The 72,089-nt window shown below is 37.0% G+C and overlaps 1 protein-coding gene and 1 pseudogene across 1 annotated transcript; one reads left to right on the top strand and one right to left on the bottom strand.

Annotated features, from left to right (window-relative positions):
• Nucleotides 1-27,077: 27,077 nt before the first annotated feature.
• Nucleotides 27,078-53,835, bottom strand: LOC143411813 (actin-binding protein WASF3-like). Its single transcript, XM_076872694.1, has 9 exons — nucleotides 53,733-53,835; nucleotides 49,965-50,099; nucleotides 47,234-47,410; nucleotides 41,822-41,998; nucleotides 32,393-32,706; nucleotides 30,449-30,615; nucleotides 29,355-29,615; nucleotides 27,685-28,052; nucleotides 27,078-27,235 (listed from the first exon to the last, which is right to left on the bottom strand). The coding sequence occupies exons 1-9, from the start codon at nucleotides 53,833-53,835 to the stop codon at nucleotides 27,078-27,080; spliced, it is 1,860 nt and encodes a 619-aa protein (XP_076728809.1).
• On the top strand, nucleotides 33,041-34,516 carry LOC143411680 (delayed-rectifier potassium channel regulatory subunit KCNS3-like; annotated as a pseudogene).
• Nucleotides 53,836-72,089: the final 18,254 nt, after the last annotated feature.

The following is a 72,089-nucleotide window of genomic DNA, read 5'->3' as shown; positions in this document are numbered from 1 at the left end:
TATGCAACAAAATGAAATTAAACCCATATCTCTCCCCATGCACAAAACTTAACTCAAAATGGATCAAGGACATAGGAATTAAACCAGAGACTCTGCATCTAAAGAAGAAAAAGTAGGCCTTAATCTTCATCATCTGAGATTAGGCCCCAACTTCCTTAATAAGACTCCTATAGTGCAAGAATTAAAACCAAGAATCAATAAATTGGATGGAATCAAACTAAAAAGTTTCTTCTCAGGAAAAGAAACTTCCTGGGAGCAAATCTTTACCCCTCACACATCAGATAGAGCACAAATCTCTAGGGTATATATTGAACACAAAAAGCTAAGCACCAAAAATAATAATAATAAATAAATAACCCAATCAACAAATAGGCCAAGGACTTAACAGACACTTCACAGAAAAGGATATACAATCAATCAACAAATATATGAAAAAGGCTCACCATCTCTAGCAATCAGAGAAATGCAAATCAAAATCACTCCAAGATATCATCTCATTCCAGTCAGAATGGCAGCTATTATGAAGACAAACAACAGTAAATGTTGGCAAGGATGTGGAGGAAAAAGTACACTCATACACTGCTGCAAATTGGTGCAGCCAATTGGAAAGTAGTATGGATATTCCTTGGAAATATGGGAATGGAACCACCATTTGACCCAACTATCCCTCTCCTTTGACTATACCAAAGGAATTTAAAACAGCATACTACAGGGACACAACCACATCAATGTTTATAGCAGCACAATTCACAATAGCTAAAATGTGGATCCAACCTAGATGCCCTTCAGTAGATGAATGGATAAAAAAAAAATGTTGCATATATACACAATGGAATATTACTCAGCAATAAAAGAAAATAAAATCATTTGCAGGTAAATGGATGGTGTTGGAGAAGATAATGCTAAGTGAAGTTAGCCAACACACACACACAAAAATGTTGAATGTTTTCTCTGATATAAGGAGGCTGACTCATGGTGGGGGTAGGGAGAGGGAACATGGGAGGAATAGATGAATTCTAGATAAGGAAAATAGGTGGGAGGGAAAGGGAGGAGGCAGGGGATTAGCAAGGATGGTGAAATGTGATGGACATCATTATCCAAAGTTCATGTATGAAGACACAAATTGGGTATCAACCTAGTTTATATACAGAAATACCAAAAATTATGGTATATATGTGTAATAAGAATTGTAATGCAAAAAAGTACATGTATAAAAACATGAGTTGGCGTGAACATACTTTATATACAAATATATGAAAAATTGTGTTCTATCTGTGTAATAAAATTGTAATGCATTCCGCTGTTGTGTATTTAAAAAAATAAAATCAATAAGAAAAAAGAAAACAATGATCCTACTAAGAAAAAAATGTGATACACACACACACACACACATACAAAATGGAGTTTCATTCAGCCACAAAGAAAAACAAAAAGTATGTCATTTGCAAGAAAATGGATAGGTTGAGACTATTATGTTAAAGGAAATAAGCCAAACTCAGTACTTCAAGTTTTCTTGCAAATGTGGAAGCTATTGAAGCAAAAGAAAAAGAAAAGCAGGGGCGGGGAGAGTTGTGCAGGAATATCGTGAGAATCAAAGGAAGATCAATAGAGTTGAAAAAAAGGGAGCAGGGAAGGAAGGTGAGGAGGGAAAAGAGAAATACTGGGGAATGATAATGTTCAAATTATACTGTTATATTATATGCATGCACAATTACATAACAAATCCCATCACTATAATGCACCAATAACAAATGTGGGAAAACAATACACACACACACACACACACACACACACAATGGAAACAAATATCAAAGTTGCATTTGATGACCAAGGTGAGAGTAAATGGAGTTAGTTTGTGAAATAAATATCACAGTCTATTAAAATGCAACAGAAATAACATGGCAAGGGATTAATCTGATACAGGATTATGATCTGGAACATAAAAGTTTGGAATTACATTGCAATATGTAATGGTACTTCAAAGGCATTTTTTTAGGAAGCTGAGATAGTTTCATTGGTAAAAATCACACTTAAAGAAAAATATATCAGAAGTCCATGCAAACATTTCCAGAAAATTAAAGAGATGTGAAAAACTCTCAAATCTGAAATCATAATTATCATGTTTATCAAAATGTCTATAAAACAATGTAAGAAATATGCAAATCAACACCCAAATGAAAATGGATACAAAAATTCTTCATACAATTTTGGAAAGCCCATCTTAATAATGTATACAAATAATGCACCAGAACAGCTGGGAATTTAGCCTGGAATGCAAAGTTGATTTAACATTTGAAAATCAGTCAAAGTAATTCACAATATTAAGATGTTTATGAAAAGAAACCAACAAATAATCTCCATGAAGGCAATATAATGACAAAAATCTCATGTCAAGTCATATTTAAAACTCTTGGCATACAAAACTTGGAAGCTTTTGAACCATATTGTGCCTCAAGAGAACATGACACTAACAACATATTTTGTGGTGAAGGAATAGACAATTTCCCCTTAAGCTCAGAAACAAAGCAAAGCTATCTACCCTACTTCTATCCAACATCTCTGCTGTAGGGATTAGCCAAAAACACAATAATAAAGGCAAATAAGTTTTAAAACAGACAAAACATAATTGACTCAGTAGAAAATTTTTAGCATCCTACAAAAAGTTATAAAATCTACGTGCAATTCATAATATCGAAAGATGTGTGATCCATATACATAAAATAATTTCATTCTTATTGAGTAGCAATGAAATTCACAAACTAAAATAAGAAACACCTTTTAAAATAATATACAGGGAATGCATTTATAAAACATGAATGATTTATGTAAGAAAAACCATAAAATGTTCCTCAGATAAAACAAATGCCTAAATATGTTGAATAAATGCCATATTTATGATCAAATTTCTTTTTTATCCATAAAATGCTCTACTATTAACATACTTTGTACACTTCTGAACATCTAAAAACACTAGATATTTTCAATAAGGACTCCAATTTGCCACTGCGAACTTAGTATTGTCAAATGACTTACCACCTACCGCAGTCTGGCGCAAGACCGTCTTCTCAGTCTCCTTGTTCCCTTTGTCCTCTTCTTCTAGAAGGTGGAGGGAAGTTGAGAGCAGAGGTGCGTTTCTTTTGTTTTGTTTTGTTTATGTTAGAGGCAGGGCCTTCAACAAATGGGCAGGAAGGCTTCCAAAGGGTGGTGGACCCTTGCAGTCAGCAAATATGGCGTGTCCCTCTACCTTTTCTCTTTTGGGTAGAACCAAGACCAACTGCCGTGGACCAGGGCTTCCTCACTTTCCGGGACCCTTAAGGCCTTTACTCGCGGTTGTGGGCCCAGCAAGGTCGCGCAGGGCCCGGATGTGCGGGCTCCACGGGCTCCACGGGCTCCACCCGCTCCGGGGCAGCCCCTGCCACTTTCCTCACCACGAGAAGTCCTTCCTGAGGGGACAGGATAGGGTCTGGAGACCAACCCACACGCAGAGTCTGGGTCCCCACAGGCCGCTGCCATGGGGTCCTCAAGCCGGAGGGCCTCGCCTGGCCGGCCAGTGGGCAAAAGCTGCCAAACAATGGGTGTTGCAAGACCTATCCCCACCCCCAACTCTCCCTCCCAGCAGAGGAGGAGCACCCCAGAGGGCCCACGGAGCAGGCAGCACTGCAGTCTTTGCCACTTGGCTGCTGGAACTAGCAGATACTTCTTTTATTGCTGTTTGTCATGCCGTCCTCATTCTTCAATAGACTTCAGATATCCCTTTTTTTTCTGCATAATATCCTGAGGATTTTATGTAGAAATCTACAAATTCTAAAGTCTGTGTGCAAATGCAAGGAATTTAGGGGAAAAGTGTGAAAAAATATGAAGAAAGAAAAAGGACTTATGCTTCCCAATATGCTGTTAGTGTATACTGATCAACACATAAATCAATGTAGTGGAAAACATTGAGAGTCCAGAGTAGACCCACATTTATATGGCCAATTGATTATCAAAAAAAAAAAATGTTAAAGTACTTTTGTGGAGAAAAGAATATGGGAATATACATAGGGCAGGGGGACTTGGTCCACATTGTACACAATGTAAAAATGTTAGACAACTTCAACGGGAGACTTCATGTAATGTCATAAATTATACAACTTTTAGAACATGACACAAAGGAAAACCACATAAACTTTTAGAACAAGACAGAAAGTGTGTGGGTTGGCAATGATTTCTGAAACACAACATAAAGAGCATTAATCAGAGAAGAAATAATAAATTGTAATTTATCAAAACGAAAAAGAAAAGTAAACTGATGTTCAAATTAGAAAAGCATGTAATATATAAATTTTTAAAACATATAGCTCTGGGCTGGGTTGGTGGCTCAGAGGTAGGGTACTCACCTAGCACGTGTGAATTGCTAGATTTGATCTTCAGCACCACATACAAATAAACAAATAAAATTAAGGTATTATGCCCAACTATAACTAAAAATAATTTTTTAAAAAACCCATAGCTCATAAAGAACTTTAACCTATAACACATAAAGAATGCATTCAATGAAATAACAAGGCAAGCAAACTTAAAGAGGGTGAAGTGTTTGAATAGACTTCACTAAATAACATACAAATGCAAAAAAATACATGAAATGTTCAAATCATTGGTCATTTGAGGAATAAAGAATAAAATCAGAATGTCTTACAACTATCATCTTAATAGTGGTTGTCATATTTTATGTCAATATTTTATGATACTTTGACATTGGAATATTGTGTTCTTAGGAAGCAAAATTGCCCTTCACATGGTTTATGAATTCCTAGAAAAAGAAATAATTTACCTGTGATCATGCCTTTGATATGAAAACCAATCAGTCCTAAATAAATATTCCTGTCTACCACTTTTTATCAGATTTCTGCAGTCTGGAATATTGCCTTCCTTTTATAAACTATTCAGAACCAGGAATTGGACAATCAGAGAACAATCTATTATGGTTTAGATATGAGGATTCCTCCCCGCCACACACACACACACAAACTCCTGTTGATGTAGGAATATTTGGAGCTAAAATGATTTGATTGTGAGAGCCCTAACTTAATCAGTCCATTCTGGTCTGCATGGACCGACTAGATGTTAAATATAGTCAGGTGGAGCATAACTAGAGGAAAAAAAAAAGAGGGGACTATGATATAGAAAGAAGGGATGGGAACAAAGCAAAACAGAAACCCAGCAGGCCAAACATTACATATGGTAGCTCAGGTCAAGCATCTGTGGTATGTGGTAATAATATATGCACCTCAAAATGCTTCAGCAGCTCTGTTCCTACAGCCTTGCCAGTTGCAGCCCACATGGACTAAGACTGCTAGGACATGGTCTGCTGCATTTCTGAAAACATCAGATAAGGAAAGAGCAATTTGAAACTATCTGGGACTCCAACCAGCAGCCCTACCAAGCAAGTGCCTCCTCCCACTCCCACCAAAGCACCTGGTCTGTTGGAGATCAGTCCAGGACACAAAGGATGCTCATGACTGTCAGGAAGAACTCTCAGCGACTGTTTTGAATATTTGGTTTTTGCAGAACTGAAAGAGTTCATTGCCCCAGCATGACCTGCCCTTTGGAGAAACACTACCAAGTCTTTAAGTCAAGTACTCTGCAAGCTGGCATTGCATAGGAGGCTACCTTCTGGAAAAATCTGAAGCCACCACCATGAGGGGGACTGTGCTGCTAAATAGTCTGAAGGTAAAGCTAAAGCCCTTGTCTCTAGAAATACGTGCCTCATGAAAATGTATCCCAGGTTGAATTTGCCTCATTCTAGGCAATTTCCCTCCTTCTATAAACTGAGTTTAGATAGGTTCCACCTTCCCAGCCCCCCAAGTCAGGGAAAGGCAGATGTTGCTAATAAGGCCTTAAATGGCAGAAAAAACTCCTCTTCTTGCCTCTAAACTTCCTGAGAATTTTGTCAGTCAGTGACTATGTCCATCTTATCGTTTGAATTTTGCACCAAGATCGTTCTCTCTGTAAAACCCATCACTTTGGCATTGCCAAGATCCAGTTCCAGAGTATACCATGAAATGAACAATATGGTACATAACAAGTTATGATCTCAGTCTACACAAAATGCAGAACCCACACTGTGAATCTCACTTTATTCATTGCACCTAAATTTTCAAATGCATTGGCATGGTTTGAATATTAGTTTTTTAATGATGGTAAGATGTTTAGCAAAAATTCTCCCCTATAATTCCTGACATTTGTGTTCCTTCCTTCCTTTTTGTCTCTTTTTTCTTTAGCAGTCTTTCCAGGTAATTGTGTGTTTTATTAGTCTTATCAGATAGTTGGTCTTTGGATTCTTGATCCTCTTTGGTATGTTTACTTTTCTAAGTCATTAGTTTTAGGTTTTATTCTGGGTTTCATCTTAACTTCTGCTTTCTTTGGCTTTCTTTTCCTGTTCATTTTTAAACCTCTTTAGAGAGACTCAGCTCATTGATTTATAGTCTTTATTCTTTTCTGATTTAAGCTTTCAAGGTTATCAAATTTTTTCCAAGCATGACTAGCTGAGATCTAAAGGTTTGGTACAAAATATTTCATCATAATTAATTTTTAAGTATTTACTAATTTCCATTATGATTTCTCTGTTGCCCTGAAAAATACTACTTAATTTTCAAACAAACTAAAGTTTCTGCTTATCTGTTTATTGGTGATTTTAGCACAATTATATTGAGGTGAAAAATTTCCCCTGTTTGATTTTAATACTTTGAAATTTTGGATACTTCAGCATATCATCAATGTGTCACTGAGTCCTCATTAAGATGGTATGTTCCACAGTTGTTGAGTGTGCAATGCTCCACATGATTTTTAGGACAATTTGGCTAATTGTTGTTCACACTTTCTATATTCTTACTAATTTTAAAATCTCTTTGTTTTACCAATATCTGAGGAAAGAATGTTAAAATCTCCCAAAACAACTATGATCTTGTTCTATTCTCCATTTCAGCCTATAAAATTTTGCTTTATCTATTTTTAAGCTATGTTGTTTTCTGTGCCTAATTTAAGCATTATTATATCTTCCTGGAAAGTTAAACATTTTATGTTATGAAGTGTTGCTCTTGATGATAGTATTGATTATGCATTTCATCTTAAAGAATAATATTTCTAATATTAATAGAGCAACATTAGTTTACTTTTGGTGTTTTTATGCTACATCTTTTGAATTTCTTTATATAAAATTTTCTGTCCCTTCCCTATTTTAGATGTGTCTCTTCTGAAAACCATATAGCCATGTTGTGCTTTTGTCTGGTCTAAAAAAAACTTTGTGTTAGTTAGAACAACTGGCCCATATAACTAATGAAATTCTTCATTTTAGATTTTTCATATTATCAAATTTCAATACAATTGTCTAGTGATTATAAAATTCTAGATACTAAGTCTGATACTCATGGGGTTGCCTCCTTATTCCTTCTGTGATTTGTTTCCTGCATCATTTTCCTCTACAGCCCTGGGTTATGGAATGTGTTTGACTGGATGTAGTAGGTGGAGCATAGTCTCAGTCATCATCTACAGCTGGCACCTTGACACTCACAGATTCATCTGATACTCATGATGGGAGTAGCCAATGACAGATTTCAGAGGATACATCAAAGCTCTTTGTATAAAATGTTCCTCAGGAGTGGAGAGACTGGGAAAGACACATAGATACTCTCCTGGTCAAGGATCAACAAGATGTTAGTGTTAGACCCACCCTAGGCAAGACCCTCTAGCCACACGTGGACTTTAGGTGGTTATGCAGCCTGAGGAGGTGTTGGGCTCCCTGCCAGAGTGGGCCCTTATCTTAGCTCTGAAGGGTACCACTGACTGGTAGGAAGTGAGAGTGGATTCTGTTGTTTAAAACTAAATACTGACCAGTACATCAGTATGGGGGATATAACATTCAAATATGGAGTTAAAGTGAAGGATGGAGTGAGATGTCCTGGTCACTTCTCCACCTCCACTCCCACTTCACCCCACAGCCATGAAAAACCAAAGTCATAGGTACCATCAGATCCATTTTTATTCCCTTTGGGGGTGAGAGGTTAAGTAACAGTTTGCTCTTGGAGATACAAAATCTGACCTCTAGGCAAGTGCAGGCTTTAGTTTTCCAGTTTCTGTAAAAGTGTTCAGGGATCAGACATGGAGGCAGCTGAGTGTATCTGCTATATTGTCCACAGATGTGTTTTGGCTGCAGATAAAGAAAATCCCCCAGATGAGAGAGGCTTAAATTGTAAGAACATGTGTCATCATGCATAGTAAGTAATGCGGAGAGAGGATTTGTGAATTCAGTGGTTCCATAGACATCAACTTCCAGTTGAGTACTGCAGAGGGTCTGATACTTTATCCTACTTGCAATTTCATTAGTTAGTCTAACACATTTTCATGGATTCTGGTTGCCTGAGCTCATGCCTTCAAATGATATCTAAAGTTGAAGGAAGACAGACTACGTAGGATACAGAGCTGAAGAACTGATATATAGTTTGGGGTAATGACAAAGTACATTAATTATTAATATCTCTCTTCAAGCAACTCAATGCTTTTTATCAGGTGACCAAGCATCAGACCTCTACTGTCAAATCAGCGTAGACTTGAAATGTCTGCCACTACTCACTCATTTTATAGACTTATCCCTGAAAGCTCCAAGACCACTTCTTCCAGATTCCATTTGCTAAACCATCACTTTACCTCTAAACCTTTGTGTCAGAGTTAACTCATACCTCTAGTGTTAAACCTTTGCTCCAATGCCATACTACCACTGGTATAAGTAATGGGCTTCATTACTTTAAGCTCCAAGAAGGAGCACCATTCTCTGAGCATATAACTTCCATGCCTGGAAAAATCAGAATTTTATGTTCAGGAAAGAAGGCAACCAGCAAGGTTTCCCGTGGGTTGTTTTTCAAAGAAGCTGGAGTTGAAGCCCTTTGTGATCTTACCCTCTCATGCTGGGTCTGCTTATTCACTTACCTATTGTCAGAGAGCCACGCCTGGGATCCCACTCAATCCCTACATCTCCAAGATTTTGCAGTTTGTGCTTTTGTTTAGTCCGCAAGCCTTAGGGGGCACTGACTGAGTGCCACATAATACCCTGGTGGGGTTTGGGGGGCCACCTCCTGCTTCTGAAGTGTCATCTACAGTCTAGTTACACTTGCCTTAATTCTAAGTATTGTAGATGTGGCACTTGTGATTCTCATAGCAGCACTATTAAGCGCGTGCTACATATGCTCATTTTGCAGAATGAAGACATAAGGGTTGAGTAACTTCCCAACTTTATCCAAATAGTCCGTGGCAGAGCTGGGTCCAAACCCAGGTGATCCTGGCTCCAGAACCCATCACCCTTACCTACCCTGACATGGGCAGGAGATGATCCTGCAAACAAGGATGGAAGACAAAGATGGAAAGAAAAGAGGGGTGGGATGAGGAGAAACTCTACCCAGGACTAGAGCAGAGGTGGAAGTGGTTGTGGTAAGTTTAGAAACAACAGTCAACATTTACTCTGCAATTAATAACTGCCCAGTATTTTGCCAGGCACTTTATATGAATAAACACTTTCCTCTTCACACTCACCTTGAGGACAAGGTATGACTTTTATTTCCATTTTCATTATGAGGAAATCAAGGCAGCATCAGGCCCACTGAATGCCTGTCTATTGCATTCCACATTTGGAAATGGCAGGAAATCTGTCACCATGGAGTCTTAACATAATACAAATTGATGAGCATTACAATTCAAGGATTTTGTAATTCTTTGTTTCTACTTAAGACATGGCACTAAATATCTTTGGTCACACCTCTGAGGCCAATTTGCCAGGGCCACCCAGTAAAAAAACTGCATTTGACTCTAGATGGGCACTTTGTGGAGAAGGTCAAGGCAATGGATCCCAACCTGTTAGGCTGCATCTAAACCTAAAAGTAAGCAACTTTCAGAGGGAAGGGGACAATGAGTTAAACACCTATTCCTTTGGAGTGAAGAGCCAGGTAGAATGGTGTTAAGGTAAGGTTGCAATAAATCACAGAGTTGATCTTAAAGCAGGAGATAGAAACTTTATTCACCAGCTGGCGGACCAGACCCACCAGCTGACAGGCCAAGGGGCAGGCTGCAAGTCTACACTTTTTGTCCCTCTCCCAGTGTTTGAGAGTACACCCTTTATAGTCCAAAACCATCTTCACTCCCTCTAATCATGTTAAAGCATACATTGCTATTGCTATGATTCAAACCATAAACAAACATCATGATATCTAAAATCATACGAAGAAAAGGAAGTGGGCAAAAATGTCCCTTGTTGAGTACAAATTAGAGAAGGGTCACTAACATCTAGCCAATCATTCTCTGACAGGGTACATTGTCCAAGAAAAATGGGAACCAAAGACAGAACATGTTTTCATTTATAAGAATTGCCATTTTGTGTTGCCAAACATGCTATGCTAAGCAACTGTTGATGGGTACAGAAGTGGGGCTTTCCATGGAAGACGTATTTCTTATATGATGTGGAGTCTCAGAGCAAAATGGAGACTGTTTGATCATTGCCCATACAGCCTGGCCCACAACAACAGAAGTACCTGGAACCAGAGTTTATTCCCTACCCCACCCACCCCACCTCCACCCAACTTTCCTTTCCCAGGTTCCACCAAATTTATTCCATTTTTTTTTGGGGGGGGCGGGCTGGGGTTGTGGCTCAGTGGTAGAGGGCTTGGCTTGCACGTGTGAGGCACTAGGTTGTACCCTCAGTGCCACATAAAAAAACAAGCATTCCATTGGAAGGAAGCACCTGCTTTTTAAAGAGATGGGCTTGGGTGACCAGCAGTTTGAGGCAGAGTCGCTCTAATTATGTGCCCTTCAATGAGGTGATAGGTGAATAGAGGCCCTGGGGCTTTCAGTGTTGGTGCCCACCTGAGGATATAGGCCACCAGGTAACTTGAAGGCAGGAGCGGGAGAGGCAGGTGAAGTGGCACAGAGTGTTGAAGAGGCCTGGTCCCAGAAGACCTGTGTCCTGGTCCCTAATACCTGCAGTCCCTCATGTTAGTCCTTGCAGTCATATTTAGACACAGGGATGTCTCCAAGGCACCCTGAAGTACCACTGACACCTTGTGGAAAGTCTTTGAACTTCTCTGTAAACTTCTCAGAAGGGCTGGCACTGTGATCTAACCTCACAGTAACTAGCATCATGGTAACAAAACCATGCCTGTATTTGCTCTCTAGCCCCCCATTTAGCCCAGGAGGAGGCCTCATTTGTCATTAAATTTAGGTTCATTAATGTTCACGACCACATAAGGGGATAGATAATTTTTTCACCACTTAACAGATAAGACACCCAAAAAGAAATAGTGGGGACCTACACACAGGGCCACGCAGAGAGCAGACACATGACCAGTCAGGGTCCCTTTTTTCTCTCATACTACCTCCACAGCCTCTGTCTCAGGATGCAGGCTGTGCCTCTGTTCTAAGTGACAAATGGCTGGAACACACACATGTATGTGTATGCACCAACACACACACACACACACACATACACACACATACACACACAGTCACATGTATGCACACACATGCAGGAACCACATACCTGCCCATAGGCTCACACATATGAATACATACACACTCATGTTCACAAACATGCATGCACTCAAGGCTTACACATTTATTTATTGAACTTGAGTCTTTGAACTCTTCTCTCTGGGTGGCCTTGTGCCAGGCCCCAGAAGCCTATTTTCTCCCCTAGGGAATATGACTTTTTCTCTCTAGCAAATTTGTGACCCAGAGCATGAAAGCCAATGCAAACTTTTGCCAGTAGCTGTCAAAATGGAAATGACTGATAACACTGTCATACAGCTTCCTTACCTTCAGGAGAAGCTGTGCAGCAGTGGTAAAAGACTGCCCTTCCCTCTGTGCTGGATCATCAAGGCTCCCCAGAGCTTCATCAGCCCTGGGAGAGAGTGCAGAGTCCTAATCATCTTCCCCACAATGCAAGATCATTCATAGCCCTCTCTAAGCCCTGCTCATGGGAGTATCCATCCTGCTTAACATAGTGTCGGGAACATAGCAAACTGAAGAGACATTTGTGGAAGGCAGGCAGGCAGAACACCTGGGAGAAAAGCCCCAAAATCCAAGTGAGAGAAGAACAACAATGAAACTTTGGTGCCATACATCACAGAAGCTGAAGTCTAACCAGTAATGTCCCTGGACCAATGGCCACCATGGAAAACAGAGTTTTAAATACTGCACTAACACACATTGCAAGTATAACTGCCCAATATCCCACAATTCCTTCATCAGATGCATGTTTGGGAGGTTTTTATTCTCCTATCTGTGACTTGTGCTCCACACCATGATGTTTAATCTTACTTCAGGCCCAGAATCAACAAAACCCAGTAATCATGGACTAAAACTGTGAGCTGGAATATATATTTCCTCCATTAAGTTGATATTCTCAGGTATTTTGACACAGCAACAGAAAGCTAACACAGTTCCCAACACCAAGATATGATAAATGTTTGAGGTTACTGATATGCCAGTTAACCTGATTGGATGATCATAACATTTGAAAATATGACTGGGTCATTGTATACATGTTTTAAAATATCACACTATTTTTCACTAATATGTACAACTACTATGATTCAATAAAAACCTAAAATTAGGGCTTGGGTTGTGGCTCAATGGTAAAGCACTCACCTCGCACGAGTGAGACCCTGGGTTCAATCCTCAGCACCACGTAAAAATAAATAAATAAAATAAAGGTATTGTGATCAACTACAACTAAAAATAAATAAATAGCTCTAAAATTATATATATCTATGTGTATACATATATGCATATAGATCTGCACATATATTGATATATTCATATGTATCCTACGTACATACATATTCCTATTCAAATAATTTGTGTAGTTTCTGTCTCTTCATTAAACCCTGACTGTTCAAGCTCCCTATTAGTTTAGCAGAACAAGGAGATGCTGAGTACAACAGGAATGCAGCTTCTGGGGTCCCAGGTCTGGTATATAAAGCAGAATGTGGAAAGGGGCATTTGGAGCTGAGAGATAATCACTATCTTGAGGGCTGATAATAGAGGATTGATAAGGATAATTCAAATGAACATGAGTTCGCTATCAGCAGAACTCTACTATAGAAAATTTCAGAATAAAATACTTTATGAGAAAAGAAAATGATCCTAAATGGGAGGTATGAGAATCACAGAAACATTTAGCAAAAATAATGATAAATATTGGGCTAAATATAAAAGAATATTGACTGCATGAAACAGTTCTAACTTATGAAGTCAACAACAACAACAAGAAACCATGAAGTCAGAAGGAGAGGTGAGGAATTTTATTAGTGAGCTATTTGTCACCATGACCAAAATACCTATTAAGAACAACTTAAAGGAGGGAAATATTATTTGGGCTCATTGTTTTGGAGGTTCTGTCATGATTGACTGAGTGTAAAACAGAAATATCATGGCAGAAGGGTGCTGTGGAGAATAGCTGCTCAGCTCATGGCAGCCAGGAAACAGAGAGAGAGAGGGAGAGAAGAAAGGGCAGGGGTAAGATACAGTTCCCAAGGGCAGGTCCCCAGTGATCTACTACCTCTAACTAGGCCCCACCTACCTAGAGTTTTCCACCACTTCCCTATGGTACATTCAGCTATCAATGGATTAATCCACTGTGGGGTCAGAGTCCTCATGATTCATCCCTTCCCCAAAGTCCAACTCTAAACCTTTCTGCACTGGGGACATGAGCCTTTGGGGGACATTTCAGAACCAAACATAACAGGGGAGATTGATCAATGGGTCCTGAGTTACAATTAAGAGCAAGAAGCTCCAGTGTGCTATTGTCCAGTGAATGATATGAATAACAACAATGTACTGTATGTTTCAAAAAGCCACAAAAAGGATATTGAAGTTTTCACCTTGGGGCCTTTGGAAGGGGTTAGGTAGGACCTCTATGATGAAATTAGTGTCCTCATAAGAGGAGACATCAGAGAGTGCTCACACTCTCTGGCAGGTGAGGACATAGATGGAAAGTAGCTATCTACAAGCCAGTAAGAGAGTCCTAACCAGACACGGAATTATCTGCACTTTGTTTGCAGGATTCTAACTTTTATAACTGTGAGAAAATATGCTTGGGTTGCTTAAGTCCCAGACTGTGGTATGTTGTCCTGGAGCCTGAGCAGACTAAGACAGAGGCAAAGGAAGTGAAGGCCCTCATGTTATCCCAAAGAAAAGACAGGGCCTTTATCCAGGCAGGACGTCTCATACATCACAGAAGTGGCAGTATGTGTTCCAGTTGGTTCATGTGTGAGCTACACTGGCTATTAACAAACATTTTTAATTGCCCCAGAGTAAATGATTGATTAACTTTAGACTTTGATAAATTAAGTTTCCATACTGTAATTTTTAAAGATTTTTTTTAAAAGAAGCATTATACTGTCAATACAGTTGTTTTATGGGAATTTATATAGATGGCAGTACTCAAAAGATGCATGCCAGTAGTCTGCAAAATAAAATGTGTTGAAAACCTCTGAGTAAAAAAAAAGAAGCATTGTATAAGGTTCTGATTTTTTGAAAGAAGAATTTGCATGGATTTTTTAAAAAAGGTAAGAAAGGAAGAAAATGATGAAGCAAAGAGAAAACATAACCTAAATTGTTATCTGAGAACAAAATATATTTCATATTAAACTTGAATATTTCCCATGAAAACATAAAAGCTGTCAGAATGAAGAACAAATCTGAATAGTTGTTAACAAGAGAAAATATCTAAAACATATGGACACAGAGTGTTGTAAATACCAGAAAAGAAAAACACACCAAGACAATGTTAATTAAGAGAAAGAGGGTGCATTAATAACATTAGACAAAATAGATTTAAGGCAGGGAAAGTACTAGAAAGAAACAAATGTCATCATGATAAAATGTTATCCACCAGAAATATGTACTAATTAGGTTTAAAGAACAGACTTCAGACACCCAAGGTGTTCAAATCCCAGCTTTACTTGTAGTATTTGATATCTTCAACAAATTCCTTACATGTAAAAAAGGAAAATGATACTACCTACTTTTTAGGCTGGTTGTCAGGATATAACTGAGTTAATACGTATTGAAGCTTATCAGAACAATGCCTGGTATGTGTACACAGTGAGCATTTCATAAATTAGACCCAGTAAATATTTGCATGGATGTTATGGCTTGAATCTTGAATGTTCCCCAAAGGCCTATGTGGTAAAGCCCTGGTTGTCACTCTGTGTTACTATTGGGAATTGGTGGAACTTTTAGGAGGTGGGGCCTAGTGGGAGGAAGTTAAGTTACTAGAGTGAATGGCCCTGAAAGGGATTGTGGAACCCTGTTCCTTCTTTCTTTTTAATTCCTGGCCTACATCAGGTGAGCACTTCCTCTACCCATATTACAATCATGATGTGCCTCCTTGCTATAGGTTCAGAATAATGAGAGCAAGTTACCGTGGATTAAAACCTCTGACACCATGAGCCAAAATAAAGCTTTCTTTCTCATAAGCTGATCGACTTAGGTATTTTGTTTCAGTAACTGAAAGCTGATTGACACAGTAAGCATTATAATTAGGGTTTAGTATGTATATATAGCATATACATCATATAAATAGGTCATTAGGTAACAAGGCTAATAACAGACAACAAAATATGTGAGGCAAAGGTTGACAGAATATACATGTGAAGAAATACTTGTCAAAATTCTTAATGTGTGTGCATGTGTTTGGATACATTCTTTTAGTGATTTAAAAAAAAATAAGTAAGGATTTAAAAGATAGCAATACAAAAAAAAAAAAAAAACAAAAAACAAAACAACAAGACCCTTAATAAATACACTGATATAAAATAATACATCCAAAAATTCCACTTACACTATTTTCTAAAATTGGCCATATACTGGAACTTAAAGTAAATCTCATCAAATTTCATACAATACATGTTTGAAATGATGTCAAGCATGTTATTCACGGCAATAAAGCTAGAAATCAAAAATAAAGACATAAGCAGAAAATCCTCATATTTGGAAAGTAAGAACCTGCTTCTAAATAAATAATTCACAGTTGCAAATTAGAAACTATCTTGAACTGAATATTAATTAAAACACTGCATGTTACAACTTACAGAATTCAATTAAGCAGAAATTTTTGAAAGTTATAGCCATAAAATGTCTATACTTGAAGAGAAAAAGAAAAATTAAAAATAATGAACCAAGCCTCCATCTCATGAATCTAGAAAAAGAATGGAAAAAAAAAACCTGAAGAAGGAAATAATAAAATTCTGAACAGAAATAAATGAAATTTAAAACAAATATAATAGAAATCAACAAATCCAAAACTTATTTTGCAAAAAACAAAAAAACAAAAAACAACTAATAAAATTGAGAAGCTTCCAGTAAGACTGATTAGGGAGAAAGAGAAGAAACAAACCTTTTTCAGTAATGAAACAAACAGAGGTCACTAGAGTTGTTGCTGGAATTCAAAAAGATAATTAAAAACTGTTATAAACAACTCCCCTGCCCCTGCCAAAATTTGGAAGAAATAGCTGAGCAATTTATAAATAATAGAAATTTATGTCTCGAAGTTCCGGAGGCTGGAAAGTTCAAGCATGATTTGGTGCCATCAAGGGCTGCTCTTTGCTCCACAGTTGGGGCCTTGTTTCTGGGTCCTCTTATGACTGAAGATGCAGATGCTGTAGCCTCATGAGGCAGAGGGGAGAAGGCAGCTCCCCTCAACCTTATCTATAAGAACTAATCCTATTCAGCCCTCAGGACTTAATCACTCCCCCACAGGGCCCACCTAAACATGCTGCAATCCAGATAGGTTTCAACTAAATTTTGGAGACCATCACAAGCCATCTAATGTCTAGAGAACTGTAACTTACCAGAAATGAGTCAAGAAGAAATAGAAAACCTGAGTTGTCCTATAATACTAAAGAAATCCAATCAGCATCAAAAAAACCTTTCTACAAAGAAAAGTCTGAACTTAGAGGGCTTTATTCTTGAGTTCCTTCAAACCTTAAATTTAGAACTTCAAAATCTGATAATAATTTAAGAAAGGAAAATTGTAGACTAATCTCATTCATGGGCATAAATACAAAATTTCTAAGAAAAATATTAACAAAATAATGCAGTCTGTAGTTGACAGATTAAGGGGAAAGATCACATGAACATCTAACTAAACACAGAACTACATTTACAAAATTCAACATCTATTTATGATTTAAAAACATAAGGGAACTTTATTAACATTATGAAGGTTTTAAAATAAAAACTAGAAAAGAAGAAGCATTTCAAAAGATATAGATTTATTCACCATACATATATGAGTGTGGATACATGTACATGAATATGTAAAGAATATTTAACATAAAAGAATAAAGGATTTTTAAAAAATGTGTTGGAACATATCCCAGGCAAATATAAACCAAGAGAAAATTGTACATCATTTTAGTATCAAGATAATATTAAGCCCAAAATTTGAAAAATCAGAAATAAGAGAATATTATTTTTAAAAAGAAAATTAAAAATTGAGTTAGAGATTTTAATATATTCTTTTTGTAACTGTTAATCAAGCAAGCAAATAATGACCAAAGGCATGGAAGTTTTGAATAATATGCCTAAGAAGCTCATTTAATTAAATATTAGAGAAAACATCCATTGCCTTCAAGTACACACAAAACATTCACAAATATGGTTTGTATATAAAACTAAGAAGGAAGGCTCAATATATTCAAAGGATCAACACTATTGAATATGTTCCCCAAATGTACATGTGTTGGAAACTTGATCCTCTAATTCACATGTGAATGGCTTTTGGAGAGGTGAGACCTTTAGGAAGGTGAGGCCATGAGGGTGGGTAACAATGTTGCATTAGTGCCTTTATAAGAAGAGGAAGAGAGACCTGAGCTAGCATGTGTGTTGTCTCACATATAGTACCCTGCACCATGTTATGATGCTCCAAGAAGGCCCTCACTGGAGAGCAGCATCATGCTCTTGGACTTCTAGCCTCCAGAACTGGAAACCAAATGAACGTCTGTTCTTTATAAAGAACTTCTCCAGAATTTTATCATGGCACAGGAAACAGACTAAGATACCAGGCTAAACACTTGCTGGGTATGTCCAAAGAGCAATCCACTTAAACTGGTGGACTTAGCAAGGCAAATGGCCCTTCTCAATGTTAGTTATTGTCTAATAGGATGAAGGCATGAGTAGAGAAAAAGAAGAAAATTGCCCTATTTGCTTCTTGCCTGCTTGTTTGCACAGGGATATAGAACTCACTTCATCTTCTCCTGCCCTTGGGACTGGAATTATATTATATTCCTGTGTCTCCAGCTTGCAGACAGCAGAACATGGGGCTTCTCAGTCTCCATAAAATTGCATGACCTAATTCCTTGTATAAACCTATAGATAGATAGATGATAGACATGGAGATATAGATATGTAGATATATTGTCTGTGTCTCTGGAGAACCCTTAGTAATACAGCCCCCATGGGGAAACAGGATATGATGGTGAGCAGGAACTATGTCTTTCATCTCTATATTACCATTTTGAGTAAATTAAAGAAACTTTTTATATTTAAAAGTAATTAGAAAAATATTCAGATAAGTAAGCATTCACAAGTTTAAAGGTACTGAAAAGGCCTTCAGGAGAGATTTTCCTTCAGTCTTGTCCCCTGAGATACATAGGTGGCCTCCCTTGAGGTTACATGCCACAAAATGACATTTTGGTCATTGTTTGTGTGTGCAACAGCAGTTCCAAAAGATTCCAGTGGAGCCAAAAAGTCCCCATTGCCTAGTGACATTGCTACCTTCATGATGTCCCAGAGCAAGATTTTCTTCATGTATTTGTGGTCATGCAGAGGTAAACACACCCACTTTGCTGCCAGTCTTTAAAAAGTGTAGAATGTACAGCTTTGAACATAATACTTGATAATCATGAGTGATAGTATTACTGTTCTAAGTATTTGATAACCTAAACCTTTTATCATTATTTTAGAATATACTACTTCTACTTTTAAAAAAATGTTACTGAAAACAATATATGCTGAGTTACTCCAGCAACAGGCTCATATGCATCCTGTTTACTCTGTCTTTTTATTTTAAATAATACACATTACATAAAATTGTACATATTAATGATTATTCGGTGAACATAAAAATTGAGACTGGAGTTAAAGCTGACACTTTTTAAAAATGTCTCAACTCTCTAATTATTAACATACATGCTTTTACTTGCATGTATCAGAAAACATTCTGATTCACAGAAATAAGGAGATACAAACAGCAAATGTTTCACAGTTCACCATGCTACCCTTCAATACCACTTAATAAAGATCTTATAAGCTTTATTTGGGGTCCTTGCAGAAACAAGAGCACCTGGCAGAAAAAATTAAACTGATAGTTACCTTTTATGATTTGTACTCAACACCAGCCTGCATTTTAAAATTTACATTTAAAAGTAAACATTGCATACAGTATATATGAAATGAGCTTTCTGGGACTGAGGTCTAATCTATTCCAAACCAACTCTCTACAGTTATAATCTGAACAAAATATACTTCATAACTATTGGTGGTATTATTAAATAGAAGTAAAAATAGACACTAGAGGGGAGTTGATGCTTGGAAGAAGGAAAATCTTTTGGTGTGCTTCCAGATTTGGGTTGCTTTTTGACTGAAGGCAAATCTCATTCTGCCAAGCAAGAGGGCTAAGCTTGAATAGAAAATCTTCAGTCTTTCTGGCTTAACCCACATTTTGCTGGCTTAAAAAGTAACAACAAAACAACCAAAAATAAACAGGACCAAGTTTGGAGGGACTAGAGCAGATATAAAGTGATAGAGGACCTCAGAAAAGAGAACCATAAGGGAGGATCCAAAAGTTCTGTGTACAACTCTTCCAAGGCCAACTCCTAGCAGCTTAAGACTAAAAGTACTTGAAAACTTTCTGCTGTTATCCCTAGAAGAGTGTATAAGGACAAAGAGGTCAGTGCTTAAATCTGGCCATGTTAACTGACTTCCTTAAAGAAAAATGAGCATGTTTCAAAGGAATATAACAGAATCCAGAATCTCTAAAATGCACCTAAATTCTAAATATAGCCCCAAACTACTAGGCATGCACTCAAGAGAAGAACCAATAAACATATTGAACCTAAAAATGACCAAATGTTGGAATTATCAGGCAATAATTTTACAAGAGCTAGCCTGTGCTGAAAGATGTAAAGAAAAATAAGTTTATAATAAATGAACAAGTAAGAAATCTCAGCAGAGAACTATTAAAAAAAAGAAGAAGAACCAATAAGAAATCCTAGAGTAGAAAAAGAACAATGTTTGAAATAACAGATTTACTAGATGTGCTTAAGATCAAATTGTAGGGCTAGAGATATAGTTCAGTTGGTGGAGAGCTTTCCCTGCATGCACAAGGCCCTGGGTTCAATCCCCAGCACCATTAAAAAAAAAAAAGAACTAAATTGTAGATAATAGTCAGTGAGCCTAAAGAAATATTAATAAAAATTACCCAATCTGCAGAACAGAGAGAAAACAATTAAATTGAAAGTGCCTCAAGTACTTGAGCCAATATCAAAAGGTTTAACAAACATGAAACAGGAATATAAGGAGAGGACAGAAAGAATGGGACACAGATTTGAATTAAAAATGTCCAAATATTTCCTAAATTTTATGTAAGACACAATGATTTACAGATTACAGTTCAGTGAACCTCAAGCAGACCCGGCCCCCCCACCCCCAAACACACAAACCACATTTATAGATGTGGAGCAACACTGCTAGTATATAGCAGGGAGAAAAAATCTAGTTGTTATAAAACGCAACATAACACCCAACACAACAAGCAATTTCACTGTTAGTACTGTATTTCACATCATAATCATTACCACTGCATTAACATGTATTTATAAGTATTCTTTGTATCCTAATCTTGCACCCAAAATTGTGAAGTAATAAATCATTTTAAAGTAATTCTAGCACAATTTTTTTTGAAAGCTTCACATAATGGTCACATTTCACTTTTTTGAAAAAAAAGTGACAATTACATGGTATAATATATTTATCCAAGATATATGATGGGGAGGTCCAGAAAAGACTTATATAAATCTTACCCAAGAGAACAGATAAACCCATTGTGTTCCTACACTAGAACATGACTAAGTGATAAAAATTATAACTATTTATACAAGTAAAACATGAATATCAAAAACATTATCATTCAAAGCATCCAAATGCAAAAGAGTACATGCCACTGTTTCCTCTATATGAAAATCTAAAGCAGGCTAAATTAATCTACAGTAAAAAAATTCTGACACCGGAGATGGAGAACCAGCTTCAAAAGGGTATGAAGGAGTTTGCTGAGGCCACAGTAATACTGTGCATCTCGATTTGCATTATATAACTATGCACTGCTAACATTCACTGAATGGTATATATGAAGATGTGTTCATTTTACTCTGAAGTATGTTTTACTAAACATATTAAATAAAAACATTAAACCCTAAAATAATGATATGTACACTGAAGTGTTCAGGAGCAAACTGTAAGTTACCTTGAAATGCATAAAAAAGGAAATGAATAGGGCTGGGGATATAGCTCAGTTAGTAGAGTGCTTGCCTCACATGCACAAGGTCCTGAGTTCAATCCCAAGCACGCCCCCCCCCCAAAAAAAAACATGAGATGAATAGATATGAACAGATGGAAGTTTATTGAACATCTTTCTAGTAGGTTTCAATTTTTGCACAATAAAATGTTGGGTAAAGAAGAATGTTAAGTAATTCTTGAAGGCCCACTGAGTGAAACAGGAGGACCAGTTTGAAAATATAAGAGTTATTAGGGGCTGGGGATGTGGCTCAAGTGGTAGCACGCTCGCCTGGCATGCGTGCAGCCAGGGTTCGATCCTCAGCACCACATACAAACAAAGATGTTGTGTCCGCCAATAACTAAAAAATAAATATTAAACTTCTCTCTCTCTCTCTCTCCCTCACTCTCTCTTTAAAAAAAAAATTCATATATATATATATATATATATATATATATATATATATATATATATAAAAGAGTTAAGAGACCGAAGAGCTTTGAGCAACTAGCAACGCAAGCAATGGCCTTTTCCCATATTTAGTATGAGGCAGCTGGACTAGCACTAGATGACTTCTAAATATATGAACACAATATACCTAAGATCCTTTCTATATATGAGTATTGTCTAAAGCATCAAGATATTGAGATTAATGAAAAGTCAACAGGGTATAAACAGATTTTCTGTACATTTCAGTTATGGTAGACATATTATTGTGGCAGCATTCATTGGCTTAACTAAGGGGCAGGAGAGGTTCCCACCATCTCATTTCTGTCCCTCTTGTGGTACCTTCTTCCTCTGGGTCCTTCCATCTCACTCATATTTTATTATTTTTGCATGATCACCATACATTGTCCTTTCCTCCTTAAGGAAAGTAAATGCCATCCCTCTATTGAGAAACTCCTTTCCCTTCTCTTTGCCCCTAACTTCTGCTCATTCTTAAATCTTAGCTTCCATTGGTCCACAGACTAGGCTTCGTCCACTTCCTACCTCACTCCCAAATAGAGTACATGTAAAGTGATCTACATTATTTATTTGGCAATATGGAATGTCCTTATGATATACTTCAACTTAAGATTTTTTTTATTTAACCTTATGTTGGTGCAAAAACAATCCTCATTAAGTAGAAATCATCGTTCAAAATTTGTATTTGGATCTTTTCCCAGGCTAGTAATATGTAGTCCCATTCCCTCTCTTGATGCTGGCCATGGCAGTGACTGCAGCTTCTAGCCTGCCTTGCAATCACAGCAGGCAAGAACTGATAGCCTATAGTATGCTGTGTTGCTAAACTGGGATGTGCAGTAGTTTGGATGTATTAATGAATTTTCAACTTAAGGCATTTTCAATTTATGATGGGTTTACTGGCATATAACCTCACTGTAAGTCAGGGAGCATTCACAATTTTGTGACTATGCTTCTCATGAGACAAGTAGCTCCACAAAGACAGGGACTGGCCTGCTCACTGTTCCCCAGCAAGTGACCTGCAGATGATAGTAACAGCTCACTTTCACTGAGTGTGCTAGATGTCAGGCACTCTTCTGAGTGCTTTTACAGATTCATGCATTTCAACTCCTATTAGTCCCTCAAATATTTGTTGAAGCCTTTGATTTTTGTTCTAGAAGTGACAATTACTCAAAAAATACTTGTTAATATTGAATACCAGGCAAAGCATGTAATAAACAGAACAGAGTAAATAGGAGTTCTCTGCCTTCTTCACCGAGCTCAGTCTGGTGAGCCATACACCCAAATAAAGAGAAAGTCATGTCAAATAACAAGTCCCAATACAGACAGGGTATGCAAGGTATGTGGTAAAATACTCCATGTTCTTAAAATTTGCACACAATTTACCTTTTGTTTAAAAAGTAACTTGGAAATCCATCCATTATCTTATCACTTAACAAGGAGTTGCTCATTGCCTAGTTAACTGGGCACTGTGCTGGGGCTCTCAGATGCAAGACAAATAAGGATGACACAAAGCACACAGTCTGGTGGGAGGTTACACAAAGAACTAACAATATCATGTGACGTGTGTTAGGGCAAACATATCTACTGCTTGTATCATCAGTCCAAGGCAGTTGTTACAAAGAATTAAGTTCCAGTCTGTCTTTCCTAACAAGACCAAATACACCTACCCAATCTGGTTTCTCATTACTCCCAACATGAAATTCCTTCCCCAGGTTGAGTTTCATATCATGCATGGTCCCCTAGTTTTCTCATATGTGAAATAGAATGCCCATCTTAAAAGGTTTTAAGGGGTAAGCAATGAATATTCACAAGCAATGGATACTACAGAGTTAGTCATTATTATTATCAGACCAAATGTGGCCAAGACCCTCGTTGCCCCAGCCTTTAACTTCTGAACATGTTGCTTCGGTTCCCAGAATGGCTTCTCCTAACTATACTAGTGCTTCCTTGTGGCACTAACAGAATTCAATCTGGACTTACAGCCACACAAACATTATGCAGAAATTTAACTGGAATCATTGTAGAATCTTCTGTTATCTGATAATGAACATGCTACATAAATATCTTATACAACTTCCAACTTTCTCCTAAGAGTCAAACATACAACAGAACCTTGTAGGGTTAAAAGTGTAATTTTATTTAGATGTTACTTGTACATAATCTATAGTAAGATATACAAACAGATAAAAATTGTTTGACAGGATCTTTTTAATACCACTTTAAATTCAATTTACAACAGCATTGGTAATACGGCAAGATGACAGATACTCTGCTTCATAAAACAAAAATTACTTGCTACTCTGGCTGATACATTCCCACTAGTCTGTAATGGATTAAAATGTATCATGTATTTTAGTTGCAAATCATTACAAAACGTTTACAACCTAGCCACTTGGTGCTCATAAAAGATTTTGATGTGCTAAAAATTTACTGAAATGAAAATATTAATTTTCTAATAGGATCCTATGTAAAGAAAATCAGAAGTGTACCAAATCTTATGGTTTGGGGCTAACAATGCAAAAATCATTTGCCTGCTGCTCAGCCACATCATGCTTGTGCAGTGACATGTGGATTCGGGCATCTTTCCAGCCTGTCTGCCTGAGTCTGTGCCATGAGGAAAATGCTTATGAGATATTCAACTTAACACACATGGAGCAATACAACTGGGGAGAATTTAAAATAATCTTAAAATTATAACTATAATTTAAAATGTAAAATTTATAGAAATAAAATATACTGTTAAGTGCTTTTCTCCATTTGTTTTGGTAAATACTTTTTAAAAATGGAAATGGAAAATTCAAACTCTTCACTTTGTTCTTTATAGGGAATACCATATTAGAAGATTTAAATTTAGACCAAACCAGATTTGTTGAAGATATTCTAAAATAATCTAGACTGGATTTTAGTCATTTTCCATTCTCTTATAGATAATAGAACACAAGAGGGCAAAAACTTTCTCACTAGTCATAAAAACAAATTAAAAATAACTTTTTTATTTAACCTACAGGAAGACAACTAGTAATTAATAGGCTCATGAATATTTATGAATAAAGTGCCACTAATTTTATTGTAGTAGGATATAAATAGAAGAAATTCTGAAGTGAATAGTAGCTGATGGTGCTCCCTCCATCCAGAGAAGAGAACGGCCAGAAAACAAAGAAGCATTGTTAAATCCAGGTTTCTGATTATACAGAATACCCCTAACCCAACAGGAACAATGAAGGCAAACTATTACAATAAACACAGAATAAGACTAAAACTGGTAAAAGTACCAAGAGTAATGCCAACACAGTAGGTCTCTGCATTGGAAAAAAGAGAAATTTAGAAATTCACTAATAGTTACTAATATTAAAAAAAAAAAAATCATAGTGACAGCCAAGTAGGGCCTGCTCAGGAGGCACACCCCAAGCAGCTGTGCAGCAGAGAGGACTTGAATGCACAGCCAAAGGAGGGCCTTGGAAAGTGGGTATAGACACGAGACTTTGCAGTTTCAAAATCTATGTGACCAAAACCCAGTGTGCAGGCAGGCATCATACAACAGCTGCCCCAAGTTAAGAGGTATCCACACAGAGACACAGGGTGATGTGGGCAGCTGGCTGATTTCCCCAGGATTCATGAACAAAAATCATTTGTTACAACATTCTCCCATCAACTCACACATATCAGCTGCAGCTCAAGATTCTTTCCTTTGTTGGAGCTGAGAGTTCCTAGCACCTGCAACCTATTGGAAGTACTGCAGATAGGCACAACTCCACAGCAAGTGAAGGACCTTAGCATATTTTTTCTATCTACAATCCAAGCCTGGGACAATTATTTATTCTTAACAAGCATTTGTCCTTATCTAGAATTACAAAGTAGAAGCTGTCATTCTTGAGTCTCCCCGGTAGTATGCCTGAGCCAGGTCTATGGGATCACCATGTGAAAAGGGGAATAGGGTGAGTGGAGGTGAAAGCAAGGTGCTTTGCCACCACTAGGGATCAAATCAAGGTAATCTTGTGAGGTACATTTTTAAAAATTTAATGTGCTAACAATATGAAAGAAGAGAACTGTGTGGTTCTAGGACAGGGCAAAGGCCCTGCATGGGGCTAACTCCCAATCTGCCACAGCACCGTGAGAAGTAAATAGCTGTCACTATTTTTCACTTAAATGTAAGCTTTTAAAATTCTGAGCAAATGTGCACGCAGGGCCACATGTGGTAGCTCTGTCTAGCTGGGGGCTATACTCCTAGATGGCTCACAGCTGTTCTGGCTGCCTGGTGCCCAAGCCATCAGGGCTAGCCAATATTTTAAGTGTGAACCCAATGGTCTCTAAAAGGGAAAAGGACCTTGTGTTCATTTGCATTACTACTGAGCCGCTGAAACTTCATAAAAAAACACCAACAAGCATTTATTGAGTGAATATCCACAGGAAACCTGCCTGAAAAGGGCCCTTCCAATTTCACATTTGACAAGTGCATGAAAAGGCAATGAAATTATTCAGTAGAACATTTGAATTCACTCAGTAGCTACCAAATCAAGAAACTGAATGCAGAAACATTTGATTCTCCTGTTGTTAGACCTTTCCCTCTACAACCAACTTCTTCTGAAACACATAGTAAAAATGAAAAAAAAAAAAAAGGCAAAAGAGTGTCACCTACTGATTGGAAGACATCACTCTTGACATAGTCATTAATCTTGCAGCTCACAGACACACAGCAAGTCTACAGAATCTTAATGATCAATAAGGGTAAAGTAAATACTTTCATGGCCAAGAGGGAAGCAAGATGCTGTTTTCAGAACAATGCAATAGTTACAGTATATGTCCTTGTGTGCAGCAGGATGTGCTATATTTAGTGGCACTTAAGTATTACACAATAAATACTGAAAAAACCCAGAAATTTTGAATGTGCAGAAGCAATACCACATTATTAATAAAAAAAGGTGCTAAGCTACAGGATTATAATACCACTATTTGGGTGCTGAAACCATCTGAAATCCCCAGTGAACTTCCACACACACTGTACTGGTGGTCCACCTGCCACCGTCCCTGTATGGCCTTAGTCAGACCAGTCGTTCTCATCAAACTCAGAGTCGTCATTGGAGTCGCTGTACTCTACAGCAATGAGTCTGGACAGGATTGTGGTCACGTCGTTTCCAACAGGCTCCTGCTCGGCCTCTTGCTCAGGTTGCTGCTGCACCTTTTTCAGCTGAATTCCTAGAGACACAACATAGGGGTGAGAATTAAAATGTTCTGATTGCTCCAAAAGGAAAGAAAACTGAACAGGGCTACTGGACTTAGTTTTTCTAAGTTTAAGGACAAAAGGTTTTAGAAATTTGAGGGGAGAAAAGAGTGTGCAAAGTCCATTTTAAGAAGATTAGTTGTGACTAAGGTGCACATGAACATCTCAATGGAAAGTTCTAGAGCTACACTGTTCCATATGCCTGCCGCTAGTCTCTTCTCAATTCTTTATCATGATATGCACACCTGACAACTACAAAAAAACTCCTAATATTAAAAAAAAAATCAAACAAGCATCCTTTGACTCCAAAAAATCATTTAATGTGTAGAGCTATCATTTAAAGGCAACAAGGTTGAAGTTTGCTAGAGACCTAAAGAAATCTCTCTATAAGGAAGGCTGTGTGTATGTGGGGTGTTCCACTTACCAATTCTGATGGCAGCAAGGAGGTCACTTCGAGCATCACTTATCAGGGGCTGTGCAGGCTCAGGATGCTTTGCCTCAGCTACAGGGGGGCCATGCATTGGGGAGGATGAAAGAGAAGACCTGGGGCCAGGAGGGCCTGGTGGGGGAGGTGGTGGACCTGGAGGTGGTGGTGCTGTGAAGAGGAGCTCAGCTGAAGATGGATGAGGAGGAGCTGCATATGTGGAACCAGCTGATGCAGGAAAGGGGGGCTGCATGGGGATCTGGAGAGGGCTGACAAAAGCAGTTTGTGCTGAAGGAATCATGGGTGGAGGTGGAGGAGGAGGTGGTCCTGAAGAGTTGTAATACTCAATTATCTGTGCCGGGAGCATCCTAATAAAGAGATGTAACAGAGTCACCAATGTAACAATAAAGGGCCATGTCCCGGAGTTCTAGTATGCCTAATCAAAGAAGTTCCCCCAGACACAATGCCCCCTACCAGCCAGACTTCAGTCACTGAAGGATGCACATGCCCACTCTGTGGTTCTGTCATTTTATAGTCCTACATTATTCATTATGATGAATGCAAGACTTATTGAAACACACACACATACACACACAAACACACAATCATTGAAGAGGAAAGCACCTTCTGTGAATACTAAAATAATGTAGTTGCTGCAGAAGAGCAATGGCATCCTTCATCCTGGACATATCAAAGGGCTTAGAAACTTGCCTCCTGAGGGCTGCGTGACCAACCAGATGAGGAAAATCCTATATTCTCTAGCCCAGTTCCACGGAAACCCTGGGACCACAGCACCCAGTAGTGTGTCAAAGGCTTTGAAAAGTTCTAAGCCAAGAAATCAGCTGATTTCTGCTCAGTCAAGGGTTTTCCCAGTCAACTGGACCACAGGCCCTCTCTGTGCCTGAAAGAAGCACTCTGGGAATCCTGGTTCCACCAGGGCACAAAAAGAACAGCCAAGTCTAGGTGGTCTCCCCTTTGAGGGCTGAGAACATACATTTAGAAAGTGACACCAGTGCTCTGCATAAAGAACACACATTACAGAAGCATATATTCAACTTCTCTGGGTATTGACTCTGAGGGTTAAGACAAAAACAGAGCTAAAGAAACCCTATTAAAGTCAAGGAGGGAGCTTGATTTGATTAACATGTGAAAAGGAAGGTCTTTTAAAAGAGATATTAGAATTCTAACCCAGACAGAAAAGGAGAGGGCCTGGGGGAAGAACAATCTAAGGGCCCAGAGGTCAAGAAAGTATATAGAGCCAAGTGTGCGAAGTGATGTTACAGGATTCAGTCATCCGAGATAAGCATTCTCTATGGTTCACTCAGGACATGTAGAGAAAATTTGAGAATTTGAACAGTTTCACAAAACAGCATGTCATCCTTTATCAATGCCTGATTTAAAGATCCTTTCAAACGCATGTAAGTATGTATGCAAAGAGAACACATATATAGGAACACAGCTGTCAACCTGGAATTTATCTGTAATAAGGTAGGGTCAGTAGCACACCTACTTTATTTAACATAGAGTAGGACACTACTGAAGTGTCTACATGCAATTAGTCTTGACTATATTCTGGTATCTAAAATATTGAGGTTAAAATTCTTCCAAAATACATTAAGATTGAAATGCAAAAACAAGTAGCAACTAAAGTACAAGGAATACTGATTTACCCATAATCTGCTGGAGTCATTGATGCAGAGGCCTGGGACCCCTCTGGGTTCTGGGGTGGTGGTGGCAGCTGCTGAGGTCTGTCTAGGGCCATGTGCCTCACCGAGGCAGAGGGGGGCCGGTACTTGTGTTCAGGAGCCTGGTTTGGAGCCCCATGTGGTGGTGCATCACTGGCAATGCAGGAAGGGGTGACCAGCTGGGGATGCAGAGAATGGTTGGGTGTAGCCGGATAAGAGTAATCTGCAACATCTGATGCATGGGATCTGACGTTGGAGAAAAAGGAATGAAAGAAATTTAAATTGTTTAAAAAATTTCCCTTATCAGGCAGAAGCATATATGAATAACAACATTGCCATGGAACAGAAATCAGAAATTTATTTCTTTAACTATCAACTAGGTCTAGTCCCATGAGAGCTTCCAAGAAACAACATAATTACTATCTTAGCGGCAAGCCCCAGTGTTACATGGATTCAGATTCACAGTTTTGAAGTGAATAAGTCAGACAGACCAGCAAGCAGGAACCAGCAGAGCCTCATTTTTACAGTATTTCATGTACTTCTTTTCTAAGAGACAAGATTACAAGATGAATCTCATTTCATTTAGAAACAGCATCTCAGACAGGATTTCGGTGGCAATGAAACTGACAGTATATAATTAGAAGATACAAAATGGCAGGTGAACTGGGTAAATATTAACAATAAGAACAGAAAGAGAAATGCAGAATGTAACAGAGTGAACCATGTTTTTCATAACAGAAGCAATTATTTAACCCAAAGAGAAAGAAGCAATGTGGTACACTATGGAAAGGCCTTCTTGCTTTCTTTGAACACATAGTCAAGTGTAAAACTCTGAAAATGGAAATCACATATTAGTGAGAAGAGTTCAGAAAGATGCCAGGTGCTGGACGCTGGCTAAGCCCCAGAAGGAGAGAATGGACTTGCATGTATGGCAGCAGCTTGGCCACAGGCATTAGTAACTATCACACACTCCTGGCCTGGGTTACTGGACATGTGTGAGTAGGGACTGCACATCCTCTCATGACACTGAAGCAGGGGGTGGCCTGGAACTGGGAACCCAAAGAAAGAAAATGACAAACCCTCTGGGCATCCTGTCCTCTTTCGTGCTCCCTTCCTGTTCCAGTTTCCTTGTGTCACTCATAAATTCAATGCCTATTTTCCTTCTCTCCGACTCTTCTTTTCTTGTTCTGACTTTTCTCACATGTACTTGCTGGTTCCTGTTAGGAGTCAGCTTGTGTTTCTCTGTCTGAAGGAAACAGGCAAACACGTTGGGAATGTGAAGGAAAGAGGGAAGACGATACAAGCTGAATTTCCATCTCTAGGATTTTAGACAGAAGCTTCTGCTAACTGGAATTCTGTGTGGCATAGAAAAACTTGCTAAATCAAAAAGTCTGCCCCAGCTTTCCTTCCCTAATTGTGGTATAATAATAACCAACAACTCATTTTCCTTCCTTAATTGCAGTATGAATTCTAGATTATGGTGTGCACGTGAGGATGTCTTCTGAACTCTGCAAACTTCAAGCAAATGCATTAAAAATATTTTTAATGGGAGAGGAATCTGGCCTATATTTAGACTTAATACATTTAAAAAACATAAATACCTAAAATTCTGGGGTCATTGATGATTCATGCTAAGGAACTGTGTCAGTGACCATGTGCACCATTTTTTTAAAGGAAATGGTCATCCAGCAAAAAACAAACAAACAAAAAAACATGGAGTGTAGTTCTTCTTATGAGATGCATGGTGGCAAGAAATTGTAAATGTTGTGGCATAATTGAAAGTGCTATTCTGGTAAAGTTGTTTTGCAATGTAGAGCCAAATGAAGCCAAGAAAAAGGGGTTAACCAGATGGACAGACATAAAAGCAGAAGAAACAAATGTTTGCAGGAGAAATGAGAGCAGAAGTTTTCTACAGAGCAGGTCTTCGGTGAAGAATGGCCACTGCAAGGACAGGATGAGAGGAGCAGAAGGGATTGGTCAGCTGAAGAGTGAAAGATCAGGGAACAGGGAGATGATAGTAGCCTGGAGGAATAGGAGACTGACTCAGGTGGGAAGGTGGAAGTCGGCTAGGAGCTATGATGTCAATGTGGAGGTGAGTCCGGTGGTCCTGAAGCTCTCTGATCATCAGTAACCATCTGCTGCAGAAAAGAAAACTGATGGGTGAAGACAATAAAGAAACAGGAAGAAGTCAGTCCAGCATGGTGGGAAAATCTAATAAATTTCCAGGGTTTTTAAGGTACACAGGGTCAGAACACCAATAACAGGGCCCAGAATTGATGAGAGAAAACAAGGATGTTACACATGGAGGTGTAATGCTTCCTGAGTATACTGAAAGAAAGGAAAGAAAACTGGTTATCAGGAGTGCTAGCATTTCATCTAATGCTCAGATCTTAAATTCATACTTAGAAATAAAACATGTCTGACAATGTTCAGAGAGAGGGCAAAAACTTAAGATCAGCTTATGTGAACTAGGCTAAAGTATTTTAGTTACATTAATGGCTCATACACATTATAAAAGTTGATATTAAATTTTCTTCAATATCTTAAATACATTGATGAGGATACAACCATTAAAATGTCATGTTTCTAAATAACACTTAATACATAAAATATCATTTTTTAAAAGTTAAAAAATGGTGATTCCAATTTTGTAAAAGAAAAAAAAATATGCACCAGGACAAAAGAAGACTAAGGAGAGACACACCAAAATGGAAACAGTGTTTTTTCTGGCTGATGGAATTGTGGTTATTTATAATTTTAATATCTTTTCCATAATTTCCAGGTATAATTAGTGTATCTCATTTCATAATAAGAAAAAAGTTTAACACTCAGCAAAATAAAAATATAAAACTTTTAAAATTAATTTAAGAGATATATTCCAAGTTCAATGATGAATTATATAACTTATTTATCTCTTAGTAAATAATGTATACAAAAAATGAGAGGCCATGGGAAATAGTATGAGCCAAAACAAAATGAACAATTCTATTTGCTTTTTGAAAAATAAGAGAAATAGGACTGACGCGGGCCACCCCGTTCTCCTCGCCGCCAAGGCGGCGGGCACGGGGCAGCATGGGAGGCCTGATCCCTGCAGCACTGGTGCACAGCCTTGCAGAGTGGAGCAAGCCAGATGCACCAGGACTCCTGCAGGCTCTGGGGGTTCGTGTTGCGGGTGCAGGTCTACTCCCGCAAGGGACTTTGCATCCTACTGGGCGCCTGTCTGGCGGCGCCCCCCATCTTCCAGTCCTCGGAGCGTGCCATCGCTGGAGTCCTAAGTCTCTGCCTCTTGCGTGAGCTGCGAACAGCCGAAAGGGATAGTGCCTGCTGTAAAGCATCTCTGGGTGAATGAAAAAGAAAGAAGCTCATGATTTCTACACATGACCCAGGAGCACCTTGGCTGAGGATTCTGCGTTTTGCCAATCTTGAGAGTGGTTTCCCAGCAGGTGCTTGGCTTGTACAACCAGAGAACAGGATTCTTCTCTTCTTTCTGGCCACTAAATGCCTATGTGCACTCCACGTTCCAAAGGGGGAAGAAGGGCGAAGCTTCTTGGATGACAATGGATGTTCTACTGTGCAGGATGAGGGCAGAGTGTGTTACATCACCACCACAAGGGTGCCTCGTGATCGTCTTCATCCCCTTCCCAGCCAGCTCTCAACTTCCTGGATCTATAATGGTGTTTGGTGAGTTTTTCCATCGCCCTGGACAAGACGAGGAACTTGTCAACTTGAACGTGGGGAGCTTTAAGCAGTCTGTTGACCAGAGCACGCTCCTGAGGTTCCCTCACACCAGACTGGGGAAGCTGCTCACCTGCCACTCCGAGAAGGCCATCCTGGAACTGTGTGATGATTACAGCGTGGCCGATAAAGAGTACTATTTTGACCGGAACCCCTCCTTGTTCAGATATGTCTTGAATTTTTACTACACGGGGAAGCTGCACGTCATGGAGGAGCTGTGTGTGTTCTCCTTCTGCCAGGAGATCGAGTACTGGGACATCAAGGAGCTCTTCATTGACTCCTGTTGCAGTGGTCGCTACTAGGAACGCAAGGAGGAAAACCACAGGAAGGACTGGGACCAGAAAAGCAACAACGTGAGCACCGACTCCTCATTTGAAGAGTCCTCTCTGTTTGAGAAAGAGCTGGAGAAGTTTGAACAGCTGCGGTTCGGTCAGCTCCGGAAGAAAATCTGGATTCGTATGGAAAACCCTGGGTACTGCCTGTCTGCCAAGCTGATTGCCATCTCCTCTTTGAGCGTGGTGCTGGCCTCCATAGTGGCCATGTGTGTCCACAGCATGTCAGAGTTCCAGAATGAGGACGGGGAGGTGGACGACCCTGTGCTGGAGGGTGTGGAGATCACCTGTATTGCTTGGTTCACTGGGGAGCTTGCCATCCAGCTGGTTGCTGCTCCCTGTCAAAAGAAATTCTGGAAGAATCCACTGAACATAATTGACTTTGTCTCCATTATTCCTTTCTATGTCACATTGTTGGTAGACACCAAGGAAGAAAAGAACGAGGACATTGAGAACATGGGCAAGGTGGTCCAGATCCTTCGCCTTATGAGGATTTTTCGAATTCTGAAGGTGGCCCGGCACTCCGTAGAACGTCGGTCTCTGGGGGCCACGCTGAGACACAGCTACCATGAAGTTGGGCTGCTGCTTCTCTTCCTGTCTGTCGGCATCTCCATCTTCTCCGTGCTTATCTACTCTGTGGAAAAAGATGACCACACATCCAGCCTCACCAGCATCCCCGTCTGCTGGTGGTAGGCCACCATCAGCATGACCACCGTGGGTTACAGAGACACCCATCCTGTCACCTTGGCCGGGAAGATTATCGCCAACACGTGCATCATCTGCGGCATATTGGTGATGGCCCTTCCTATCACCATCATCTTCAACAAGTTTTCCAAGTACTACCAGAAGCAAAAGGACATGGTTGTGGACCAGAGCAGTGAGGACCCACCGGAGAAGTGTCATGAGCTACCTTACTATAACATTAGGGACATTTATGCACAGCGAGTGCATGCCGTCATTAACAGCCTCTCTTCCGTGGGCATCATGGTGAGCGATCCCGATTCCACATATGCTTCAAGCATTGAAGACAATGAGGATGTTTATAACACCGCATCTTTGGAGAACTGCACACCAAAATGAGCAGGGACATTTGTGCCTGTATCTTGTGCCCCTTCCTGACATTAGGTTAACACAGCTTTATAAACCTTAATGGGTTTGTTAAATTCATTCAATTCTCAGGGCGTACCTTTTAGCCATAGTTGGACATTCATTGCTGAATTCTGAAATGATAGAATTATCTTTATTTTTCTCAGTGAGGTCAATGAAATGCCTCGTTCTAAAATTTATTTTTTACAAGAGAGAGTTGTGATATGGTTTTGGAAAAAAAAACAAAATAAATGATATTGGGTGGGAGTTTTGTTCTGGCTTATATCATCCTGTATTTGCCATTTACTCACATTGAGCTAACTGTAAATTACTGACAAGTAGACTCCCAGGTCCAGCTGATGAAGACTACATGCATGTAAGATCCACAAAATGAGACAATGCATGTAAATCCATGTTTACGTCCTAGACATGGAGATTAGGAGCCTAATAAACTTCCTAATTCAGTATGAAAAAAAATAAGAGAAATGAAGACTTATCTAAGCAACACAAATACAAAGGCAGATACTAAATAATTCAAATAATCATCAGCTTTGCGCCCAACAAAGAATAATAATCTTTGGAATAATCTCATCTCAGATGCTAGAATGAGTATTAATCATTCAACTGAGGATTTTAAAAAAATTCATCATTTTTCTATTTGTATCTGTTAAAAAAGATTATATGTGGGAAAAAAACAAAGTATAAATTCTTCATGAATAAATAATAACAACTATATTATTTGGGAAATGAAAAATGCAAACTGACATCAATGGGAGATATTAAATTCACATATTCTTCCCTACCCCAAAGAACTAGAAGCAGAACTATAGCATCATTTAACTTTTGACAGAAATAAACACATAAATATTTAAATATAGGGCTAGAAGTCAGTGAAAGCTCCAACAATTCTACAATATTTAATAGATGTCAGCTGTAAAAGCTACATGCCTATAATCCCCAAAGACTTAGGAAGCTGAGGCAGGAGCATCTCAAGTTCAAAGCCAGACTCAGCAACTTAGTGTGGGCTTAAGCAACTTCATTTCTCAAAATAAAATATATAAAAAAGGGCTGGTCTAAATGATTTGGTACTGGGTTTAATTCCCAGGACCAAAAACAGGGGGGAGAGAGAGAGAGAGAGAGAGAGGGAGGGGTGGAGAGAGGGAGGGGAAGAGGGGAAGGGGGAAGGGGAGAGAAGGGGGGCAGACCTCAATCTTTCCTCACATCCTACCAATGAAACACAGATCTACTTCGGTAGGAATATTTGCGCCACTACCAAATAAATCTCGGCAGCAAATATTCAGTTAGCACCTTCTGCATGTTAAAGTCTGCTAAGACAAGTCACAAAGGTAAAAAGAAGAAGAAAAAGGACACAGATAAAACACAAGATCCAGGTTACTGCTGTTTTTGATATATGCTTGAATCACGTAAGAATTCTCTATTCAAAACTTTAAATGTTGATGAATTTGAGAGTCTATGCAAATGGAAGACTACAACTTAACAAAACCAGAAGGAGGAAATTAAGTCAAAGGTTAAAATTGGCCAATAAGTTTTTATCTTCTCTTCCAATGACTCCCTTTTGTGAAAAATGTGACCTACTAATTCACACCTGAAAGAAGCATTTGTTCTTAATCACTAAAATTTTAAAATAAACTCCACCAGAAATTTTCTCCTGAAATTAGAATATACAAAATTAGTTATCCAAAGTAAGAAATCATTTTTTCTTCATCATTCTTCCAGAGGATTATCAAAATGCTCAAGAAGGTATTCCTGAGTCACAGTAATCACCACTTGCTGATCAGTTTTAGATAACAAGTTACCAAAGGAAATTCAAAATTCAAAAGCCAAAAATAAAGGACTACGTTATTATTAAAGTAAAATTGAAGTCATTTGCAGTAACTCCAAATTTTGAATTAATGTTAACTATCTCTAGATTAACTGAAGAGTAAGTTAAATCAAAGAGATTTTTTTTAAATCAGATAAAGCAACCCAATTTAAATTAATATTGCCTTAAGGTAATAATAATCAAAATATACATAAGTAAGTTTTCAGGAGAGTTTTGAAACATATTGTGGGTCATATAAACCCCAAACTGCTGGTATATTTCCAATTGTAACAAAACCAGGTAGCATACAGTGGCCTCAAGCATGGGGTAGGGGACTGTGACACACACACACCTAGTGTCTGGGGACAGAGATCCCTCGGAAGATGCTCCGTGGTGCACACTCTGAGACAACCTGTTGTGGGGTCTAAGCTCTTTGTCATATGCCGTCATATTCCATTCCTGGCACCTGTTTCTGGCTTTTTCACCGTTTTCACCTCACGGGTGGTGCCATCTATATGCTTTTGCTCCTGACGTCCAGGAAAAGAAAGAAAGCATGCCAAGACAGAAAGGAAAGGAAAAGAGCAGGTTAAATGCAGTTACAATGCATAGGAAACAAGCTTGGCGCACACACAAGAGACATTCACATTTTGATTACCCTACTGTTAAGAAAATTCTAAAGCATCATCTTGTTACCAACAGACTCAACAGAAAGTAACTGAGACTTAGTTCTTTAATCTAAATTTTTTAAAAAAATGTTACTGTGCTACAACTGCTAGAGTTGCTTACTATGGTTTTTGGTAAAGAATGTGCACTTCACTAGGCTGGTAGCCTGTTTTAAATGTACCACACACATAAAATACTGGCAATACCCTTCAGAAAAATCACTTCCCACAACTAAACAAGTTCACTTAGATTGTTAACATGCAATTATCTTTCAAAGAAAACAATTCAGAATTTTCTATTCCCAATTCCAAAAAGATTAATATAGAATATTTAACACTGAAACTAGCTTAACACAAAACAAAATAAAAACTTACCTGCCCATAGAGTCATTCTTGCTGAATCCCTACCTGACAGCAAAATGTACTGAATAAACACTTAAGTCCTATGCAGGTCCTTCTTTAAGTGGCAAGGACAGTTACTTCTATGTATATATCTATGAGTTCCTGCTGCTTCCCTCATAAGATTATATGATCTTTAAGGACAAGAACTATGTGCTCTTACCTCCTATGTTCCCTCTTAGAGACCTCAACATATGAGTACACACTCAATAAATACTGGCTAAATGATCAAATCCATGCTTTAAGAATGAGCTTCTAGAGCTTACTGCATCCCAGGCACTGTGCCAGGCTCGACTGACACAAATGGCAAAGAAAGAAAGAACAATAAGGGTCTCTTCTCTCAAGGAGCTTGCAGTCCAGCAAGAAAGCCTACAAGATGACACAAATAAATGTATTATTATAAAATATGATAAAATATAAATGTATGTATATTTTTAAAACGTATTTTATATAAAATGCATATTACATATACATATTTTATATTTACATACTTATATTTTGATATATACAGGTATTTATATGTTTAAATATATGTACATATATCTCTAACACCTTCTAGTCTGAAAGACAGGAGGTGTCCTGATGGGACTTAGGGATCAGATTTGCAGCATGAGTAGACATTAATTCCACAGACATCATGGGCCACTGCACAGCAAAAGAGGCCACTGAGGAGGAGCGAGAGCACTGCATTAGGAGAAAAAAAAAAAGAAGCTAAACTGAAATCTCCAAAAAACAAGAAGGCAGGGGCTGACTTGAGGAGGCATTTGAAAAGACCTCTATATTGTGGAGAACAGATTAAAAAGAAATACAGGAGCATGGGTTAGAAAGCTAATAAGGTGGCTGAAGTTAGATGACGGCAGGTGGCTCAAGTTAGAGAACTGGGTTATTTTTAGTGTTAGTCAAGGACCCTAAGTTCAAAGCCAGCCTCAGCAACTTAGTGAGATCCTGTCACAAAACAAAAAGTAAAAAGGGCTAGAGGTGTGGCTCAGTGGTTGACCATCCCTGAGTTCAATCCCTGGGAGGGGGATGGGGGGGACCAAAAAATTTTGGCAATGTAGTGGCATAGTATATACACATGAATTTCACAGAAGATACAGAAATGGCAAATAAGAATATGAAAAGATGTATACTATAGGTGATAGGGAATGGGCGCTCATTCAGCAAAATAGTATTTGGGACTGGGGACCTGTTAGTACAAACTAGTTCTTCTGTCTTTTAAGGGCCGGGGCAATACGGTAGCATCTTTCAAATCTCAAAACGAACATTCTTTTCATTAACATCAATTTGACTTCTACAAATTTAAAGAAATACCTGCACATGGATACTGGATTACTCACTGCAGTATTTTTAAATTAAAGCAACAATTTAGAAACTTTTTATATTTGTTAATATAGTAATGAGTCAATAACTGATAGAGCATTTATATTTCAGAATACTACACAACTATTGAGAATAAAGTACATTTTTAACAATGTCAGTGGTGTGTACAAATCATGTAGCACAATTTTATGTATACAGAATACTATTAAATGTGTATGTATGTATTTATATGTGCTTACAAGATTTGAAAAATGCACACCAAACTGTAAACAGTAGTTAGCTCCTCTCAGGGAAGGGCATGCCTTTATTTCCTTCAGTGATAGTTGAGCATTTTATACCCAGCATATATTGTCTACATATTAAAAAAAAGTATGTGTGTGTGGGGATTTCAATGTTATTCCAATGAGGAACCACTGTGTTAAAATAATTAATAACTATTACTATTATTTTTTAAGAGATGTATGCTGAAATATTCAGGAATTAAGTGTGTTACTTTCTTAAAATATCTTAAATTCTACCTAAGATGCATGCAAGATGGACACACACAAACACACACACATGCACAAGAATCAACCACAAATATTAACAACACTGACCTACAATAAAATCCTGTTCCCTACTCCAGGATACTCTTATTTCTGCCTAGAGGTCCCTTGATTCTAAAATACACTGGCCTCATCTGCCCTCTGCCCCTCCATACTATCTATGCCTCACCCATACCCTTACTCTGCAAAGCTATCTATTCTTTAGACCTCAGCTTGAGTAACACTTCCTTACAAAGGTCTTCCTTGACACTCCTCTGCATGTATGCTGCCACCTTACTTGTCATCTCACCCACAAAACTCTGTACTTTATATACTTGGCAGCAGTGTAACTATGTACAGATATGGTGGCCCATACTTGTAATCCCAGTAGCTCTGAAGCCTGAGGAAGGAGGATCCAAAATACAAAGCCAGACTCAGCAACATAGTGAGACCCTCTCTCAAAACAAAAAATAAAAAGGGCTGGGGATGTGGCTTGGTGGTTAAGCACCCCTGAGTTCAATCCCTGGTATAAACAAACAAACAAACAAACAAATAAAACAACTTCATATTTGGCCAGGAATGGTGGTGCATGCCTGTAATCCCAACAATCTGAGAGGCTGAGACAGGAGCATCACAAGTTAAAAGACAGCTTCAACAATTTAACAAGAATCTGTCTCAAAATAAAAAATAAAAAAAATTTTAAAAAGGGGGCTGGGGGTATATTAATGCCCCTCTGGGTTTAATCCCTGGTACCCTTAAAAACAAAACAAAACACTTCATATTTATTTACAGAATTTTTTAGGGTTTAAATGTATCAAAAAATAGAGGAAACTTGAAATACAGAAACAATGGATTGTTTTATTCCCAAATTTTCTAAATTAGTTTCTTCCTTCAAATTTGTCAAAAGAAAATAGAATATGACTTGGTGTATAAAGTCCTTGGAAATGAAGGCTACCATGTTTCATTTTCTTTTTATTCCACTGTGAAGCACTTTGGCATTGACACTGTTGAACTTCTCTCTCTGTATGAGCTCCAGGCTCATGACAGCAAAAGGCCAGGGATCCTCACTGTGTTGTAAACCAGGTGTGTGACAGTCTTGTTTTCTCCATCACTGCCTACCCAGCATTTAACAAAAATTATTACATAAATGAATGAATCAGGAATTTTTATCAGAATTGTATGTGTTTGAGGAATATAAAATGAGAAAAAATAACTAATGAAATGACAAATGATTTTGAAGACACAATAATCTTACATAAAAGATGATTTTCCCTTCAAAATAAAAAGGTCACAAAATTAAATATTCTTTCCCAAAGAATCATTGAGAAGGTAAACTGCCTTTTAAAAGGACAGAAAGTTTTAAAAGAAGGTAATCTCAAAAGTCCTAGGGTTTTGCCCAGTTACTGTCAAAAAGTATAGGGATTGAGATAAACACATACTTGTTTCTTTTCCATTTATTCTTTGGTTGAATACTTTGAAGAACTTCAGCAGTTCTTTCAAAATTCCCAATTAAATATTTCTAAGCTATGAGCAAAATTTACTGTAATTGAGTATTCAAATAATTCACAGCTTTTGAATCTTTATCCAGAGCCCAGTTTCTTTCCTTTCCTCCTTTTCCCCCTGCTCTCTCCCTCTGTTCTTTTGTAGTACTGGGGCTGGTACCCAAGACCTGCACATGCTAGGCATACACTCTACCACTGAACTACATCCTCAGCTCCATATCGTCTCTGTTTTAAAATCCTGTTTTAAAACCTCAAATTCTTCTTTCTCCAACTGAACAAATATACCTAAATGCGCCAAAACCTAAAGGCCAATCCACAGAATGCTAAATGTTTCTCCTAAATAATGCACTGTAATATTTGTCAACAAAACTGGGTGGTCACTTTTTTTAATTGATTTTTTTAAAAAAATAAATGACAGTGAAATGCTTTACAATTCTTATTATACATCACTTTTAAACACAGGTTACATATAAAAATATTAGCAAAATCTTGTCCTCAAAGAAGTACTCTTCTAGGTGGCTTAGTCTGAGTTCTGGGCCCCAAAGGGGTAATTTTCAAAGCAGAAGTTCCTTGACTTGAGCAAGCAGAATTATGCTTGCATGACTGCCTGTAAGGCAGGTGTTTATCAACATTCTGACTTGCAATTCTCTTGCCTATGGCTACCCACAAACAGAAGCTCATTTTCAGTAAATACCATCCCTGATCCCTGATTACACATGCTTCCCAATCCCCTATGCACATTTCACCAAGGTGTCACATTTATGACACCAAAAAAGTTAAATAGACAGAAGTACATCCTTGTATCTGATATGGAAGGCTGACTGCTTTATGAAAAATTGAGGGATCAGAAGGAGAGAAGCTATAAAACATGGTTACCAAGAAAACTGAAATTTTAGTCACTACTATTATTAAAGCAAAGCCAGTGCTGGAGAATAAATAAGTAGTTATTGAAAAAATAATATGACTGTGTTACATTGAATTGTCAGAATCTTCTTTACCCTCTATAAAAACCTTGAGTCCTAAATCAAACAACTCAACCATTTAAATAAAGCACTTAGTGATTTACTTACTTCTAAACAAGAATCCCAAATCCATGGTGATATGCAGCATTCCCACAGTGGGATTATTTACCTTTTGACGCCGTTTCTCTTTCCTTTTGTCTTCTGTATCCTGTAGCATTTTTTCTTTCCATAGGTCAAAGAAATAGGAAGGATCAGTATAGAACTTCAGCCCATCCTTCTTATCATCTATACGAATCAATGTATTATAAGTAAGGGGAAAAAGATTATTAGATACTTTCATATGCATGTTAATGTGAATTTAATTTTAACTCATGGCATTGTAACACTTGCAGAGGACATCTTAACTATCCTATACTTTATTAATTCTCTAAATTTCCTTTTGAAAAAAATGTGGAAAAATGTACAAACAGCAACTTGTTCCAGAATAATGAAAGTATTCTTGCACACTCAGAATTAAGAAGAGAAAATTGCTCTGTAAAAATCACAATGCAGCTTATGAATACTGAGTGTTAATATTTCAGGAAATATTTTGTTTATTCCAACAGGGAGGTATACACAGGGATGAATGGACTCTTATACAGATACATTTACTTCTACTCTGAGCTTCAATATTATTAGAATAAAAACTATAAAGTGCTGTCTCTTCTTCTCAACCAGGTTGCCCAATATCTGTAAATTCAATCAGCAAAGAAAATTTTCATGGGATATAATTGTAACTAGGAAAAAAAGCAATAAACTATATATTTTCAAAGCAAGTTCATTCACTTGTGGTCATTTTAGTGTCAAGTACTTCTTCAAATACTGTGGTCTTAGGAATATTTCAAAGGCCTCATAAAAAATTACTCACTTATCATGCAACCAAGAACAATGTAGCCAATATGAATCCAAAGTGTAATATAAATCAATAGGAATATTCAAAAAAATCATGATGCAAAGTAAACTCTCTATAATACTAACCTTTTTAAAAAGCATGTGGCCTGTAGACTTCCCAAGAGGAAGCAGTGCATTCATACTTCATACTAATATTTCAGCAAGTCATTTAAGGTACTGAGATGCAAAATCAGTGAAATGAGTATAGACAGGAAAGAGCTTACGCCCAAGAAAAGAAAGCTAACACAGGAAGAAAAAATGGAAAAGGTCTATCCTTAAAGTTCTTGCTACGTCATCTCTTGCAGGCTTCTCACTATAAAATGCTAAGGCCCATATTCCTACCATGGCCATTCTAGTCACTGTGTCTGAAGATCACTAACAAACCAGTGCAACTCTTTCTATATATACTTTAACCTTGGATTATTTAACATCTTTCCTTTCTTCTAGTTTCCCAATTTGTAAGCAGCTTGAATGATAGAGATTTTATTAGTAACATAATTGTGAAAAAGCAAATTTGGTTTCCTAAGACACTAAGGCCTTGAATATAGAATTATAGGAAAACTGAGGAACTTCCTGAAAAGTTAAAGATGTCTAAAATGCACATTCTTGCTTTTAAAAATGCAGCTAATATTCTAATGAAGATAGAAGCTCAATGAAGTAATCAAATGCCAATCCTGACTTAAGACTAAAAGCAGATATGTCTAATGTTTATTATCATCTAACCACTTTTCATCATGTCACAGTAACACATTTAATTCAAATGCATAATTTTATGTTTTATGTATCTCAATTATTGTTTTATGAATGAAAACTAGATTTGGGCTGCCACTGCTGGTCTTAAAACACATTATTAAAAAACCAAAGACATACATTATTTTCCAAAAGACTGAATATGTACACATTATATATATTATGTACATTATAATAATATATAATATCATTTTATGCAATTAAAATTTAAATCACTACAAATTTTTAATCATGATCTTGATTAGTCAAATACATGTGGTTCACTGGATATTCTGGATTATTTCCTTTAACACAGAAATTTTAGTGAGCTTCCTTAATAATATCAGGTAAGAGAATTCTAATAAGCAAGCCCTCACACTACAGTGTTTATAGTGGGGCTGCCAGCGCTAAATAAAACTGAAATTGTCCTGGAAAAACATTTTCAAATGAAAGCAGTCACAGGGGCTGGGGTTATAACTCAGTGGAAGAGGACTTGCCTGGCATGTGTGAGGCACTGGGTTTGATACTTAGCACCACATAAAAATAAACAAATAAAGGCATTCTGCTCATCTTAACTACCAAAAATAATTTTTAAAAAATGAAAGCAGTCACAAAAATACTAGGTGTGATGGTTTAGATATCAGGTGTCCCCCAAAAACTCATGTGTGAAACAATGCAAGAATGTTTAGGGTTATGGGAGACATAACCTAATCGTGGACTAGGCAGTAACTGTAGGCAAGTAGGGTGTGACTGAAAGACGTAGGTCACTGGGAGTATACCTTTGGGTTTTTTTTTTTTTTTAATTAATTTTTATTGTAGGTTGTTCAAAACATTACATAGTTCTTGATATATCATATTTCACACTTTGATTCAAGTGGGATATGAACTCCCATTTTTACCCAATATACAGATTGCAGAATCACATCAGTTGCACAACCATTGATTTACATATTGCCATTCTGGTGTCTGTTGTATTCTGCTGCCTTTCCTATCCTCTACTATCCCCCCTCCCCCATCCCCTCCCCTCTTCTCTCTCTACCCCCTCTACTGTAATTCATTTCTCCCCCCTTATATTTTTCCTCCTTTCCCCTCACTTCCTCTTGTATGTAATTTTGTATACCCCTGAGGGTCTCCTTCCATTTACATGCAATTTCTCTTCTCTCTCCCTTTCCCTCCCACCTCTCATCCCTGTTTAATGTTAATCTTCTTCTCATGCTCTTCGTCCCTACTCTGTTCTTAGTTACTCTCCTTATATCAAAGAAGACATTTGGCATTTGTTTTTAAGGGATTGGCTAGCTTCACTTAGCATAATCTGCTCTAATGCCATCCATTTCCCTCCAAATTCTATGATTTTGTCATTTCTTAATGCAGAGTAATACTCCATTGTGTATAAATGCCACATTTTTTTTATCCATTAGTCTATTGAAGGGCATCTAGGTTGGTTCCACAGTCTTGCTATTGTGATTTGTACTGCTATGAACATGGATGTAGCAGTGTCCCTATAGTGTGCTCTTTTTAGGTCTTTAGGGAATAGACCGAGTAGGGGAATAGCTGGATCAAATGGTGGTTCCATTCCCAGCTTTCCAAGAAATCTCCGTACTGCTTTCCAAATTGGCCGCACCAATTTGCAGTCCCACCAGCAATGTACAAGAGTACCCTTTTCCCCACATCCTCGCCAGCACTTGTTGTTGTTTGACTTCCTAATGGCTGCCAATCTTACTGGAGTGAGATGGTATCTTAGGGTGGTTTTGATTTGCATTTCTCTGACTGCTAGAGATGGTGAGCATTTTTTCATATACTTGTTGATTGATTGTATGTCCTCCTCTGAGAAATTTCTGTTCAGGTCCCTGGCCCATTTGTTGATTGGGTTATTTGTTATCTTATTGTCTAATTTTTTTAGTTCTTTGTATATTCTGGATATTAGGGCTCTGTCTGAAGTGTGAGGAGTAAAGATTTGTTCCCAGGACGTAGGCTCCCTATTTACCTCTCTTATTGTTTCTTTTGCTGAGAAAAAACTTTTTAGTTTGAGTAAGTCCCATTTGTTGATTCTAGTTATTAACACTTGTGCTATGGGTGTCCTATTGAGGAATTTGGAGCCCGACCCCACAGTATGTAGATCATAGCCAACTTTTTCTTCTATCAGACGCCATGTCTCTGATTTGATATCAAGTTCCTTGATCCTTGGTGAGTACAGTTCTCTCTCTTTCCTGGTTTCCATGTCCCTCCACCATGCCATTATGCCATGATGTCCTGCTTCATATTGGGCCCAGAGCTATGCAGTTGGCTGACCATGGATTAAACCTCAGAAATCATGAGCCAAAGTAAACATTTCCTCCACTTAAGTTTTTCCTGTTCAGTCTTTTGGTCACAGGAATGCAAAAGTTGACCAGTACACCAGGATTACCATGCTTTTATTCATATGTATCATATATTTTTAAAATTTGTGCCCTATAACCGCCAGCAAGCATACTTGTTCCATTTTTATACAAACTTCTTAGGGGGGAATCATGCTCATCTCCCATCAGTTTATAGGGAGCTCTTACATTTGTTTTGAGAGAATCTTTTCTGTCTATGCAGGAAAGAAGGGACTCAGTTTCAACTGCCCTATCCTGATAGAGCTGTGATAAAAGGTATCTCCAAGCCTTGTTGATCCCAGACAGGATGGAAAATGAGACTGGGGAAACTCTAAGCTCTCCCTGAGGAGGGCCCTGCAGGTAAGATTGTCAAGGCAGTGACACATACAAAGAACACACAGTAATCTCCAAGGCCCTTGTGGGAGCATCAGCTGGCAGCACTAACTCTAGGGCCACTGATTTCCACAATCTGTGCTGGGCAGAGGCGAAATAAGTGGCCTCTAAAGAGGAGAGTGTTGTAGTTTGAATCCAGAATGTCCCCCAGTGTCTTGTGTTTCCAATATAGCAGTATTCAGAGGTGGGGTTTTTGAGAAGTGACTGGATCATGAGGGGTCTGACCACATAGGTGGACTAATCCACTGATGGTTAAATGAACTTTTGGGAGGTGGTACCTAGTTGGAGGAAGCAGGTCATTGTGGGTGTGCCCTAAAAGGTTTTATCTTCCCCCCAGTTCCTTCCTTTCTCTCTTTGCTTCCTGGTATCCATGAACTGAGCAGCATTCCTCTGCCATGCCCTTCCAACACAACCTCTGCCTTACTTCAGGTCCAATGAAATGGAAGGCTGATCATGGACTCAAACCTCTGAAACCATGAGCAGAAATAAATCTTTCCTCCTCTAACTTGTTCTTATCAAGTATTTTGGTCACTACAACAAAAAGCTGACTAACACAGGGAACAAAGATGGACAGAGGAAGAAGCCTTAAAATTTTTTTTGTCCTTTTTCTTAGAAATTGGGTCCTTATAATGTATTTTACCATTTTAACAATAACAGAAAGTTAATTTTGTGACTCTATTTTCACCCTTAAAAACCCCTAACACTGTAGCATACATTTTTCTGAATTAATAATAAATGTCTCTGCAGTGCTAAAGCTCTGAGACAGATATTTTGCTGCATTATAAATAAACTGTGCTGCTCCTTTTGAACTGGCTTTGAACATAAGTAACAACAAGATAATCACACATAAAGCCATTATATAAAATGCCCACTTCCACTTAAAAGATCCAAGTCTAAGAGTTAAAATCAGAGTTCAAACTTCTCCTGGTAAGTGATATGTATCCTGAAATACCAGAACTTTAGTAATCCAGCACCAGGGACTAATTTCAACAGCATTATTGTTTTCAAAGTTTGAAAGAATTCTTTTAACCCAAATGAACTATCCAGGATACATCTAGTACATAAGTGTGTTTCCAACACTGTCTAACTCTCTATCCACAATGACTAAAAATACTTTGAGGATGTGGGAAGCCATACCTGTATGGTATCAGGATGTTCAGAGGTGGAGTTTTATCACTCTGGTTGTAAATGTCAGCAACAGGATTAGGAATGCTGTTCTTTGAAACCACCTGCTGATCTTGAACTGTGAAACTTTTGAAAGCTTTTTTCATGTTGATGTCCTGTAGTGACACTGTTTAGAGAAAAGTCCCCCAAGTTAAATTATATATGAAAATATATATATATATATATATATATATATATATATATATATATATATATATATATAGAGAGAGAGAGAGAGAGAGAGAGAGAGAGAGAGAGAGAGAATTATATAGAATTTTTAACCATTTAGGAATAAGTATCAATTGACCCACTATAGTAAACATCTCCTGTAATAACAAAATGATGGGTTTTTTTAATTGTTCATTTAAAACCATGCTTAAAGAAAATGACCATCCCTCCTCACTTAGAGGTAACAGTTTTCTCTAAAACATGGTCAAATTTGGCTTTTCTTCCTCTGTAGAGATCAAATTTTTCATTGGACCTAAGCAGTAGAGCTTCAGATTCTTTAAACAGTCCTTTTCAGAAACCACATAGGAATATAGTTATGAGTATAAAAAGGCATGTAAATACATAGATTTTGGCATCCTAGGGGAAAAACCTCAGTTAATAGTAGTTTAAGTATAATGCCTTATACTTGTGCAAAAATCGCACAAGTGTAAATAACACATTAAGCTTTTACACCACTGACCTTAAGGAAAGACAACAAAAGTTTCTTAACATAAAGTCCTAGAAATTGAGTAGCTTGACTTATGAAACAAAACTATACAAAGGAGCCAAAATATCAGTGCTAGATATATTTCTTTCTTGTGTCTGTACAGCATTTACATTTTCATTTGTTCACTCATCTGACTTTGGTATAAACTTTTTGTGGAGAGTACACTGGTCCTATTAACAAACCAGCTTGGCCACTGAAACTAATTCAGGTTGTTATGTGACACTTACAACATCTTCCAGCCTTCACCCCCGAGGGAAAAAAAAAGGTGAGCTATATTTTCTATATTTCAGTCAAATATCTCTTCCACTCTCATATCCATATCAAGGAAAATAATAAGATAAAATCTTAATTGAAAAGAGATTGTAAAGACATGACACGTACTATAAAATGTCATAAACTTTCATCTAGAGATTAACCTTTTCCAGCATAAAGTTTATCATAATCATTTCAATTCAAAAAGCCAACATAAAAACCTAATAAAGTTGAATATTAAAAATCACCTGTGCTGGGCTGGAGCTCAGTGGTAGAATACTGCCTGGCATGTTTTAGGCACTGGGTTCAATCCTCAGCACCACATAAAGATTAATAAATGAAATAAAGGTATTGTGTCCTTCTAAAGCTAAATTTTTTTAAAAAAAACAATCACCTGTGCTATCAATTTTAAAACTCAATAATAGATTTAAGTTGTTATGAATTCCTTACCTCAACTGACAAAATTGCCATTTAAATTTTTATTTTTATTTTTTAAAATATTTTTATTAGTTGTTGATAGACCTTTATTTTATTTATTTATTTATTTGTGGTACTGAGAATCGAACCCAGTGACTAACACATGCTAGGTAAGCACTCTACCACTGAGCCATAACCCCAGCCCTAAATTTTTATTTTTAACTAGAAAATAAAATTCAAAAATCTGATTTAAAAGAGCATGTTTTTAGCTTCCTATTGTTGGAAAAGTCAGAACATTCATAATGGATATTGATAATAATTTAGTTTTACCTTTGAGCACAAATATACTTTTTAAAATAATGAGAGATAAATTTCACAAATAAACTACATTTTTTAACTTACAGCTTATTTTTATTGATACTACTATAAATAGGTATAATACAAAAATTAAATGCTGGGATCATTTTAAAACAATGAGAGAAATTCTAAAATAATTTAGAAATTCTAAAAATAATTCATAACTTGAATGGTTTTCTCAAAGCAAATATGAATGGTGTATCTTGCAATTTTTTAGCAAATTTATTCCAGTCTAATCTCAATCTTTCATTCAAAAACTACTGAAAATGAAATTTTTAAAATGGAATTACTGATGGTCTAAATTTTATTGCAGCTGCCACAATTTTAGGAAATATAATCAAAATGATTTTCAGTTACCTTACATGGTATTTGGTTAATGTTATTTTAAAACCTGAGCTTAAAGGCCTTTGGTAACTGCTATTTCTGAGATTAATAACATTTTTTAAATTGGCAGAATCACCAAGATTATTCATAAGCATCAACCCTAACAATTAGGCTAAAGGTTTTGCTCTTTGTCATGATGCACCTATGACTCTCCCTCTTGGTTGGACTATCTCTTTGGATGGTTCTGTTTTAGGCAAGAATGTATTTTCAAAATAACTACCATTAACCTATATTAGGACTTCTACTACTGAATATATTTGAAGAAGCCTTTAGAACAAATACTATATTTATATATAATTGTGTGTGTGTGTGTGTGTGTGTGTGTGTATATATATATATATAAATAGCAAATGCATGGTGTATGAGATAAACAAGATGTGAATCTTTTAACCACTAATTAACCCAATGTTGTAGGGTTTTCCTCACTATTCTTCTAGGAAACAATGAGATGAAAACAACATACTACCTCAAGGAAAAAGCAGTAATTACACTGCAATTAATTACTACTGTCTTGTCAACATCACTTTTAGCTCACTGCTTTCTTTCAATTACCTACCCTCTTTGACTGTGGAATCCAGCTGGGTAACTTTGACAGCAAGGCAATCAATTCTGTCTTGAAGAGAATTTGCTCTGATGTAGAAGTTGTTAGCCTCATTAAACAACTCACCAAATATGTCTTCAGCATGTTTGCCTGTAGAGGAGAAGAAATGGAGAAAGCCATCTTCTAAGGAGCTGTTGAGCTGCCCCCACACAGCCACACCACTGCTTATTAGTGTCAACACCCAGGGTCCTGTGCAAATGAGTGTAAAAATGAAGAATCACAGTCCACGGCCTTAGAACTTTTGGAATTTATTAGATATTTGTATAATTGAAAAGTGTCAGAATTCTAAAATAGATAATACAGAAATCTTCATCACTGCATGAGTGATCACTCAAGTTGTGTCCTGCTAAATGTGACTTCTTTAAGGAAGAAAAAAATTCTCGTTTTGTATGTTTTAAGTATAAATACAATTTCAGGAACTAAACTTCCCTTTTACCCCTCAAAATAATTCAATAAATCATATTTGACCTTAAATTTACCTCATTCACAATGAGAAACATTAGATATTTGGTCCTGTTTTTTTTTTTAAATATTTTTAGTTTTAGATGGACACAATGCCTTTATTTTATTTTTTATGTGGTGCTTGCTGGGACCAAACTCAGTGCCTATCACATGCTAGGCAGCGCTGCACTACTAAGCTATAACCCCAGCCTTGGCTGGCTCTTTACAATGGCATTAAATTCTTCTAATTTATATTTAGAAATCTAGAGCCAGTGATGTGTGATTTTACACTCTCTAAAAATCAGTATTTTTGAGTTTTTTTTTTTTTTTTTCTGTATGGTCACCTCTATGTTCTTTTGAGTGCTAGATATAACTCCCAACTTTTCTTAAAATGGATTTAATATTTCTGAAGATTTAACAAAGAGACATAAAACTTAGATCCTCTTACACTGAATTTCCAAATCCCAATACCTTCCTTTACACATTCAACAAATATTTAATATCTGCCTATTTCATGTAAGGACTTAACTTCTATGACAGAGATACCTATCATTTGTTTTATTTTCTTTTTCCATCAGTTTATTGCTCAAATAACAACCTAAACATTCCAGAAGAAAACTTCAATGGAGCAAGCATAACAGTAATATTTTCTTGGTGATTTACACTTTAATGAGCACTCTCATTGCCAGTTTCTGTTCTCAGTGCTAAAATCCATCAGACTGTGAACTTCTGAAGAGCAAGAACCTTGTCTGTCTGCTCAATGTTGCAGCCCCAGTCCTAGAGCAAGGATTCCCACACACATATCCCTTCAACAAGTAAATGAGTGAGGCCCAGAGGCTATCAGGGAATTACTGTTTTTCATTTTCCAGGTAATTAAACTGAGGATCAGAAAAGTAATCTTTCTAAATCTCCTGACTGGCAAGTGGCAAAAGCAGATGAAACAAAATCATGGTCTACTAACTTTTAGATCTATGCTTTTATCATTTACTTCACTGAATCTCCTTGGCCACAAAATTCAGAAGAGTATGACAGATCCTCAAAACATTAAACATAGAATACCAGTATGATCCAGCAATTTCAATTCTGGGTACATGTCCAAAACAAGTGAAAACAGGGACTTGAGAAATATTGTACACTTAGGTTCATTGAAGTGTTAGTCACAACAACCAAGAGGTGGAAGCAACCCATATGACCATCAACAGGTGAAAGGATAAACAAATGAAATATTCAGCACTCAAAAGGTAGAAATTCTGACACATGATACAACATGGATGAGCCTTGATAACAAGGGAAATAGTCACAAAAAGATAAATACTGTGATTTTACTCAGATGAAGTATTAGAGAAGTTAAATTCTTATAAACAGAAAGTAGAATGGTACTTGCTAGGGGTTGGGGGAAGAAGGGAATGGGAGTTGTTTAATGGGTACAGAGTTCAGTTCTTCCACAAGATAAAAAAGTTCTCAAGATCTACTGCATAATTTGAACATTCCCACAGTATTGAAGTGTACACCTAAAAATGATTAAGATGGTAAATTTTGAGTTATGCATATTTTATCAGTATTAAAAATGAAAATTTTGGTTGGGGTTGTGGCTCAGTGGTAGAGTGCTTGCCTAGAATGTGTGAGGCCCTGGGTTTGATTCTCAGCACTGCATAAAAATAAATAAAATAAAGGTCCATTGACAACTAAAAAAAATTTTTAGATGAAAATTTTAAAAGTTTCAGAAGAAAATCATAAAAATTAAGGATTCTACACTGAAACAAACCTCTCTTCCCCTTTTTACTCTTAACTGTTAACAGCCTCTTTCTCTATTTCTTCTGCAGTAAAGATTCCAAATAACAACCCAAACATTATGTTTTTTAATCTCTTTTTTTTTATGTGGTGCTGAGGATGAAAGACAATGCCTCTCACATGCTAGGCAAGCACTTCACCAATGAGCTACAACCCCAACTCTTGTTTATTTAGTTTGATAGTATGGGATAAGGTGGTGAGAGAGATTTCAGTTATTTTTAAGATGACTAAAATCACAGCAGATTTGTAAGAAAAGAAAAAGCAGGTAAAGTGCTTAGATTTTGGGCTGCCACTGCATACATTGTAATGCTAGTGATTAGTTTAAGAAAGAGAGTGAAGGCAGTTGACAGGGGCCTTGCACAAAATGCACAGACATGGTGGGAGGAAGCAAATGGGTTTAGGGACTACAAGAACAATGTTGTATTGATAGAACAAATATCAAGCAGAAATTTGGTCATAGGACTTGCCAGATGATACTGAGTGGCTTATGTTCTATCCAAGTGCCTTTCCCCATTCTTCCTGGTAGTTTTGCCCTACCACTCTATGACAGTTCTCCTGCATCAGAAGACCACTTCCTTTTTGAGTCAAGGGCCAACTCTGGGCCTTATCTGGTCCATGGTTGCCATGTCCCCCTTTGCCAAGTCTGCTCATTTGCCTGCCTCACACCTAAATCCTATCTGTTGGCTCCTCCTCAGCTTCCTCCCCTGCTCAGACTAGAAACTTCTTCATATAAACCCAGGGCTTATGGTCTTGGGGTTTTACTTTTATTTAATAGAAGTTATTTTTGCTATTTGGCAAAAGAAAAAAAGCTATTTGTGCTTAAGCCTAGTGTTTCAATATTTCCAAGAAATTTGCTCTTAAAAACTAGTGACAGGGGCTGGGGTTATAGCTCAGTGGCAGAGTGCTTGACTAGCATGCATGAGGCACTAGGTTTGATCCTCAGCACCACATAAAAATAAACAATAAAATAAAGGCATTATGTCCATCTACAACTACCAAAAAATATGGAAATAACTACTGACAAAAATAGATCTCCATATCAAATGTTTCAGTCTCCTCCCTTTCCTGTCAACATTCGCTTGGGCACCTAATCCAGTCTAATGACTTCAAATACTCTCTCATCTGTTGTTGTTTTGTTCTCTCCCCCCCCCCTTTCCCCTCACAACCTCATATACGTGATTTCATATAACGATGTGGTTTTCCTTCCAACAACAGATGAGGTAAAGAGGGAAGATGGGAGGGGAGAGGAGGGGGGATAGTAGGGGATAGGAAAGACAGCAGAATAGAACAGTCACTAATATGGCATTATGTAAACATTATGAATGTATAACTGATGTGATTCTGCAATTTGTATTTGGGGTAAAAATGGAAAAGCACAACTCACATGAATCAAATGTATGGAAGATGAAAAAAAAATACTCTCTCAGTGGTTATAACTCCTCACTTCTATTTCAAGGTGCCCTCTCCCTGAAAGGCACACTCATATATTACACTGCTTCTGAACAACATCACCTGGGTGTCTAATGAACAATCCAAACTCATGTTCCACAATAGAATTCCTCATTTTCCTTCCCAAGCCTGCTCCTTTCATCATCTTCTATGCTTGAAAAGTGACAACTGCATCCTTCTTGTTACTCATGCCACAGCCTTAGGGATCATCCTTGACTCATCTTGTTCTCTCCCATCTGTTGACTCTCCAGCAAACCCTCCCCAAGCATACTTTTGCAGAATAGACCCAGAACCTGACCATCCTGCACCACCTCCCTGAATCCCTCCCTGATCCAAGTCACACTCACTTTTCCCCTGGATATCCCTTACTGCCAAGGAATTCACTTCCCATTATTCACCCAGACACATGCCCCCTTCAGATCACTTCCTATAGAGCAGCAGAGTCATCTTATCAACCTTAAGTTAGGTCCTGGTTCTTTCCTGCATTCTTAAGTCCCTTCTGTTCCTTGCCATCTCACTTAGACTAGAAGCCAAAGACCAGGAAATGGCATACACTTCTCCATGATCTGGCTCCACTTAATCTCCTGGCCTCATCTCTCATACCCCTTTGCACGCACATTCCATTCCCAAACACTGGCTTCCTCACTGCTTCTCAGACATGCCAGTGTACTCCTTCTCCCCAGTCTTTTGCATTTCCTATTCCTTCTGCCCAGGTCATTTCTGTTTAGCTCTCTCACTTCATCCAGCTCTATGTTCAAATGTCACCTTCTAAGTGAGACTTTTTAGCAACCCTAGCTAACTGTATCACCTCATCACATAAATCATCACACACCCTCCCTCATCTCCTCACTGCTGGAGTTTTCTCCTTGGTGCTTATTACCATGCAATCAATTATAGTATTTTATGTGTTCTCACAATTTATCATCTGTCTTCCCCACTAAAACATATAATCCATGAAGACAAGAATTCTCCTCAGTTTTGTGCACTGCTCTATCAATCCCCTGTGGCTACAGCACACCTTGATTATAGGTTTTCAGAAAATATTTTGGAACATATGAATAAAAATGCATTGCCTGAGTTATCACCCGATTAATTTAAAACTGACCCTTCAGGGTGCAGACTAGGGTCAGTAAGAATAGATGTCCTCTCTGTGCTCCCACAATACCCTAATTCTACCTCAATCCCATGACTCTCATAACTCTAGTCTTTATTTCCCTAAGCTCTTTGAGGGCATTAGTTAAGCTTTTGACCTCTATATTGCTTTCGCTGAGCAAAAACTGTCTGTCGCTGAGCAAAAACAGTGATCTAAACCAGTGTCTTCTTGTTAACAAGTACATTGCCAGCTAATGTTCTCTGCTTGAACTTTGGAAAATGCTGAGCTAAACAGATTAAACATGTTCCTATCCCTTAGGGCATCTCAAAATCTTTAACAGGTTAATATGTGTATGTGCTGGGAATCTGCAAGAGGATTCTAGCATATCATGCTTTCAAAGTGACCTGGCTTAGAAACACCTAGTCACATCTTTCAGAACTGCTGTTTTATAACACTCTCTTGGTAAATGCTGGGTGCCTTGCAGATGAGCACATGTTCCAAATGCTTTCGTATCCAGTGGTTAGTTCTTTATTTCTGAATATGTGACATAGTCAGGTGAAACTAATTTTTATTTTACTACTTGAAAATTCACAATTCATTACATATTTTATATAAATATAAACATATATATTCCAGTGCAATCTCACAATCTCCTATCCTTTCCCCTTTAGCTACACAGAAGACTAATTTAGAGGGAAAACATAGATCTCCAAAAATATGGGATGTAAGCCACAGCCTCTTGCAAAAGTTATAGCATCATTTGCAAAGCATTGTGACTATTATTGAGAAAAACCCTCTGTACTCTCTGCTAGATGCTATATAAGCAGAAAAGGATAATTAACATGTGCCCTCTCCTATCAATGCATAGCTCTATTTGAAAAGCAAGCAATTGATACTATAGTTCCACTTGGAAACTCTTGCTTTATAGAGAAACACAGAAATTAAACACTTGTATAATTAATATTTTGCCAGCTGCTGAAAGCTGACAAGTGACTAAGAGGAAGGAAATGGAAGGAGTTGCATTTTTTGGTGAACAAGAATAAAGTGTTGCAATTATAGTCTTCAGTTTTGCAAACAGCGACAGATTTTAAAAGCAGAATCCTAACTCACTCTTTCACTGGCAAGTCCATTAATAGTTAAACTAAAATAATTCTGGATTGAATTAGCAACCATACTGAGGGAAATGTAACTTATTCATTACTGGCAAAGGTTACAATTTTGGACTTATTCATACCATATGAACTTGTTTCCAGCTTGAGAAATCTATGTTCAGATTACCCCCACATAAAAATGTTGCATGGATTTCAACAATATTCTTTCTAAGCATTTTATAGGGAAGGTAATGAACACTGGTTATTAAGCATAGTCAGTTATTCAGCAAACATTCATCAAGCACATACTATGTGAGAGGCATTATCTCAGTGAACTGAAGAAACACAGCAGTGAACACAGTCAAAGTCTCATGAAGCACATATTACAGTTGGGGGAAACAGACAATTAAACAGATCATGTGACAGTTGATAACAAACACCCTGAAGAAAGCAGTAGGAGACTAGAGAGTGGTAGAAGATATTCTATAGGAGTATACAGGGGAAGAATCTTCCAGGCAGAAGACAGAAACATGCTTGGTATGTGTGAGCAATATCAAGGAGGCCAATGTGGCTGGAAGCCAGTGAGTGGTGGAGAAGAAAAATAAATGCCCTTCCCTTTGAGGGGTGGGTGACTACAGTGGGGGTAAAGAGACCATCTGGGAGGATCCTGAATAGCAGGTGAGAGGTGATGGTGACTTAGACTAGAATAGTAGAAGTGAGACAGGCAGCAGGTGTACAGATTGGCAAATATTTTGAATATAACTGACCTCATTTGCTATTGGATTAGATATCTGTTATAAGAGACAGAAGAAACAATCCAAAAGCAACTGGTAGAGTAGAGTGCGTATTTGCTAAGACAGAGGGGTTGGGGAAAAGGAAAGGAAAAGAATGATAAATTTAGTTTTAGACAAGTTGAATCTGAGATGCCCATTAGAAATCCAAGATGCTATCAAATGTGTAGCTGTATATGTGAGTTTGAAGTCTAGGGAAGAGATCAGAAATGAACACGTACATTTGGAAGTCATAGCATAAAGATGGTATTTCAAGCCATGACACTGGAAGAGCTTCCCTAGTTGAATGGGAACAGGGAGAGAGGAATTTCCAAGACTGACCTCTGGAGCACACCAACTTACAGGGATTGGGAAGACCAACAAAGGAAAGTAATAACAAATAGCTGTAAGGCACCATAAACACCAAAGTGAGGTAGTTCAGAAGCCAGATGAAAAAGTCTCTTCAAAGGCAGGAAGTTATCAATAGTCCATTGCTACTAGCAGATTAAGTCATAGGACTGCAATTGATCGCTAGAGTCAGCAACTTGAAAGGCACTGATAATGTTGACAAGCACAGTTTCAAAAGAGTGGGAAGGATAAAACTTTAAGTGGGACAACGACAATAACGAAAGCAGAGATATTGGAGAAATAAATAGTTCTTTGAAGGACTATTGCTGTGAAAGGAAGCAAGAAATAGGACAACAGGGAGAGGAAAATCTGCAGTTTAAGCTGGGAGATTCCCCTACATGTTATATTTAATAGGAAGGATATATATATATATATAAGTGGGGGTTGGGGGAATATGCAGAGAAGAAGGAAGGTAAATGTAGTCCTAGAGTAAGCACAAGGGGGTGGGATCCAGTGCTCAAGTGGAAGAGATGGTTTGGATAAAAGTAGGAACAAGTTATCATTTTAAAGGAGGGTGAGCAGGATACACCAGTACACAGCCCTCATAGTGGGTTGATATGTCAGAACACAGATGTCAAGATTTCCTGAGTGCTTTTATTTTACCAATAAAATAAGCAGAGTGGCCATCAGAGTGGGGTAGTACAGGATTAAGGAGACGATATGAAATAAGCACTCTGATAAGAATACCAAAACTAAGAAATTATATCAGTATTGTTCAGCAACACTAAGAGTTCACATGAACAAAGTGCATATGATTTTAGATCTTTATTTTTGAATATAAGCATTTAAAGCTACAAATTTCCCTCTAAACATTTAACTAAATCTCACAAATACACTGATATTTTGTGTTTAATGACCACTACAAATAATATCTAATATCTGTTTTGAATTCTTCGTTGACCCAGTGAGTAAAAAGATACTGCTTGACTTTCCAATAATTGAGAATTATCTAAAACTATTATTATTATTCCATTATCATCACATTCTATATAGTGATCTTTTTTAAACTTATTCTTTTACAGCCTAGCATATGTTCCATATCGGTGAAGTTCCATGGGAAATTAAAAGAATGTGCATTCCACAGTTCGGGAGTTCAGTATATACACATCAACTAAGTTACATTGGTTGGTAGTATTCAAACCTTCTACATCATTCATTCATGCATGGAATTCATAGCTTAAAAGATGAAAAAAAAAGTCAATGAATAAATGACTTAACATTACATTTCAAAGCCCTAGAAAAAGAAAAGCAAATCAACACCACAAGCAGTAGAAGACAGGAAATAATTAAAATCATAGCTGAAATCAATGAAATTGAAACAATCAAACAAAAAACTGAAAAAAATTGACAGAACAAAAGTTGGTTATTTGAAAAATAACTAAAAATGACAGGCCCTTAGCCATCTTTATGAAGAGAAGGACAGAGAAAACTCAAATTACTAACATATGAAATGAAAAAGAAAATATCACAAAAGACACTACAGAAATTCAGAAGATAATTAGAAATTATTTCAAAAACTTGTACTAAAATAAAATAGAAAATATTGAAGGCATCGACAAATTTCTAGACACATATATTTTGCACAAATTAAATCAGGATGATACACACAATTTAAACAGATCGATTTCAAGCAAGGAAATAGAAGACGCCATCCCAGAAGTATACCAACCAAGAAAAGCCCAGGACCCAGTGGATACATAGCCAAGTTCTACAAGACCTTTAAAGAAGAATACCAATGCTTTTCAATTTATTTCAGGAAATAGAAAAAGAGGCAGCACTTCCAAACTCATTCTATAAGGCCAATATTACCCTGTTTCCAAAACCAGGCAAAGATACATCAAAAAAAGAAAATTTCTGACCAATAGCTCTATTGGACATAGATGCAAAAATTCTCAATAAAATTAGAATACAAAAACATATCAAAGAGATAGTGCACCACGATCAAGTGGGATTCATCCCAGGGATGCAAGTGTGGTTCAACATGTGGAAACCAATAAACATAATTCATCACATCAAGAGACTTAAAGATAAGAATTATAGGATTATCTCAATAGACACATAAAAAGCATTTGACAAAATACATCACCCCTTCATGTTCAAAACACTAGAAAAATTAGGGATAACAGGAACATATCTCAACATTGTAAAGGCTACCTTTGCTAAGCCACAGACCAATATAATTCTAAATGGAGAAAAATTGAAGGTATTCCCTCTAAAAATTGGAACAAGACAGGGATGCCCTCTTTCACCACTTCTATTTAATATAGGTCTTGAAACACTGGCCAGAGCAATTAGACAGGTGAAAGAGATTAAAGTGATACACAAAGGAAAAGAAGAGCTGGAATTAGAACTATTTGCGGATGATATGATTCTATACCTAGAAGACCCCCCAAAATTCCACCAGTAAACTTCTAAAACTAGTAAATGAATTCAATGAATTCAGCAAAGTAGCAAGATATAAAATCAACATCATAAGTCAAAGGCATTTCTCTATAACAGTGACAAATCCTCAGAAGAGAAATGAGGAAAACTGTCTCATTTACAATAGCCTTAAAAGAAATAAAATACTTGGGAATCAACGAAAGAGTTGAAAGACCTATACAATGAAAACTACAGAACCCTGAAAAAAGAAATCAAAAAAGACCTTAAAAGATGGAAAGATCTACCTTGCTCTTGGATAGGACAAATTAATATTATCAAAAATGACCATACTACCAAAAGCACTGTACAGATTTAATACAATTCCAATCAAAAACCTATGGCATTCCTCACAGAAATAAATTTTTAAAAAAGCAGTCATGAAATTCATCTGGAAAAATAAGAGACCCAGAATAGGAAGATTGAAGCAGGTGGCATCACTATACCAGACCTCAAACAATACTACCAGAGCAATAGTAACAAAAACAGCATTGTATTGGCACCAAAACATACTGATAGACCAATGGAACAGAATAGAGGACACAGAGACTAACCCACAAAACTACAATATTTGACAAAGGTGCCAATTGGAGAAGAGCCTCTTTAAGAAATTGTTCTGGGAAAACTGGAAATCCATATGCAACACAATGAAATTAAACCCCTATCTCTCACTATGCACAAAACTCAACTCAATATGGTCAAGGACCTAGGAATAAAACAAGAGACTCTGAGTCTATTGGAAGAAGAAGTAGGCCCTAATCTCTATCATGTGGGATTAGGCCCCAACTGCCTTAATAGAATCCTATAGTGCAAGAATTAAAACCAAGAATCAATAAATGGGATTGACTCAAACTAAAAAGTTTCTTCTTAGCAAAAGAAACAATCAGTGAGGTGAATAAAGAGCCTACATCTTGGGAACAATTTTTTACCCCTCACACATCAGATAGAGCACTAATCTCTAGGGTATATAAAGAACTCAAAAAGTTAAACACCAAGAAAAAAATTAATAAATGGGCCAAGGATCTGAAGAAACATTTCTCAGATGATACACAATCAACAAATATATAAAAATTGTTCATCATTGCTAGCAATTGGAGAAATGCAAATCAAAACTACTTTAAAATTTCATTTCACTCCAATCAGAATGGCAGCTATTATGAATACAAACAACAATAAGTGTTAGCGAGGATGTGGGGGGAAAAGGTACATTCATACACTGCTGGTGGGACTGCAAATTGGTACAGTCATTATGGAAATCAGCAATGAGATTCCTTAGAAAATTGGAAATGGAATCACTAACCCAGATGTCCCTCTACTCAGTATATACACAAAAGACTTAAAAACAGCATATTTTATTTATTTATTTTTATGTGGTCTATCAACAACTAAAAAACATATTTTTAAAAAAAGAATATTACAGGGACACAGCCACATCAATGTTTATAGCAGCACAATTCACAATAGCTAAAATGTGGAACCAAGTAAGATGCCCTTCAATGGATGAATGAATAAAAAAAGTTGGTATTTATATACAATGAAATATTACTCAGCAATAAAGGAGAATAAAATCGTGGCATTTGCAGGTAAATGGATGGAGTTCGAGGAGATAATGCTAAGTGAAGTTGGCTAATCCTAAAAAAAAACAAATGCCGAATGTTTTCTCTGATATAAGGAGACTGATTCATAGTTGGGTAGAGAGGGGGAACATGGGAGGAATAGACAAACTCCAGATAGGGCAGAGGGGTGGTGGGGAAAGGAGGAGGCATGAGGTTAGACATGATGGTGGTATGTGATGGTCATCATTATCCAAAGTACATGTATGAAGACATGAATTGGTGTAAATATACTTTGTATACAACCAGAGATATAAAAAATTGTGCTCTATATGTATAATATGAATTGTAATCCATCCCACTGTCATATATAAATTTTAAAAATTAATAATTAAAAAAAGACTGGGCACCCTGGGATCTTTTAAATCTCACATTTGTCCTAAGTCCCCAACAACTCAGCAATCACAGCACAGGCTTTTCAGCCTGGAATGGTCCTCCTTTGTTTCTGTGTGTGAGTTTCTGCCTGATTCTCTGTATCTGCATCTGGCTGATTTGGGGCATCGACCATATTTCTCTGATGATCTAAGAAAGGTGGTTTTTATTTTGTTCATTTTTTTCTCTTATTGGATGATGGAGTGACTTCCAAGTCCCTTAAAAGCTAGATCAGAAACTGAAAGGTCCTTCAATATATTTTTCAAAGGCAAATATATATATATATATATATATTTGAAATATATGAAACATTATATATAAAATACATGTATATATTGCATATATGTCATAGAACACTTTTAAAATTTTAATATTTATATATGTTTATATCCTTTTATTTATTTTTATATTTTTTTGGTATCAGGGACTGAATCCAGAGTTGCATAACCCACTCAGCCAAGTAGTTAGCCATTTTTATATTATTTAGAGACAGGAAGTCCATAAGTTGCTTAGAGATGGCTTTGAACTTGCAATCCTCCTGCCTCAGCCTCCCATGCTGTGGAGATTACAGGCATGCACCTTGCTCAGAAAAGCTAAATATTTTAAACTACAGATCAGTTAATTCCAAAAATTGGGTAATCTTTGATTTCTGCTTCTTTTTCTCTTTCTGTTTCCCATATTTCTCCCTTTCTGTGTGTCTCTCACTCTCTTTTGCTGGACAAAAGATGAAGTACAGAATATGAAAGATAAAGTAGAGAATGGTTATTCCCATAAAAGTGCATCCATTAAGGAAAAAATATTAGTTTAGGATGCTCATATTTACAATCATATATCTGATGACAGTGGCTATATTAAAAAAAATTTTAAAAAGTAAACCTTGAAAATCTTTCCTCAAAGTTTTTAGGTGATATGCTTTGATAAGAGTAAATCAAACCAATTAGAGAACTTTCATAAATCACTCAAGATGCCTTACTATAAGCCCTGAAACTCATGAAATAGAAAGAATATAGATGATATAACCAGAGTGATCTCCAGGAATAAAAGTTCAGGTTTGGCTGACTCTCTAACTTGTGCTCTTAAGAACAAATCAGGATTAACACTTGTTTTATTAAAAATTATACAGGGAAAGGATAATTAAAAAGTAACTTAATAATTATTTCTTTAATTCCCTGAAGAAACTATTTTCAATATTCCAGTTTAAATGGTGGATCAATAGATTTGACTGGTTCCCATATAATCCGGCCTCTCATAAGGCTAGGGGAACTCATCTTACACTGCCCCCCAATTCTATGGCTAATGGGTCTTTTTATCTTAAATAGAGTGAGAATCATTAATCTGAAAATGTGAAATACCCCAAAACCTGAAATTTTTTGAGTACCAAATGATGCCACACATGAAAATGTCCACAGCTGACTTCAAGTGATTGGTCATAATTGAAGTGTAAATGTACTAAAAATACCTGTATAAACGTACCTGCAGGTGATGTATATATGAAACATAAATGAAATTCCTGATTAGACTTAGTCCTATCCCCAAGGTTACCTCGTTATGGATAGGCAAATATTAAAAAAAAATCTGAAATCTGAAATACTTCTGAATTCCCAAGGAAAACTTAACCTATAGTCTCCTAAATATATGGTATATCCTCCTTCCCTCCAATAACCTTCTACCTTATTCATGAGAAACACAAACACTTATTTAAGTCTTGAAGCATTAGATCTTCAAAAATTCTTTAAGATTTATAGGGACAGATGAAGACACAGAGATACAAACCAAAAGAATAAACAATCTTTTTAATGATATAATATCAGAAAATTTGGAAGATCCAACATGGCGGCAGGCACGGAGAGATCAAGTCTCTGACCTGTTCAGCTGCGTGAGCATAGGGAGTCGTAAACCATCTAAATGCTGTTTTCTCAGGACCCCTAGGCAATGCTGAGCTGACGTGGATCTGGGGCGAACAGTCTGGGCCTCTCAGAACACACAATGAGCCCGGATCGGCTGAATTCAAGCTCCCATTCGCCTGCGTCTCGCAGACAAACTGCTGTGACTCAGCACTAAATGATCCCACTGAAACAACTGGTCGGCCCTTCTGAACCTGCGGAGGTTAATACCAACCAAGCCTTCATAGGCAGTGGCCACAGGATTGAGATGGGGCTTGGGAGAGCCAGTCAGGACCCACCCATTGCATTGGTCACCTGGCAAAGGGAACGAACTGTCGCTATTTGCATGGGATACCATCATGGCAGAGAACTGATGTCACCAGAATGCGGGGGGGGGGGATAACTTCATTGAAACCCAGCGACAGTGACTTCTTCCCTTCCCTTCTAATACCTTTCCTCCCAAGCATCAAATAAATATATAGGAGTAAACAGTAACTCAGCAGTCAAACAGAACAAGAAGTAACATGAGCAGCATGAAAAAGCAAGGAAGAAAAGGAGTACCAACAATGCAGGACAGCCTAAATATTCAAGAGGACCTAGAGGCATCAGAAAAATGGTCAAATAAAGAACTCAAGGAATACCTTAGACAGATGGAGTGGAACCTTAAAGAGTACATGAGACAGCAAATTCAAACAGTGAAAGAACACATTGAAAATGAATTACATAAACAGATAAAAGAAGCAAATAAGCATATTAATCAGGAGATAGAGATTATAAAAAAATCAAACAATAATTCTAGAAATGTAGGAAACTATAAACCAAATTAAAAACTCAAATGAGAGTATCACTAACAGAGTGGAGCAAGTAGAAGTCAGAACGTCAGATAATGAAGACAAAATATATCATCTTGAAAAGAGTCTAGCCAACTCAGAAAGGCTGGTAAAAAATCATGAGAAAAACATCCAAGAGATATGGGATAACATAAAAAAAAAAAACTTAAGAGTCATTGGGATAGAGGAAGGTACAGAGGTTCAAACCAAGGGAATGAGAAACCTGCTGAATGAAATAATTATAGAAAACATTCCAGAAATAAAAAAGGAAATGGATGTACAAATTGTAGATGCATACAGGACACCGAGCATACAAAATCACAGTAGACCAATGCCAAGACATATTGTTATGAAGATATCCGATATACAGAACACAGAGAAAATATTAAAAGCTACAAGAGAAAGGAGACAGATTAATTCATGGGTAAACCAATAAGGTTAACAACGGATTTTTCATCAGAGACGCTGAAAGCGAGAAGATCCTGGAACAACATATTTCAAACACTGAAAGACAATGGATACCAACCAAGAATTTTGTATCCAGCAAAATTAAGCTTCAGGTATGTATAACTGATGTGATTCTGCAATCTGTATTTGGGGTAAAAATGGGAGTTCATAAACCCCTTGAATCTAATGTATGAAATATGATATGTCAAGAGCTTTGTAATGTTTTGAACAACCAATAAAAAAAAAATCAGAAAATTTTCCAAATCTGAATAATGAAATGGAAAATCAACCAAAAGAGTCTTACATGACCCCAAATGTACAAAATTATAGTAGATCCACACCAAGACACATTATAATGAGAACTGAATCAGGAGGGCATATACAAATTAAACAGATCAATTTCAAGAAATGAGATTGAAGATGCCATCAAAAGCCTACCAACAAAGAAAATCCCAGGACCAGATGGATTCACAGCCGAGTTCTATAAGACCTTCAAAGAAGAATTAACATCAATGCTCCTCAAATCATTTCATGAAACAGAAAAGTAGGGAACTCTTTCAAACTCATTCCATTAGGCTAGTATCACCCTGATACCAAAACCAGACAAATGGTATCAAGGAAACAAAACTTCAGACCAATGTCCCTGATGTATATAAATGCACAAATTCTCATTAAAATTCTGGAAAATTGTATTCAAAAAGATTATAAAAAGATAGTGTACCACAATCAAGTGGGGTTCATCCCAGGGATGGAAGCTTGGTTCAACATATGAAAATCATTAACATAATTTATCACATCTATAGACTTACAGAAAAGAATTATATCTCAGTAGATTCAGAGAAAGCATTTGACAAAATACAGCACCCCTTCATGTTCAAAACACTAGAATGACTAGGGGTAGTAGGAACACATCTCAACATTGTAAAAGCTATCTATACTAAGCTCAAAGTCAACAACATTCCACATGGAGAAAAACTGAAAACATTCCCTCTAAAAACTGGAACAAGATAGGGATGCCCACTTTCACCATTTTTAGTCAATATAGTCCTTTAAATTCTAGCCAGAGCAATTAGACAGATGAAAAAATTAAAAGGGATACAAATAAGAAAATAAAAATTCAAACTATTGCTATTTGCCGATGACAATTCTATATTTAGAAGATCCAAAAAGTTCCACCAGAAAACCATAAAACAAATAAATGAATTCAGCAAAGTATCAGAATATAAAATCAATACCCAAAATGCATTTCTATACATCAGTAGTTTCATCACTAAAAGAGAAATTGGAAAACTACCCTACTCACAATAGCCTTAAAAAATACTTGGGAAGAAATGTAGCAAGAGGTGAAAGACTTTTAAAATGAAAACTACAGAACATTAAAGAAAGAAATTGAAGAAGACCTTAGAAGATGGAAAGATCTCCCATGTTCTTGAATAGGAAGAGTTAATATTGTCAAATGGCCATACTACCACAAACATTATACAGATTTACTGCAATTACAATTAAAATCCCAATAACATTCATCATAGAAATAGAAAAAGCAATCATGAAATTAATTTGAAAAAATAAGAGACTCAGAATAGCCAATGTAATCCCTGGCAAGAAGAGTGAAGCAGGAGGCATCAGAATACCAGACCTTAAACTAAACTACAGAGATATAGTAATAAAAAATGACATGATATTGGCACCAAAATAGACATATAGACCAATGGTACAGAATAGACGACACAGAGACAAGCCCACATAAATACCATTATCTTGTACTAGACAAAGGTGCCAAAAACATACCTTGGTGAAAAGATCACCTCTGCCACAAATGGTGCTGGGAAAACTGGAAACCCATACTCAGCAAAATGAAATTAAATCATTATCTCTTATCCTGCACAACACTCAACACAAAGTGGATCAAGGACCTAGGAATGAGACCAGAGACCCCTGCGCCTAATACAAGAAAAAGTAGGCCCAAATCTTCATAATGTCGGATTGGGTCCTGATTTCCTTAACCAGACTCTGAAAGCACAAGAAATAAAATCAAGCATTAATGAATGAGCAAAGGAAACAATGAATAATGTAAAGAGACAGCGCACAGAGTGGGAGAAAATCTTTACTACATGCACATCAGATAGAGCACTAATTTGCAGAATATATAAAGAACTCAAAAAAATTAACACCCAAAAGTAAATAACCCAATCAATAAATGGGCTAAAGAACTGAACACACACTTCTCAGAAGAAGATATACAATTGATCAACGATTATATGAAAAATGTTCAATTTATCTAGCAATCAGAAAAATGAAAATCAAAACTACTCAAAGATTTCATCTCACTCCAGTCAGACTGGCAATTATCAAGAATACAAGCAATAATAAGTGTTGGTGAGGATGTGGGGGAAAAGGTACACTCATACATTGATGTTGGGACTACAAATTGGTACAACCACTCTGGAAAGCAGTACAGAAATTCCTTAGAAAATTTAGAATGGAACCACCATTTGACCAAGCTATCCCAGCCTTTGGTCTTTACCCAAATGACTTAAAATCAGCATACTACAGTGATGCAGCCTCATCAATGTTCATAGCAGCTCAATTCATAATAGCTAAACTATGGAACCAACCTAGATGCCCTTCAATAGATGAATGGATAAAGCAACTGTGGTATATATACACAATGGAATATTTCTCAGCCTTAAAGATGACTTAAATTATGACATTTGCAGGTAAATGTATGGAGCTGGAGAATATCATGGTAAGCAAAATAAGCCAACCCCCCAAAAAACAAAGGCTGAATGTTTTCTCTGATAAGTGGATACTGAACCACAACGTGGATGGAGCAGGTAGGGAAGAATGGAGGAACTCTGGATAGGGCAGAGGGGAGTGAGCAGAGGGTAGGGGTCCTGTGGGTGGGAAAAAATCATGAAGTATGATGGACATTATTACCCTATATATAGGTATGATTATAGGACTGGTGTGACTCTGCACCATGTACAGCCAGAGGAATGGGAAGTTGTGTTCCATTTATGTACAATGTGTCAAAGTGCATTCTACTGTCATATATAAGTAATTAGAAGAATTAAAAAAAAAAAAACCTTCATAAATTCTTGTTGTGCTTCTTACATCAACTTCTGTGCCAATATATCAATATCTTAACTTACCCTTACCCTTAGCTTTATCCTACACAGAAAAACACTTGTGATCTTTAACCTTTATAAAGTGTGTTTTATCCTTTTCCTCCCACCACAAAAATCCTATTTGGATAAAAACATCTAAGAAATCTATAAATTGAATGCCTTCAAAATATTTAAACCTCTATTCTCAGTAGTACTGCACTTAGAGGAATTAGCACAGGTCCAAATTTCAGCTCCAAAAACAGAGCAAATGCATGAGAGTGCAAGCCTATAAAATCAAAGTACAAACCCTTAAGAAATAAGAGTGTGAGCTCTTAAGAAAAAATATTTATGTTAATTCAGCATTCAGTTTGATATGAAATATATTGTGTACCTCCAGGAGAATTAATAAAAACAATCAGTTTTTAAAGTATATGAGAAAAAAATAGACTCCTTTCTCATTTATATAATTACACCAAACATGAAAATTAGGGAAAAATTGATTTTGTAATGATTACAAAAAAGAGAGGCAAATTGAAAATTAAAAGACTTATAGAATTTTAGGTAATTTTTGGAGATTCTTTTTGTTCATTATGAGAAGTCTGGATTATTAAGATACAAGACAAGCATATTTAAACATCATAAACAACCAATACATATGTAGCTATTTTGTACAATAATTTATAAGTGCCCCTGCCCCTGACAAAGAAATAACTTCTATGTTCAAGAGTAGGAAAAAAGACTAAATCATAAAGAATGACTTCATGGCATTTGTTAGTGAATGGATGAAACTGGAGATTATCATGCCAAGTGAAATAAGCCAGTCCCAAAAGTCAAAGGTCAAATATTTTCTCTGATAAGCAGGAGTTAATCCAACATAAAAAGGGAGGAATAAAAAAAGAGAAGAGAATACCACTTGAGCAGACAAAGGGGAATGAAGGAAAGGGAGGAAGGATGGACAGAAGAAAGAAGGTGAAATGAATCTGACCTAACATTCCTATTTATATATTTGAGTATACTGCAATGAATCTCACCAGCATATACAGCCACTATACACAAATTACAAAAAAAATCAGATTCCACAAAGTTACATCAAATTCCTATTCTATTAAAAAATTGAACCCAGTAAAAACCCACAAGTGACAAAAGCAGAATACTATACTAATGATATGATGCAAATGCAAAATAAATATTCTCATAAAATTGTTTTCAAAAACAAACAAATTTAAAAACTCCAAAATATCAACATAGGGATTTAGGTTAGAGAGATTATGAACTATTACTGGGCATTTCTATTTGTTCTCTGTGATTTTATATCTTAAAAAAACAATAACAACATCATGCATTTGGTTTATAAAATGACTGAAATCAACTTCATTTTTAAAAATAAAAAGAGACAAAAATGTCTAAATAATATGGCATATCAATATAATAATCTCCAGTTATTAAAAACTGTGTCTTAAAAGAATCAATAAAAATATATATACTATTTAGTAATTATGGGCTACAATGCCATTTATTCCTTGATACCATTTTTATAAAGATAAATGTATGAGTGTGTGCATAGATAATACACACAGATAAAACATTATCAATACTTTTCTATGATTCATGCAATTTATTCATCTTTTCCTTTGCATATTTTTATGTTAAATTTTCTATATCACCTTAATAATATCATCAAATATAACCAATCACTTTGTGTGGAGAAGGGACATGCTAATTCTTACTCCTTTCTTGTTTTGTTTTTGGTACCAGGGACTGTATCCAGAGGTACTTTACCAATGAGCCATAGCCCACCCTTTCTTATATATTTTATTTTGAGACAGGACCTCATTAACTTGCTTAGGGCCTTGCTAAATTGCTGAACCTGGCTTTGAACATGTGATCCTCCTGCCTCAGAGGAGCAGGAGGGAGGAGCCACTGGGATTTACAGGCATGTGTGGCTCTTATGCTTTCTTTTTGATATCATATTAAGAGGAGAAAGGGGAAGATAGATATTATCTCAAGAACAAAGAAAAGTAATAAAAACCAACTTATGAGGCATAAAAATAATTTCTGTCATCCTTGGAACAAATGTCATATCTTCTGATCACCTTTTCAATGTAAAGTATATTAAAATTACATTAGAATATCTGTAAGAATTTGATTGCAATATACTATAGTTTTAATACTAGCTGACAGGAGTAAGAGCACTCAGATTATTAATCAAGGAAATGATGAAAAAGCAATCTTGATTTAGTGATAATTGCCGCACTAAACTGTCATTACTTGAAGAAAAAATATCAATGTCCCTAGATGGAAACCAAGTGACACATTATTAATGAAAATTACCAAAAATATAATTCAAAATAAAAAGCAAGTGGCTTTTCTCCTCCATGCCATATCTCTGATCTTTCATATTTGATAGATTTAAATAATGAGAAAAATCTGAAAGCTAATAAAGACTAATTTTTTTATTTTAGTGGATGAAGCACTGAAAGCCTATGATCCTTTAACTATAAGGCTGCTCAGGTTACAAATTTCCTCTCTTTCATTTCTACAACTATCCCTAAACTCAATACCAATAATCAGTATATTCTCATTGAAAAGATTTCTATTTTCTACAAAACCTGTTAAGAATCCAATGCTACCAAGTTACTGAGCCTTGAAGTCAGGTGTTTGATTTGGGTGTAATGGGAACATTGCAATATGTTTTTAAAAAACCCAGTTTTTCCTTGTAGTTAGTTACAGGGCTTACAGAGGACTACTTAGCATCCAGAACCAGATTTTTTTCTTGCCTTATGCAAAGTCATTCAAATCTTCATGACTCTGAACTTTCTGAACAAATGTGATGAGAAGCAAAATAACATGATGAATGAGGATGTCAACTGCTAGTCTTCCTTATTGGAAAAGAACAAAGAAATTCTTTCTGGAGTCCTGATCGGTTTTGTCTTCCCTAGAACTGTCAGACAATTTATCACCCTGGGTCCCTTGAAGCAAGCCATTTTCAGGTGGGAAAAACCATTCAGGCTCAAGGAAGGTCCTCAAGTTCCCCTAAATTGGCCCCTAAGATGGCACAGAAGGACAAAGTCCACCCTCTGTATATTGCTTGCAAGAAATCCAGGTAACTCTCTATCACCTATCACCACACCTGAAAATGAGTCTCTGATGTGTGAACGTAGATGCTGAAAGATGGGGGGGAGGTGTTGTGGGGCACAGAAGTGAGACTTAACATAGTCCATTTTAATCTGGACCAACTGAATAACGTTCAGGTGCACAAGAAAATTTAAAGATTCTGTTTTTACTTTATCATAGGAATGAATAGTCATCAAAAAAAGATTATTAATATGACAGATTCTTGCATTCTTAAAATACCTCAATGATTATGAAAATAGAAAGTAACATTCTTTTTTAATATTTATTTATTTTTAGCTGTAGTTGGGCACAATATCTTTATTTATTTATTTTTATGTGGTGCTGAGGATCGAACCCAGGGCCTCACACATGCTAGGTGAGCACTCTACAACTGAGCCACAACCTCAGCCCCAAAACATTCTCTTTTAAAAATTTTCTTATTCTTCCTAACAAACATAGATCATAAAAATTTGTAAATAACTTTCTATATATCCAGTAGCATATTTGTTCAGTGAGAAATCACAAAAACTAAGATTCACCTATGTAGATATTATTTATTATGTTTTTTTGTGTTTTCTTACAGGTTATAATGACTGCATATCTGTTTCCTATTTTAAAACCATATTGAAAATATACTTTATTTATAAAGTATAAACACATTAAAAATGTGTTTAACTTCTTGACAGGGAACAATTACTTCCTGTATGTTGCACCTACAGAGGTACTAAGTGAATAAACACTAATAAATAAAGTACTTGGGTAGGGATGAAGTTGAAGTTGTGGCTCAGTGGTAGAGCACCTGTCTAGCACATGTGAGGCATTGGGTTCGATTCTCAGCATCACATAAAAATAAATAAATAAAATAAAGGTATTGTGTCCATCTACAACCAATAAACAAATAAATAAATGGTAAATCTAATTTGCTATTCTATGATCAATTAATATCTTAGCATTTCAGTCAGTTCAGGCTATGATAACAACACCTCAGACTTGGTGACTTTTAAATAGTTCTAGGGCTGAGAAGTGCAAGCTCAGGCTTCTGGAGGATTCAATATCTGTTGGGTGCTATTCTTTCTGCTTCAAGGGTGCACCCTGATCCTGAGTCCTCACATGGAGGGGACATGGGGTCTCTCTCAGGTCTTTTAAGTAAGGGCACTAATCTCATAAGGATTCCATCTTAGGATCTATCATCTTCCCACAAAGACCCTATTTCTAAATAAGTCAACCCTGGAAATAAAATTTCAATATATGAA

Source organism: Callospermophilus lateralis, chromosome 12 (genome assembly GCF_048772815.1).
Source record: "Callospermophilus lateralis isolate mCalLat2 chromosome 12, mCalLat2.hap1, whole genome shotgun sequence".
Lineage (NCBI taxonomy): Eukaryota > Metazoa > Chordata > Mammalia > Rodentia > Sciuridae > Callospermophilus > Callospermophilus lateralis.
The sequence above is the reverse complement of the archived record's forward strand: the minus strand, read 5'-3'. Positions and strand labels throughout refer to the sequence as shown.

Bases quoted from the DNA above. Each gene is read 5' to 3' on its own strand.
- LOC143411813 (XM_076872694.1), bottom strand. From the start codon at position 53,835: ATGATGAAAGGAGCAGGCTTGGGAAGGAAAATGAGGAATTCTATTGTG. The intron at 30,616-32,392 runs GTCAGTCCTATT...TGTTTCCTTCAG, and splicing joins AGGAGAACGGGGTGGCCCGC to ACAGAGAAACACAAGCTGAC. The intron at 29,616-30,448 runs GTTTGTCATTTT...CTCCAACGTCAG, and splicing joins GAGGACAGGATGCCCAGAGG to ATCCCATGCATCAGATGTTG.